The sequence below is a fragment of the Abrus precatorius genome, unplaced genomic scaffold, assembly GCF_003935025.1.
Source record: "Abrus precatorius isolate BTA unplaced genomic scaffold, Abrus_2018 Scaffold8, whole genome shotgun sequence".
In the NCBI taxonomy this organism is placed as follows: Eukaryota; Viridiplantae; Streptophyta; class Magnoliopsida; order Fabales; family Fabaceae; genus Abrus; species Abrus precatorius.
The window spans coordinates 35046511-35107458 of NW_020874428.1; the positions used below are offsets into that span (position 1 = coordinate 35046511).

The window sequence follows — 60948 nt, forward strand, 5'->3', positions numbered from 1 at the left end:
ATTATTATGTTAGTTTAATTAGAATACTTTAGTTTTCATTTTTAATTAATGTTTTCAAAACTATAATTCATAAGACTTTAAATTTAAAAATAAAAAGTTATACATTTATGATTGATAATTAAGTTAAATAATAAAACTATCAACAAGTGTTTCGATGACATCAATTGATGAAATAAAATAATTACTAAAAAGATTGTCATATTATCAAAAATGAAAAGTCATTTATTATAATTTTTTAAATGATTAAAATATTTAAAAAAACATTTAAAAAAATATAAGATATTTGTTAACAAAACAGTTAAACAAAGTTTGTATTGTTAAATAATATTTTAAATTATCTTTTTCATTACTAGAAAGGTATCAATACTTGTGGCTGGAGGCATCAAAATGAGTTCAAATTCACAAATCAATTTAGCTCAACCCAATTCACTGGCAAGTCCTAGATAAAACTAGGCTCATTTATAATCATTATGATTTGCCCGATTTAACCCACTCAACAAACGAGTTATGAAAAGGATGAATCTATTGTGAATTGTGTGGCTCATTACTTTAATATGAACATAAAATCTTTGATCTAAGGTTCAAAATATTTACTCAATTATCAATTGAAAAATCCCATGACTCTCTACGACGAGTGTTCCCTTTCTCTAAGACTAAGTGGCATTCTTCTAAGCATTCCTATAGTCCAATTCCCAAGTATTGCTGTGCCTGCAAGCCTAGCCATCGTTGTTCTCTATGTTGTGCAGTTGCTACTACTTTGTTGGCATTATGTTTCTGTTAACCTTCTTTGTCACCAAGTCAGGTTAGACTGTACAAAGTTTAAGTTTTGTTTTTATTTTTGTTTTTTGTTTTAATTTAAGATTGAAGTTTGATCCCTTTATGACCTTTTTCTAATTAAAAGTCTAGCCTATAAAGATATTCAAAACCATATTTTATAATAAATTATTTAAATTTTTTTTTGAATAGACTAATCTAAAATTATAAACGGAGTAATTTCATTAACTGTGTTTATACATTAGGCTAGACATAATATTAGATTTTATAAAAAAATAAAATTAAATGAAAAAATACGTGGATCAATTAATAAGAAATTATTTTAGTTTAACATATAATCTCAAATTTAAATTGACTAATATTAAATTATAAATAGAGTAATTTCATAACTATGGTTATATATTAGGCTAGACATAGTTTTAGATTCTATAAAAAATAAAATCAAATCAAGAAACGCATAAATCAATTGATAAAAAATTATTTCAGTTTAATTTGTGATCACATAAACTAATAACTATACTTGTAATCTAGAAAAAAAAATTATAGAAATTGAGGAATTTATATTTCTAATTAAAATTAGTTTCTTTTAGTGAACCAATTTTAAATCACATTAACTACCTAATTAGTTTGAAGTAATTTTAAAAAGTTTCAAATTCAATAACACGCGCAAACAATGTTACTTTTGTCGTATTGCTAAATTGTTAGGTCTAAAATAAGTTGAGTTAGACACTATAGATTTAGTTTGACTTGTAAAATTTAAATTTAATCTATTTACTTAATGTGAACTTTTAAAAAAGTTGTCATGTATACTTATTCAAAAAAGCATATTTTACAACAAAACATTTTAACTATTTCTAAAACAATTACTTTTAAATAAACTAATGAATCTAAACATGTTTGATTATAGTCTTTGGACTAAAATGTATAAGTTCCCACTTTTTATTTTAGTGCATAAATTATATGCATTTTTTTCCCTTTTTGTTTTTTTTTTTGCTTTGACTTGCAAGTACTAGTTTCATTAATGCATCAACTCTTCTTTATTGAATTAAAAGAGAGAGCTGCCTTTATCATTTTGATGTGCATGGTTTCAATCCGCCTTTTACACTATGATTGTTTCATCATTCAACATGCTTCCTCTATCTCAGATAATTCATAAATTAGAATTATAACTTGTCCAAAGAAAGTATAATTTAAAAGGCTAGAAAGTATATGATAAATTATTGCTATTTTAACAGTATTTTCATTTTTTTTTATCTCACTTAAATATTAATTCATTTACAACCACACTTTAACTATTTTTATCTTATTAATCAGTACATTAAGAGTATTAATTTAAAAATTAATATATTAAAACTAAGTTCATACTTTAAAAGAGGAATCATTTTAGACGAATAGAGAAATCTTTTAGTAAGCTTATGGTTCTCCAACACTCGAAATTTGGAGTTACGAAATGAATACCGACACAGCATTAGCCCTTGAAGAATTCACCTGTGATTTCATTCGATATGCTTTACAACCAGAAAACAGTATATGAAAGAGAAGCAATGGGTGCACTTAGAAGTAATTCGATCTGAAGAGCTATTTTGGAAGAGGAAACTAAGGGAAGATTGGAGGCTCTTAATGGAATTTGATGAACTTTGAAGGGGTAAATTAACGAGTTGATTGTGTGGTAGTAAAACGTGATTCCATTCCCGTTCCTATCGCAGGATTGCTTGCTTGCTTTAATCCAAATTCTTGGTTTTGTGATAACCACAGTAACGCGTGGCGCTTCTTCTATCTTGTTCAAACCCGTGTTGTCCGAGAGGACCACAAAATACAAATGAATTCACAGTAACATTCCGTCCTCTTCATCAAACTGTCACTCTGATGCTTAGCATAAGCATCCCCCCAACATGGAAACCGGAATGTGCGCTCTTTGTCTCACTTCAGATTTTATTTCTATTTTAACTTAATATCAACACAACAACAACAAAGGAACAGTATTTTCTGTGCTTCATTGCATACGAGTTTAAGTCATATCATCTTTAGACTAATGAACTTTTTTTTCTTTATTTTTTTAACCCGAATAATTGCTGCTGTAGCGGTGTAAAATTCTAATATATTTTACATGTGTGTAGTGCATCTATTTGGTAAAAGATTTTGTGTTTGAATGTCACTGGGTGCAAAATTTTTATTGATTCAATTTCTTTCATAGTTATGCTTATAGAAATATATACCTAGTTAAAAATGGAGAGGGAGAGAACTTTATTCAACATTTTGATTTGTCAAATGTTAATATAGTATCTGAAAAAAGAATGAAAAACAAGATAAAAAAACAAATTATATTTTAAACTGTATGAAATAAAACATTATTTGAATACGCTAGAAAGGTAGCACACATGTGTTTTATAATTTAAAAAATTTAATTTCACTCATTGTTGATCGATAGACGATGAAATAAAGTTTCAACATACTGGTAAAAAGAAAAAACTGAAAAACTCGAAGAATGAACTATACGAGTTGTTTCGTTTTAATGTCTTCAATTTTTTAATTATACTTTTTACGTATATAGTTAGGGTGTCCATGTAGGGGTTCATTTCTTATGACTGAAGAAGACAACTCCCACTGTTGGTCAAAGAAAAAAACAAGAAATCCACAATCTATTCATTTCTGTGTTCGGCCTTTCGTCAAAGCCCACAACAGTGCTAAGGTTGATTTCCAATTTAGTGTCTATATGGTGATCCATACCCAGTGCAGGCGAGTTCAAGTTTCAATGCCCCATGACTATAACCTATAACATTTATCAGCTTCCCATTATATACCAATCTTCGGACAAGTGTGCTAAATTTTGACCATGCCCCCATTTTAAATAAAAAGAAATCAAAGTATGGTTGATGCTCTAAATAGTATATTTAAGCAAAATGCAAAGTCTAGCGTTAACTAAATCAAAAACTTTATTAAATCTAAAATCCTGAATAAATTACCTACTGAAAATTCAATTTACCACATTGCCGATGCAATAACTCTTTGCTTTCAGATGCAAAATGATCTTTGAATTTTGATATTGCATTATTGACTTATTGTTCAAATTTGTAAGGAATGCATCTATATATAAAGCTTTGATGCCCATTACACTATTCGTACCTCTTCAGCAGACAAAACTACATTATTTTTTTAAAACCGATTGCATCTTTATTAAGTCTCACGATATTGTATGTATTAGAATGCTAAAATTTAATGACACCCAGAATTAAAAAAAAAAAAAAGGTTTGATTGAACCATTAATTCGAAACGTATTTAGTTGTAGTTTACACTATTACAAAGAGGAAGAGTTTTTTTTTTTTTTTTTTCCGTCAACAGGAAGAGCTTGTTCTACCAGTACTCTCCTTGGACAGAGCAAGATGTTGGGCTTCCCCATATGTTCCATTCAATTTCAACTTCAATGCCTACGTTTATTGATATTTTGTAAGCCCATGCACCCCAGCAGGCTTGTATAAGTCTTCATAGTAGCTTCAACTTAATTCGAAGTATTGCATTCATATTTGTATAGTCAATTTAGTTAACAAAAAGTCATTCATATTTGTGTAGTTAATTTATTTAACCAAAAGTCTTGTAATTGAATCTCACTCTATGCAAAATTCTCTAAGGCTTTATTTGAAAGTTTGGAAGAGAAAAAGAAAAAGAATTTAAAAGGAGAAGAAAGGAAAAAGAAGGCAGAAGGAAGAATGTTAAAATCCTTTCTTATTTAGATATTTAATATTAAAAATGAAAGGTGAGAGGAAGTTTAATTATATACATAATTTTAAAATTAATTTTTTTATTTTTTAAATTTTTTTAAAAAATTATCACTTGAAAAATTAATATTTACAAAAAAAATTAAAATCTTATTTGTGAAATAATATGAAAGAATGGGAGAAAGAAAACCCTCCAAACGAGAGAATTCAAAAAATAAGCTTTTGAAGAATTTAGAAATTTTTTTAAAACCTTCTCTTCTTAATTAAGCAATTCTTAAACAAGATTAAACTTCTTTGTTTTTCTTCTTAAACTTAACTCTTAAACATAGTCTAAAGTAAGCGTCATTAATCATAAATTATGAGTAAAAATTAGTTTTAGTACTTTTGAGTGTGGAACACCTTGTGGCCTTTGACTTTGAAAAAAAAAAGCTGCTTTAGTTTTCATTATGACAAGAATTTAAATTATATCCAAAAAACAAAGTGTAAAAACAAAAAACCATGGCATTGAATTGTAAAATTTTAAGCAGTTATGCATGCTTACCTATAAAGGTTAATCTCAAAATAATAATAATAATAATAATATTTGGATTGGTAAAGTTCTAAAGAATTGAATATTTGGTAATCATTCAAGAGTTCCTAATCGATCTTCTTTCAGTTTTGACTTTTGATTTCTGGAACATGAAAAAATTTCCTATTTGTTCTATTTGGACAGATATGAAGGAAACTTCAACAAAACTACACTAAGCACAAAAACCTCTTTGAAGTTCTATACTTCTTTCATTTATGCTAAACTTCTAACATATTATAATATATATTTTATTTAAAAGTAGCATGTATAAATATAAAAACTCATATTTTATTTGATTTTTTATAATTTATTACTTTAGTTACTATTAAATATAAATTAAATAAAAAACTTAAAGTACTATACTAATGTATACTAATGACAGAGGATTCTTCCCTTTTACTTATTTTATTTTATACCAGAGGTGGCAAATTTTTTATTGATGGTGGGCGCACGAAACATGGCATTACATTGAATGACTCAGGTTCTTCATGGCAGAATCCTCTCGTTGACCTCATGAAGCCAACGTGGATGGATCCTTTAGATGTAAAACACTAAAACTGGGAGGTTTAAACCAGGACAGTTGTGGTGCGTTTTTTGAAGGGATTTTAGTGAAAATTTGGTGTTGTTCATCAGTCATGGCAGAACTTTGGAGCCTGTTGACTGGTTTGCACTTTGCAATTAGCTTGGACTCTGAACACTGAACATTCATAATGTGTTGTGCTGGTTGAAATGAATCCCCAAGTGGCTGACAACATTGTTAATCCGGGGTCATTTCACAATGTGATTTTACCCTTTGGTATTTGGTTTCCTTGGGAAGTTCCTTAATGTGTTCGTTTTCCCTTTCCATTATCAAAAGAAAATTAAAATGTCATTAAACATTACTATAACTCATATCAATAAAGCTCTAATTTTTATATTCACTATTAATGTTTCCAATAGAAAAGTTAGCGTAATTAAATTTCCATGCTATTTGAGCTTGACTTTTCTGCTCTCCCTGATCCTGAAATCCCCCTTGCATTTATCATAATGGGTAAACAGAATGAAAATAATAAAATGAGTTGCAAGAATTCGAGAACATGAAAACAGACTCATATGGTGATACATAAAAGTCGCAATTTTGACAATTTCACACCAACGAGTTTGAGTGGGAGAATGTTTTTCTCTATTATTCAGAATAATCGAAGCCATGTATACAGCCAATTACATAACTGAAAACAACTGAGAACTAGGAGCAGTAAAACACTGAAATAGAACTCAGTTATTGTCTTAAATAAAATCCTAACACAGAAAAGATATATTCCTAAAGAATAGGACCAGTAAAATAGAAAGAAGTTAAACAGAAAAAAAAAAAAAAAAGGAACAGAACTTCTTAGCATTAGTCTGCTGAGCTGGCAAGTAGTCATGCTGACGTGTACAAATAAGTACAGCTGCTAGTGATGAAGAGATTGGCATTCATGTTAGTTAACCCTGTTTCAAGCAGTTAGAATAAAAGCTTTGTTATACGTGTAAAAATAAAAATCCTCTTAAAATGAACTGTGAATCAGTGTTAACTGTCAGGTATGGGAAGGTTTGAATGAACTTGCACGAGAAGAGTTTCTTCTTTTCTTTATTTTAATAGTTAATATACATTTTTAAAATAAAAATAAATATTTATTATAAAATTATATATATTTATGAATGTTTAAAAAATTGATGTGTATGATTACTATGAATATATTACTTTATTTAATGTTAAATAACAAAAATTTTATTAAATAAAGCAAATTTTTAAAAAATATTTTTAAAGTGACTTGATCATCATTCTTTATTAATAATATTTTAAGTATATAAAAACATACAATGTATTATTTGAAGTTAAACATAAAATTTAAGAATTTATATAAAAAATAGTAGAAAAATAAAGATGATGTATTTAAACTAAATAATTTAGTTAAAAAGATATACATGTTAACTAATAAACTATGAAAAAAATATTATATATTTGTTATAAAATGAACATAAAATTATAAGAAAAGATAGAGAGAACAATATAGAGAGGAAGAGAAAATCTCAATTTCATTTCATACATACCCTCAATACAAATGAGACACTTATTTATAGGTCTAAATTTATAACCAAAGAATCACATCTCTTTGAATGAGAAATAAACGAAACGGTTACAAAATCATAAGTTATAAAGAATAAGGAAGAGTTATGAATATAGAGATTCACTCATATAATAATTCATAACACTCCTCTTTGAATGTCTATTATTTGAGAATATGTTTTATAACATCTAACTAGGAAAAATCCAATGAGATAAAAACCTAGTGAAAAGAAAAATATATTATTATTTAATACGCTATTACATTATGCCTCATTAAAAACCTTGTTAGAAAAACTCAATAAGAAAAAAATAGCTAAGGAAAAAAGAGTGCAAAGCGTATTTAATTCTCTCCCTCATGTGAACTATCATTTTTAAGACGGCGAAGTTCAATCTTATGAACTAATTGTTTAAAAGTTTTACTTGGAAATGACTTTGTAAAAATATCTGCTAGATTCTCACATGAACGAACTTGTTGAATATTTATATCACCATTCTTTTGAAGATTATGGGTAAAAAAAGAATTTTAAAAAAAAAACATACTTTGTTCTATTTCCTTTAATACACACTTCTTTCAATTGATTAATATATGCAACATTATCTTCATAGATAATTGTTGGGGTCATTTTTCCTCAAGATAAACCACAAGTTTCTTGCACATGTTGAATCATAGATCTCAACCAACCTATTATGTTGATTAGATGATGTAGCTATTATAGTTTATTTCATAAATTGCCATGAAATGGCTGTACCACCACATGTAAACAAATAACCTGTTTGTGATTTGCCATTATGTGTGTTAGACAAAAAACTTGTGTCTACATAACTAATCAACTCAAGTTTATTTGAGTAAAATAAACTCATATTCATTGTACCTTAAGGTAACGAAATATCTACATAATAGATGTGATTTATCTATATAAAATTGTTTTAATACTTTTGTGGCATAAGTTTCTTGATGCATAAAAATTCTATCATTTACATACTCAAGTTGTAATCCAAGACAAAACTTTGTCCTTCCAAGGTCTTTCATTTTAATTTTTTTTAAGCAATTTACTATTTTTGAAATCTCTTCAGGAGTTCCAATGATATTTAAATCATCAACATAAATAACAATTATTACAAATCCATTATATGATCTTTTTATAAAAATGCATGGACAAATAGGGTCTCTTTACATCCTTCCTTTAAAAAATATTCGTTAAAGCGATTATACCACATGCATCAAGATTATTTCAATCCATAAAGTGATTTATTCAACTTAATTGAATAACCTTCTTTAGAATTTGAATTGTATGCATCTGAAAAATTAAAACCTTCAGAGAGTTTCATATAAATGTCATTATCAAGTGAGCCATACAAATAAGCTGTAACAACACCCATTAATCGCAAATCAAGTCCTTCATTTACTGCTAAACTGACTAAGTATTGAAAAATATTTGCATCCATTACAGGTGAATATGTTTGTTCAAAATCAATACCATATCTTTGCAAAAACACTTAGGCAACAAGTCGTGCTTTACATCCAACTAGCTTTACATCTTCAGGTGTACGAACTATAAGTCTAAACGTTTGACATTTTGTAAGCGACTTTAATTCTGCCTCAATTGCAACTTTTCATTTTTTCCAGTCACTTCTTTGTCTACACTCGTTGACTGATTTTAGTTCATGATCCTCTATATCAGTTATCACATCCAATGTTAAATTAAATGAAAAATATCATCAACATTGACTTCATTTCGGTTCTATTGTATTCTATTCATGATATAATTTATTGAGATTTCTTTATTTTCATCATTTCCAGGTACTTGTGTTTTTTCGCAAAATAAAATATTGATTATGTCTCATGACTCTTATGGAATCTTTACATCCTCATTTTGTTTACCTTGATTTTTAGTTCCTTTTTTTTTTTCGAAGATTTTTATCTTTGAAACCAAAAGGTCTACCACGCTTTATACGTGATTCAAATTGATTTGAAGCATTAAATTGTCTAATCGGAACATTGATTTTGATTGGAGAATTAGCAGCTAACACATATGATTTAGTCACTGTTTTTGGGTTCCTAAACACATTTGGTAGTTGGTTGGCTAAACCTTGCAAATGAATTATCTTTTGAACTTTCAATTCACACTATTTTGTTCGAGGATCAAAATGAGATAAAGATAATTCATTCCAACTTATCTCCTTTTGCAAATGCTTACTTTCTCTCCCTAAAGTAGGAAAAAGTGATTCATTAAAATGACAATTAGCAAATCGAGCAATTAATAAATCCCCTGTCATTGGCTCAAGGTACTTTATTATAGATAAAGATTCATATCCAACATATGCAAATGCTTACTTTCTCTCCCTAAAGTAGGGAAAAGTGATTCATTAAAATGACAATTAGCAAATCGAGCAGTTAATAAATCCCGTATCATTGGCTCAAGGTACTTTATTATAGATAAAGGTTCATATCCAACATATATTCCCAACCTTTTTAGAGGATCCATCTTAGTGCATTGTGGTGGAGTAATAGGAACATACAGTGCACATCCATAAATTCTAATATGAGAAATATTTGGTTAGTGACCAGAAACTAATTGCAAAAGGGATAATGTATGATAGCTTGTTGGTCTGATGCAAATAAGTATTGCAGCATGTAAGACTGCATGTCTCCAAGTAAAAATTGGAAGTTTTGATCTCATTAGTAATGGTCTTGCAATTAATTTTAGACGCTTAATCAATGATTTAGCAAGTCCATTTTGAGTATGTATATGTGCTACAGGATGCTCAATATCAATCCCAATAGACATACAATAATCATTAAAAGCTTGAGATGTAAATTTACTAGCATTATCAAGGCGTATTTTCTTAATTGAATAATCAGGAAAATGAACTCTTAAACGAATTATTTATGCAAGTAATCTCACAAACGCCTAGTTGCAAGTTGACAATAAACAAACATGTGACCATCTTGTTAATGCATCAATTAAAATCATAAAATATCTAAATGATTCACATAATGGGTGTATTGGTTCACAAATATCACCCTGTATACGTTCCAAAAATATGATAGATTCATTTCTAATTTTAGCTGGTGATGGTTGACTAATCTATTTTTCTTGGGAACAAGCAACACATGAGAAATTATTAAATTGAAGAATCTGTTGGCTCTTCAATGAATGTCCATATGAATTTTTAATTATTTTTCGCATCATAATTGATCCAAGATAGCCTAACCGTTCATGCCAAATAAAAAAATTATCATAATTTGTAAACTTCTGGTTTATAATAATGTGTGTTTCAATTATATTTATATGTGTGTAGTATAAACTAGAAGAAAAAGGTTATTTTCTAACACATTTTTTATTTGAGATAATTTTTTTGATATACATGTATTTTTCTCTTCCTTCATTTGTTGTTTCAACACGGTATCTATTTTTACGGATATCTTTGAAACTTAATAAGTTTCAAAGACTTAGTGGAATATAATGCACTAACAATGTGTAATTTTGTTTCACCAGGCAACAATATATTAGCTCTATTGGAGCCTTCAATAATCTTTGTACTACCAGATATAGTACTCATATTAGTTTGTTGCATCACTAAATGAAAAAAATATTTTTTATTTTTGAGAATTGTGTGAGTTGTTGCACTGTCAACAAGACATAGTTGGTGACATCTATAAGAACATTCATTATTCGTTGTAAAAATAAATAATAAAAAACTAGATACTAAAAAAATGGCAAAATTTTATTATTATTATTATATTTATTTATTTACACTAACTATATTAAAATTTAATTTAGAAAAAAATATATCAATGAAAAAATAACTATAATACATGACAATTTATTTAATCATTACTATTTTTTTTGTTGAGAGAAAAAAAATACATTAAAATTAAATTAACATATAAGAAAAAACATAATAACTCAATAATAATAAAAATAATAATAAACTTATTTTGAACATATTTCCATTACCAATGAGATCACTAATGAGATGGTTAATTTTTTTTACCTTGATCAACAAAACGATTAGCAACATCTAAGTAAGTAACGTCTATATTATCATAAATAAAATCATTATCATCTTCACAAATAAAATTTGTCTCTATCTTTTTTTTCTTATTTTTAAGTAATTTTTTATAAAAATCAATAATATATTGGCATACGGTAAATACATAACTATTGACCTTTGCTTCCATAATGATAGCATATGTTTTTCATATTTTCACTACTTTGGGTACTTTTACCTTCTTAAATTTTCTCATCATTTTTTCACTTTTAGTGTGAAAATATATATTTCTGATTATAACAACAACCATGTCCATAATCATAACCATGACAGTAAGTTTTTGCATAGTTACAATAGTCAGGAGTTGTTACATTCACTTCTGAGAATGCAGCAATGTCAATTAGATGAGATTTATGATTTTTTTATCGAAACCTCATTATTTTGTTTAGCCATAAGGAAATAAGAAATTAATTTATAATATTTTTTAATCATCTTTGACAATATTGCTACTGCAGTAGCACATGTGTGAAAAGTTAAGAATGTTTATTCTAACATATCATCATCAGAAATCTTTTATCCACACAAATTTAGTTAAAATGAAATTACTGGTAAATGTTCTTATGAACACAAATTTATAAATACAATAATTAAAATAAATAAATAATGATATATTTCTGTAAGAAAATAAAATAAAATAAAATAATATCGTACCTTTATTCAATAATATTCTTTTCTTGCAAAGTGTGTATTAGAACTTGATGACTCATATTTTGTTCCCACATTTAGGGTCTTATTACATCATTTAGATATTTTTTCATTCTCTTATTTCTTCCATTAGTGTGTTTTTACATTTCTCACATTAATTAGGAACTTTTGTAAATACTCAATTTTTTTTAGTTTCATATTTTCCTTTTGACCTTTGTTCACTAATCTAGCCATAACTTTTTCTGTAGATATCCTTTTTTGCTAATTCTTTTTGCATTGGATTCCTTACTTCTGGAGCTTCAATTTAAACATATGGATCATGTTGTTTGAAGTTCAGACCTATTTTCTACAAATTTTAGAAGTTCATTCTTTTAGCTTGGCTTTTGTATTGATTTTGTTTTGCTTTTGTTTTTGCAGTTTTGTTGTATTTATTTTCGGCCCAGTCCTGGCCCATTTTTTTTTATTATTCATTTTGGACTGATATTTATAGAGGTCAAGGGCTGATTTGGAAGCACACTTAGTTTATTTTTTTGTTTTTCAGTTTTGTAAACTTTCTCACTTCCAAGAAATCTCTCATTTTTTTTTACCCATTCTCTTGCACCTTTTAGAATTTCATTGCATCTTGCTCTGCATTTTATGGTTGAAAGACATTTATAATTCTGCAATTTTGAGTTGTTTTCTTTCAGATTTTGCTTTCAATTGTGTTACCAAGTTCCAAATTGCACTTGCTCGACCAAGAATTGGAAGATCAATTGATTGCTTTGAGTTTATTTTTTGACCTTACATTTTGCGATTGCATGGGAAGTATAATTCGATTCAGTTGTGTCTCCTTTTCTTGATTGTATAATAAATAATTGATTAGTTGATTTGTTGTGCATAAGAGATTTAAGCAAATTCAGTATAATCAATTCACGTTTGTGTTTGCGTTTTGGATCTTGGATTGTGTTTTTCAGTTTTTATTCTCAATTTCTCATTCTCGATTTCTAGTCTCATTTTCAGTTTGATTGTAATTGATTTTACTTGCATCACAATTTACATTTTATTGTTAATTTGATTTGCATTTGTTGTTCACGATTTAATTTTCTGCAATTTTTGTTTGAATTAATCACAAAACTTCCCCCCAAACATACAACCTTTTTTGCATAATTGATATTGAAACAATGTGCATTTGCATCCTTGTGAGAAATGATCTAGGTTGCTTCCTAACTTGCATGTTTGTTTGAGTAATCTAGCTTAGTTTTGATACTATTACGACGTGGATGTCAGAGCCTTATGCTGATAACATGTTATAAAATAAACATAAAATTATAAGAAAAGATAGAGAGAACAATATAGAGAGGAAGAGAAATCTCAATTTCATTTCACACATACCCTTAATACAAGTGAGACACTTATTTATAGGTCTAAATCTATAATCGAAGATTGCATCTCTTTGAATAAGAAATAAACGAAACGATTACAAAATCGTAAGTTACAAAGAACAAGGAGAAGTTATGAATATAGACATTCACTCATATAATAATTTATAACATATATATATATATATTTTTTTTTTTTATTTTTTTTGGTTTTTCATCACCTAGATATAATGGATGAGTCTACCATTAAAGATTTTTTGCATACATAAATTTATATTATATTTATATTTATGAAGGAGATATTGTTATATTAAAATAAAGATAAATTTACATTTTAAAAAAATAATCGTAACATAACTGAACTGTTTAAGTTATTTATTTTTTTGAGTGACGTGACATTTACTCTTTTTTTTTCTAAAAAGGGGGCTAAAAGCCCAGCAAAACAAAACTAGAGTCTAACAACCTAGGAGCCAGAGGCATCCATACAAAGAAAAGGCAATAAAAGAGAGGGAGGTTGATCTAACCAAATATAAGGACTACAACACTCAGCTTAAAATTTTGCAAGTCAATCCACACATTGATTGGCTTTTCTACAGATAAAGTTAAATCTAATAAAATTAATTTGTCTTAACAAAGATCTAATATCAGAGATTAGAGGAAATAAATAGTGTGTCTTGAAAGAAACTTGCAAAATAAGCTGAAGAGCATCCTTAGACTCTCCTTCGAACCAAATATACTGAATATCCTTCTTAATGACCAGGGTAACTCCCCAAAAAATAGCCCACAATTTAGCAACTTAGGGAGTGCAAGGGGAGATACTGCCATGAAAACTAGCAATGAAGGACCCTCTCTCATCTTGAATTAGACCTCTAAAGCCACTCATCCCTTTTTCTGCATAAATCGAGCCATCCACATTAATCTTCAAATGACTATGACTAGGAGGAACCCACCTGACCCTAGCTTGCTACAACACAGAACCAGAAATAGAATTAGTGTTATTATTATACCAACAGTGGAAATAGTTAAACTCCCAAATAATTCTTTGCTCCATCTGATTAGGAGGAACAGAGAAATTATAGAAAATAAAAGAATTTTTATCCTTCTAAATATGCCAAGTTACAAAACCAAACAGCCTATTCCAATCAGGAAATTTATTATAATACCTATTGGATAAATGCTCACCCATTGATCTAACTTATTATAATACCTATTGGATAAATGCTCACCCATTGATCTAACCTGCAGCTAAAGAAAACGGCTAAATATCTAGAAAAATAAAATGACTCCAAGCCTGTCTAGCATAAAAATAGTTTAAAAAAAAGTGAGCAATGGACTCAAAGGTCTTACCACACCTAGGACAATCAGCTGAATTAGCCATATTTCTAGTAAATTTCTCTAAATTTGTCAACAATTTACTATGCCCTAATTTCCACAAAAGTAGATTGATTTTTGGTGAACCTTTCCACTTCTAAATCATATAAAAAAACATTATTACAACAAGTATGATTCAAAAGGGGATCCAACAGTAGGGAATAAGCAGAATTAAAGGAGAAATTGCCATTATTATGTAAATTCCAGAAGAACAAATCATGACCCCCAGACCTAGAAGGAGGATTTATCCCACTGCCAAACACCCTGGGATGCGAAAAGAGCTGTAGGAGCACATAAATCAGTTTCTAGAATAGGAGAAATAGATTGCTCAGATAGAGATTGGTGATTGGGAAGCCAGATATCAGTCCAAAATTTAATGGTGAAGTCAACCCTAAGAGTCCATCCCAGCCCCTTTGAAAAAATAAGCCAAACAAAGGCCAACTCTCTTCATAGATGGAACACCTTTTGGAGGGAACTAATATGAGGATTATGCTCCAAAACAAACCTATATTTACTACTTATAACCTGGGCCTAAAGGTCATTAGGAGAGTTAATTAACCTTCAGCAGAGCTTTAATAAGTAAGCTTTATTAGGGAGTCTAATATCCTTGAAGCCTAGACCACCAAGACTCTTAGGTTTACAGATCTTATTCCAACTAATCAAATGACAGCTCCTTTTACCCAGAGACCCCCATATGAAATTCCTACAAATACTATTGATTTCCTCACAAACTGAAACAGGGAGAACCAAGGCTTACATTATATAGTTTGGAACACTCATAAGGCAGGATTGGGCCAAGGAGACCTTTCCTGCCATGGACAGAGACTTAACTTTCCAAGAAGCAAGTTATTTTTCATATTTTATCAATGAGATGGGAGAAGTCTGTCCTACAGGTTTACAGGATTGGCATCCCTGTCAGCCATCATAAATCCCAAACTGAACCTAAGACTTGATTCTAAGCTTATCACGAATAGTATTAGAGAGAATAGGATCTATGTTTTTAGAGAAAAAGATAGAAGATTTATTAAAATTAATATTGAGTTCAAAAGCAGAGCAAAAAGAAGTTAGGACCTGTTGAATGCTCTCAGCCTGTTGGATGTCTGCTTTTGCAATAAGAATGATATAATCAACAAAAAATAAATGGGATAACCTAGGACCTGATCCACTAAAGGAAAAGAGGGTCCAATCTTTATTAATGACTTTATCTTGAATTAGATAGGCTGGCCTGTCGAGACATAAAACAAAAAAGTAAAGAGAAATAGGATCTTCCTGCCTGATTCCTCTGGAAGGTCTAAAAGAGTTAGTAGGTTTATTATTCCAGTTCAAATACACAGAAGAAGATGAAATACATTCATAAATGAGATTAGATAAAGAAGAGTCAAGACCAACCTTAAGGAGAATATCTAGAATGAAACTCCACCTAATCTTATCATAGGTTTTCTCTAAATTCAATTTCAATATCATAAAACCAGAACTGTGCTTAAGTTTATTAAAGGAGTGAAGGAGTTCTTGAAGGATAAGAGAATTGTCAATCCCTTGCCTACCTGGAACAAAACTACTTTGATTTTCAGAAATTAACAAAGACAAAGAATCTCTTAGTCTATTGGTTATGATTTTAGTAATGATTTTATAACTAACATTACAAAGAGAAATTAGTCTAAAATTAGATACATGTTTAGGGCAATCAGTTTTAGGAATAAGGGTTATAGTTGTACTATTAACGTCAACTATATGATGAGGATTATTAAAAATATACATAACAAAGTCAGAGATGAAAGGAGCAAGATAATGCCATTGGTTTTTAAAAAATAAAGCATGCAAACCATTAGGCCCTGAAGATTTAAAATTTCCTATACTAAACAAGCCATTTTTAATCTCTAAAATAGAAACAGGAGCATGAAATTTAACTCTATCCGTACCCTTAAGGAGGGGAAAAGAAGAGGTAATATCAAGATGAAAACCAGAGGGGTTAAGATCATGATACAAGTTCTGAAAATATTGGATGACCAAAGCTTCAAGTTTAGAAGGGTTATATTTCCACCTATTATTATCATCTTTTAAGGCTTCTATAATATTTTTGTGTCTACAAATTTGGGCTACTTTATGAAAAAAACTTAATATTTTTGTCTCCAAGATTGAGCCAATTAACTTTATGATAATGAAACCAGTAACATTCCTCTTGGTCTAGTATTAAAAGGTACTTCTTCCATAAGGAAACCATGAGGTTGGAAAGAAAAGGATTACTCCTAGCAGCTAGCTAGTGAGAATTACCTTAAATGCGGCTGAAAATACGATGTTTTCTTTTGAAAATGTTATCAAAAATATTTTAATTCCAATCAGAAATATTTTTCTTAAATCTACACACATTGTCCACCCAAAAATTAGATCTAATCCAAGCCTTTTTTACCTAAGAAGGAAAATTACTATAGGACAGCTAAGGAGCTAAAAACTTAAAAGTGTTATTATTCTTTACAGGGACAATCTTACTCCTGATTTTTAACCACAAACCCACGTGGTCAGACTTAAGAATAGAAATATAAATGACAGAACTATTATGAAACAATCATATTATTGAAAATATGTTACTCACTTATACTTTTAAGATATTTTAATAAAACTATAATTATAACTTGTTAATATATATCTCTTAAAAAATAAATAAGTTTATATTAATAAATTATATAATTAATTATTTTTTATTTAATTTTATATAGAAAGTAGATATTAGAGACGTACTCTAAAAAAAAAAAATTTAAGCAAAGGTCAAGACTTCTGATGTCTATCTTTCTTTAATTTTGTTATTAAAAAGTTAAGTTGACTTTCTATTTTTTCAAAAAGTATGTACAGGAAATCATATGTCTCGTATATGACGTCATAGGTCTCTAATACGCCTTACACTGCCTTGTAGTTGACTATTGTTCAGGAAAATTATAAAAATATTTTAATTCTTATAGTAAGCGTAAGTCCTAATTTTTCAAACACAACTTATATAAGTTGTATATTTCTTGTACAACTTACATAATTTTTAAAATATTAATATTTAATATCAATTTTGTTCATATCCAACTTTAAAATTAATTTAATGTATCTAAAATAGAAAAAATAAAATATATTTATCACTTTTTATTTTTCATATAAAAAATTAATAAAATTTAATAACTTTTAATTATCTAAAATTACTCTGAAACTTAATATTAACATTTTCTATTTACTATTAAGAAAAAGAAATTGTCATTGAACAGATGACTTTCTTTCCTCACTTCATATGCTACTCAAAATTCAATTCTATTATATTTGTAAAATGTGTGATAGAGAATTGCTCGTTTGAGCTTGTTTAAGTTACTTTATGGAGTTATTTTCTTAGGTTGAGCAGACATCAGTTAATTGCGATGGAATTATTTATTCCATAGAACATCTTAGGAAAACTAAATTTTTATTAACCTTGTATGAGTTCTAAGTCTACAGAAAAATTGTTTTCTATCTGGACAAGATTGAATGCTTTTGTAAATGTGGAGTTTCATCCACCCAAATGCATAGGGATCATACTGAGTCCGTATAAAGAGTATGGAGTAATGAGCAAAGAAAGAAACTAAGAAAGATTCTGTGCATAGTTGATACAGGAAGCGTTGACAGAGAACACTTAAATTAGTTGAAAGGTAATTTAATTATTTGACTAAGGAAGAAGGTGCCGAATTTGGCACCCAAAAACGTTTTTTATTCATTCATAAATGAAAATGCGCATCTTGTAAGATGTGTCAAGCATTGGCGGGTATGGTATGATGAAAAGCAAGAATTTGATACTGCAAAAAAATGAAGAAATGAATTAATATTTTAGTAGCCAGACAAAATGACATCCCTTTTTCAGATAAACTAGTGGGTATCCTTAAAGTTAAGCCACAATTGCAATTGATTCGTAAGAGGTGGTTGGTTACACTCTCTCCCTGTGGTACACACATGTATTTCTTTTTCTTCTTTTGAGAGAAACGGAGTTTACTCCGAACATGGGACATCATTCTAAGTCTGGCTCAACCAATAATGTTTTTGTACTAAAGAATATTCTAATTATGCACCAGCCAATGAAGTCTTGGCAGATATAAGTGATACTATGAGATAAGAGTCATTGGTATTTCAAAGGACAAGGGAACTTCCTTTTCATCACATAGCTTAGAACAACTTTCCCTTCTACACTCATGCCTCGCTGCAAATTGTTCTTATAATTAATCATGAATAGCTTATCCTTAACTTTTGCATATCTATGTACCTTCAAAGTTTACTAATACAATCATTTACTTTTGTGCAATTTTGGTGATAGATCTTATAATGCAAACGAGGACTATTAGATGTTAACAACGTCAATCACAGTCAGAATCATAAGCTCATATATGACAAACTAAAATCACGCTGCTCAAAATCTTTTTCGACTTTACTATTTTAAATGGTTGGTAGCATGAGACAAAGCCCTCCAAAGAGAATACCGTTTTGGAAAAGCACTTAATTTTTATTATTTTCTTATGTATCGTTTTCCTTTTCACTAAGATTTTGTAATAAATTGATAGAACAACATGAATGATTGTTTTTGTCATTTTTCATCCAAACTAGTACCACAATCCAATAATAGAAGCTATTCCGATCAATAATGAACTTTACATTCAGCGCATAAAAATATTGGGTTAGGGTTTATTCCAATCCAATAATGGCAAAGCTAAACATTACTTTAATAATTAATCAGCAATATAAGAAAGACATTAGCAATGAGAGTTTGATACGAGACAATGGGTTTATATCTTGGAACTCTCAAGAATCACGTGATTCTCACGCATGGAGATGTGTTCCCTGATATAAGGAGATGGTATGCAATTTTATACCTTCCTTTAGTTTCAACTACTTTTAAGTTTGTGCTTCGTTTGTTAATAATCCATTTATTCAGTATTGATAAGTCACTTTCACATGAATCTAATTCCACTTCTCAGTTGGTAGACTGCAGTTCTGTGCACGTAGTTGAAGATTGTTATAGTGCTAACGGTGTGGAAAAAAGGAGTGGCGTACACTGTACCGTATACTTGTGTATAATACTCTTGGCATCATAACATGTACCTGATCGGTGATGAGTGAGAGAGATCTCATTGATATAGCAAAAAGTTACTTTTTTTTTCGTAAAAAGAAATATAGTGGAAAGTTTAAGAATTTAGGCAAAGCACGCAATTGAAGAATAGGACCCATTGATGGTTAAAAATTGCGTATCTAACATGAATCAAAGTTATGTGAATAATGGGTCGTTGGGCCTGAATCTGGTTAAGGGTGCAAAACACATCATTGTCTAAGCAACATTATTTTTAAGGAATATGACCACATAATGATTGCTCTCTAATTTTTATTTGGTATAGAATTATATCGGAAAAAAAATAAAGTCAAAACGAGGGAAGCAAAACAAATTGTTAAACTTGACTCTAGTTAAATAATTGCAATATGGAGGGCACATTGCTACTGCTTTTATAGTTGATAAATTCTGTCCATCCAGTTTGTATTACACATCGTTAGGTTTAAGTCCCGCAGCAATCACTATCACTGGGTACTTGTTTGTCTCCTCCACTGACTTGATGACATAAATAAAAGCTCCCCATACTATCACTCATACAATTAACCAATAAAATTGTTGCTTGCTACTATTTCATGATTTCGGTTATATACCACTTCATCTTAAACTTTCGCTTTTGCAATGCTGTCTTTAGCCAGTGCTTTAAGGGTGATTGGTGAACAATAACAAGCCACCAATATGTGAAAAAAAATAATAAAGCCTGGAATAACGGCTACTGATAAATCAACATGACATATATTAAGCTAGGGATGATTAACCTCTACTGTATAAATTCTCTGAAACAGTATCAAATTCTGCTGAGGTAAACTGAACAACAATTAACCAAGTGACACGCTTCAAGGGCCCATTTTCTTTTGCCAAAGGCCACGCTTGACAAGCCCTTTGTCTCTGCTCCTCTCCATGACTCCATTGACCACTTTCACTACGGGTGAACACAACCATTGGTTGGTGGCATATTATTATTATTATTGATTTACATTACTTTTTACTTGATCTAAAGATCTTTTGCAACTTGTGGATAACCCAGATGCAAGACAAGGCTTATATTAAAAAGGATCATTATCATGAATATCAAGCATCCAATTTATGTTAATCGGGTGTCGAGTACTAGAGATTGCAAGACAGCTTACCCATGTGTGACCGTATGACCAAATGGTATATCTAATATCACCCATTCGTTGGTGTCCCCACAGAGCATAATTTTTCTTATTCATACATTAAGCATATTGATTCCATGTCCAAGTCCATCAATCAAATGCGTGCCTATGTGTATATATACGTATGAGTAGCCAGCAAAGCTGTCAACTAGTCCCAAACTAGCTCAAGCATAAGTAGAACTTCAACTATTTGTATCAATCACTTGTTTCACAAGTTTTTTTCCACATATAATCCTCACCCCCGACACCCTCTTATTAACTCTATTCAAATACCAAACTTTAGCACGAATGCTAGGAAAGTGAAAAAAAGTGGCAGAAAATGGAAGCTGTGAAGTTGGTGACTAGTGATCCAAGTGAGAGAAGAGACACTTACCGAGTTGCTTACATAATTCATTTCTTGCTTGGTGCTGGCAACTTGCTTCCTTGGAATGCTTTGATCACAGCAGTTGATTACTTTGCTTACCTTTACCCAACCAAACACATAGAAAAGGTGTTCTCTGTGGCTTATATGATATCGTCTGTGATGGTGCTTCTTGTGATGATGAGTTGGGGAAGTTGGAGCAAAACAACATTGAGGTTGAGAATGAACTTGGGGTTCTCCATGTTTGTTATGTCTCTCATGGTAGCCCCAGTCATAGATTGGACCTCCAGCAACACAAAGCTAAAAGAGAGGCCCAGTGGCGCATATGGCATGACTGTTGCAGCAGTTGTGATATGTGGTTTAGCAGATGGATTAGTAGGTGGAAGCTTGATAGGATCAGCTGGGAAGCTTCCAAAACAGTATATGCAAGCCGTTTTTGCTGGAACCGCTTCCTCAGGTTCAATTTACTTTCCTCTTTCGTAGATTTTTTTTTTCTATATTTCTATTTTGAAATAATTCTCAGCAACACAACAATTCTGCTTAAGAACCAGATATCAGAAATAAGAAAGTTGTGAACAATACCATGATATCAGATATGCAAGCTTTTAAATTTTGGAGGAAAAAAAAAGAAAGATTCCACAGTCTAGTTTTCCTGGTTTTCAACTGGGAACTGTATTCTACCACAATATTTTATTTTTTCATTATTATTTATTATGTTTTGTGTCTACTTAGCATATTCTTTCAGCTATAATCTACAAAGTAATCCTATCCATTGGTAATTGGTAGGAGTGAAATTGGATGATATGACGAGATAAAGTGATGCCTTTGGTGGTCGCCTCTAGTTTTCAAATGTAATTGCTAAAGCCTTTTCTGCAGTAAAATTGAATCTCAGTAATCTATTAGAGTAAATTCAGTCATAACTTTGAAGTCCAGTGCTGTAAAAATTCGTGCTTATACAATTAATTGAATCTTTTCTGTGTGACAGGTATTCTAATTTCGATTCTAAGGATAATAACCAAGGCATCACTCCCACAAACTCCAAAGGGCCTTAAAATAAGTGCTCACTTGTACTTCATGGTTGCCACAATTTTCCTCCTATGTTGCATTATCTTTAGCAACTTGCAGCACAAGTTACCAGTCATGCAGCAGTATCATCAGAGGCTTCATCAGGAGAGCACCTTATGCACAGGGACAAAATTTTGGGCTGTGGCTGGAAAAATAAAGGGGCCAGCTTTTGGAATTTTCATAATCTATATAGTGACTCTGTCTATTTTTCCAGGATTTATTGCGGAAGATCTTGAATCTAAGCTTCTTAAGGATTGGTATCCTATTTTGCTGATAACAGTTTATAATTTGGCTGATCTGATAGGGAAATCATTAACTGCTTTCTATGTTCCACAATCTATCACAAGGGCAATATGGGCTGCCACAGCCAGGCTACTATTCTATCCACTTTTTGTAGTTTCTCTTCATGGGCCCAAGTGGCTGAAAACAGAACTACCCGTGGTGGTTCTGACATTTCTTCTTGGATTTTCCAATGGGTACCTCACCAGTGTCCTTATGATTCTAGCACCCAAGTCAGTGCCCTATTCAGAATCAGAGTTATCTGCTATAGTGATGACAGGGTTCCTTGGCTTTGGCTTGGTTGGTGGTTCAGTTCTTGGCTGGTTCTGGATCTTGTGATGGCATAGTTCCTCTGTGTAATAAAACGAGCGAAAGACAGTAGCATTCATTGTAAATCGTTAGCCAAGAAAGCCACAGCTCCGTTGCCCCAACTAGGTTGTTTCTTATTTGTTCTCAAGTGTTGTCAGCACCAGATCTTACCATGCCAGAATATGAGAAACGTGGATATTATTAGGAAACTTATAGGTCTGTTTGGTTTCAAAAAGTATTTTTAAAACGAGAACTGTAAGAATCTGCAAACTGAATGAAAAATTTTAAGGTCCGTTTGGTTTCAAAAAGCATTTTCTAGTTTCCCTTTTAATTATTAAATTACGACATTTTTTAAAATATCTATACCAAAACTAATAAAAACAGAAAAAATTATTTTTACTATTTTTAATAGAAATATTTAAAAACAAAAATAAAGTAATAATTTTATAATTAAAAAAAAATCAGACGACTTCTAAGTTCTGTGCTAATGGAAACACGATCTTTCCCCTTTCGGAGGAAGAAAGCCGTAAGAACAGAGTGTCATTATAACTATGTGAATGGAAACGGTGTTATGGGCATTCCAATCGTCCACATTAGAAAATTTGCAACTTCATTCTTCCCTCCTCGGGAAGATATGTAGCATTTTAAAGGCTGAATGGCAATAATTGGATCTATCGTGGCAGTTTGACAAATTAAAACACGAGCTAACAAATGCTCCCTTAACAAACATTTATTTGCAAACACACGATTCCACCGAATTTTGCTTTGTTTCTACGTTATGTCAGCAGCCTTAAAAATCAAAATCTGGCTACTATCTCTGCAAGAGTAAATAATATAATCCAAAAATGTGCAAGTAATGACATGATACATGCATGCCACGGGAAAGAGATTGGACGAATCAATCAAAAGTAATAAAAGGAAAAGAGAATGCCCCACATCTTTTATTCTCGTGTATTGCTACATGAATCTACATTGATGACGAGTTGGACAAAAACCATTACAACTATTTTCATCGACCAAAAATATTACAAGGAAAGGTTAAGGTAGTATAAACAAAAGTTAGAAAGTCATATGCAAGCCAGAAAACAGAGGACGCAACTTAAGAAGCAGCAGCGAGAGGAGGAGGTGGCAGCGGCGCAGATCCATGCAAGAAACTGGGAGATTTTTCGGAAGAATCTTCTTGCACTACATCATCTTCTTCGTCAGCGTCCCAAAGAAAATGAGCGTAGGATGCTAGAACATAACTACAACAACAAAACAATCGTTTTATTAATTCACAGGCTGAGTTAAACAACAATTACATGGTATCATTTACAATTTTTACTCATTCCGTCCCATTTACTGAACCATATGTTGCTCCTTTTCTATATCAGTGTTTTTGTTTGAACCTTTATTTCATAACCTATTTCAAGTAGTACTGAATTTTGGCATGAAAAATGTGTTAATTATTAGAAATGAATAAAATTATTTTTATTTAAAGATGACAGATGCTAACACGTGCCCATAAGAAACATAAAGTTTTATTGAAAAGTGTTATTAACGTACTTTCACCATGATTTTGGTCTTCAATAACTTTTTTCTATTTTTATTCCTTGACCAATACCTTCGGTCCCTTGTTAGCGAGATCCTCAATTTTATTTTATTTTATTTTGGCAGGCAAAAGCAAGATCCTTAAAAGAATTGAAGGCAAGAAATACTTAAAGATTTGTAGTATTCAATTCACGTAATCATTTCATTCCAAATTAGTAATTTTCTTCAATCACGTAATCGACGTTCAAATCCAAAAATACCATACATACATGAGAAATCTCAATTATCAACCCTAAGAGTCGATGTTTCTTACCAGTCATCTGGAGCGGCTTTAACTGCTTGATCAAAATATGTTTCAGCTCGAGAAGCATCCTTATGGCTCTCCCATAGCAACTCTGCATACATCGATAACACGTTCCCATCATTTGGATTCGCCAAAATCGCTCTACCACAATACTCTTCCGCTTTAACATAGTCCCCGCGAACCTGTCATCATCCCAAAACCAATTCAACATAAAATAAATAACACGAACATATTCTCATCCCTTTACACGGTTTAAGATTTGAAGATCCAGAAATGGAAACCTTCACGCACCTCTTTCAAGTACCTAGCGTAGTTGCTAAGAAAAAGAGGATTCCCGGGATTGGCTTCGATCATTGTCCGGTAATACAAGTCCGTGCTATCGTTCCCGGGATTCGAATCCCAATACCCCGAACCTCCACCATCACTGTTGTCCCATCCACCAGCGCCGCCGCCACCTCCACCTTCAACTAAGACACGCGCCGCCGCATCGTCCATGAGACCAACGCCATCTTCCCCCTCGTCCAACTCGGAGAAAGAAAAAAGCGCGGAACCAAACGATGCCGTTCTCGAACGAAAACCGACCGCGCTGGCCACGCTCTCCTCGTCTTCTTCGAAGATGCGGCGGCTGAGAGGCTTCCGCTTGTGGCGCGCAGAGAGATCCGTCTCCGACAGCGCCCGCGTCATTCTGTTGGGCGAAGCGTCAATCGGCGAGAGAGAACTACTCGACGCGGAGAGCGTAACGGAGCGAGTTCTCGGGATCCGGTGAAGGATTTCGGGTTCATGAGGGGAATCCTTGGAATTGGAGTGAGGAATATATGAATTAAGAATCGGCGTGGAAGAGCTTCGGAGAAGCATTGTCGCTGTCGTTGTCATGGAGGAGATTGATACAGTTCTCTCTGAAACCCTAATCAGAGATGAGGAGAGAGGGGGAAGAGAACAGTCGCAGGATGGAGCACATGTTATTCTTAGAGCAGTGAGAAAGATGGGATGTAAGGATGAAACATTATAGAGAAGGTGGGAATTGATCCGACCTGTTGATTGCTCGTGAGTGGGACCACTTGATTCGGGCCCACACGTGAGGGTGTCACGTGACTCGGGGCCCGCTTTCGAGATTTGGACGCGTAGGATGGGGTTAAACGGTGGTTGTGTGGATGGAAGAGTGAAGATTTTTGAAGTGTGACTGCTGAGGCTACCACACCGTTGAAGTCGCCTTCACTCAGCCTTTCCATTTGGATGCTTCTTGTATTGCTTCAGCACCGCCTCTAGAGATTGTTATGGGTCCCGCCTCAAGCTGTTTCATGCCTCAGGACATTCTTGTCATTTCCTCCTTCCTAATAATTATAATATCATTGCATATATTTTCTTTTCTAAATTCATTTTTTCAGACTCCCCAAATCATGTTTAATTAAACTTGGTCTTTTTATAATAATGAACCATTAATAAAAGATGAATTACTACAACTTTGAATATTTTTAATCCAATTAAAGATGCTGTACAATTTGGAGAATTTTCACGTTATTTTTTGTAGGCTTGTTTATTTTATATTGAAAAAAAAAAGTTATACAATTCCTGAGTATAAATCTTTGCTCCAACCCAATGTATTTCAAAGCATAAAAAAATTAATTCCAAGAAATTGAGTTTAGAAGTTAAAACAAAAAGACCCAATATAATACCCCGCAGCCTTATTTTAATGAAATTGTTTATTTACGTGCCTATGTATCATTATATTAAAAATATATATTTTTAATATATTATTATTTTTACTTATATTTTTAATCGAATGAAAAATGTTTAGCATTTGCTGTCTATTTTTCTTCTTCTAAATAATAAAAATATTCTGTTTTTTTCTCTCTCTCATAATATCTCGGCATTAAAATAATGGTTTAGTGAATGAAACAACCCAAAAGTCTCAATCTACTTACTGTACTTGAAGATATAAAGAGAGGAGAGGGCTTAAAGCATCTATCGACTCTAAAAAATCTCCATCTGTGGTAGAAAGGATCCTTGTTACTGACTAACAAATTCAAGCACCAAACGCACTTGCATATGTCAACGTATAGATTTCTACAACGTATAGATATCATCACACAGCTCATATCAACACTCTCTGCTTTGGCTTTTTCAACATACAAGCTATTGATTACTATTGGACAATGGGCAATATTCTTTTTTGTTCCCAAACTTCAATTTATTTATGTTTGAAAGATCCTACTTCAATTATTAGACTAGTTAGAAGGATCCTTAAATATCATGCCGCCTTAGATAAATAAACAATACTTTTCCGTTAAGTGAAGGTTTTGAGTGAATTCTCATTAACAAACCTTGCATTATATGTTACAGCTAACATTTTTTTATAAAACTAAGAATAACAACTGGAGATTACTTATAAGATCAACTCGTTTATTATATTTAATTGTGTGAGTTGGATTGGGATTAAGATCATTGATTATTTAGCCCATTTACTAATAACATATAAATTTTTTTATTACAAAGTCTTGCTTCTGTTTTTACCTTGTTCTAATTTAAGATAATACTCTCATCTCACCTTAATTTTAATATTATTTTAATTTTTTATCTGATTTAATCTAAATTCAATTTAAATCGTATAATGAATAAATTTATTATTAAAAAAATTTTATGTATAAAAAATTCAAACTCGATACTGAATCATTTGTCCACTTGATAAATTTTATTTATTTATAATATCTGTATTAAAAGAATCATATAAAAATTATTAATTCTTTTAAAGATAAATATATGTTTAAACCTGCCAAATCATCAAAGCGTAACTATGAATGTTTTTTATTATTTTAAGAGAAAAGCCTGATGACAATCATCTAACATTTCACGTATTTCAGCTTGGGGAGAGTTCTCAACCTGAAATGCTAAATACTATGACCAAAATTGTTTAATGACGTGGGTGGAAAAGGATGGAATGATAACCATTTTGAATATAATATAATTAAAGGTGCTTTATTTATGTGACTCCTAATCTTATCCGCTAAGAATACAGAAGAAAACAATACAGAAGGGAAAATTTTGTCAATGTGAGCTTTTGTAATGAACACGTGCAAAAGCAGCAAAACAAATGAATCATATGCTATTGCATTGAAAATGCAGTATGTAGCAGCTTTTTCAAACTCCAGTGGATTATGATTCCATGAGGTCTGATATTCATCATAATCTTAAAAATTTAGACTAATTGAAAAATAAAATGAATATCGAATGATGTTCGATAAATAATTATTGTTTAAATAATATAAAATTATTTTTTACCTTCCGTACTTCTTTCCTTCTGATTTAGAGATATAAAATGAAATGACAAACAAAATTTTTTTTATTAATTTCTTTAGAATTCACTTTTTAAATAATAAAACTAATATTTTATTTTATCAAATGTGCAACTAAACCGTTTTTTTTTTTTTCAACTTGGTTTGTGTGTAAGGGAAAATCAACTGAATTAAAGAATTCTTAGGAATTCCACGGAGCATAATCACACATAGTCTGAAGAATAATAAAGCTACAAACTCCAATAGAATATTTTTACGAATTTTTTAAAGAATAACTTGGAAACCGTTGTCATTTCAATATGTTAATTGTTGTTATGAAAAGAAAAACAGTGTTTAAATAATACGTGCTACTTTCATCAGAACTGTAAATTTAACATTGACGTTTGTTTTTCTCTTTATTTTAATTTTTAAATAAATAAAAACTATAATAATTACAAAAATACCCATTAAAAAATTAATCGTGAACACACTTAAAATAATTCATTGTTGCAGGCATAAACCTTCTATTTGGTACGATATAAAGAAAAAAGAGAAAAATTAAATTAAAATTCAAGATAGGATAGAAGCAAAGAATTTTTTTTATTTCAAAAGTAATTTTTTTTCTATTTTCTTTCTTATAAAACGGGAAAAAAAAACCATTATCCGTTTGTTTCCTTCTCTTTATTTTTTTGTTATCTTGTTCAAATAAAACGGTTGACTTACTACGATATAAATGGTAGGAATGATAATGGGTAGAGTATGTTTAAAGTACTATAATATTTATCTCTATACATGTATTTTAAAAAAATATTTATAACTAGTCCCATACTTATATGGATATGAACATTAATCATCGTGTTTATACTCTCTGAATACTCACATATCTATCTTGTACCCATTACTCGCACTTATTTAAGAAAAAAAATATTTATAAAGAAAAACATATGTATATAACTTCACATAGCATAATAATACAAAAATTTAATATGTAATTGCCGAACAAGTTACAAACATAAATAAAAAATAAATATTTAAATACTATAAGTGCTAAATGTATCTTAATATAATAATTTTTTAAAATAAAATTATTAGAAACAATAAATGAAATTGAGCAGACAAGTTATTTGTCGATGATGACCCTATATTGTGTTAGATTCGATTAGCAAAAATAGATCTGTATAATTGGTGGCTCTTCGTGTAGGATCACTTGATGACCTATTGTGACAGTATTAATAACTAACTCTAGTAAATAATGTTTCATAGTTGCTAAGTTTTAATAAGACAAATATTGAGAGTGAAAATATAATTAAAATAGAGAAGTTCAAATACTAACAACGAAAAGTGTATACATAAAATAATTTTTTAACTTTTAAATTTGAAATTGTAAGAAAAATAATGAATTTAATTAAAATAATATAATATAATATAATATATATATATATATATATATTAATACTAACATTTTTAACTCATATACTGTACGAAAGTATTTTATCAAAAATATAAAATTTTAAAAATTATTTTAATAAATTAAATATTTATAATATATATATTTTTAGAAGAAATAAATTGAATAAAAGATAAATAGTCACAATAAATTTTTTTAATAAAAAAATATATGTGTATATAAAAAAATTATATTTTTTATTTTAAAATAATTAATAAATAAGAATTAACAATATTTTTTTATATTTTATATATTTTCAAAAACTTCTTTTAACGTAAATAAATAATAATAATATTATTTAGTTTTAATAAATTATAGTTGTATTTATAATACACATGTTGTATAGAAAAATATTATTTTAAATTAAAATATAAAAAATAAAATTTAAATATTATTAATAAATAATAAGCTTATATTAATAGTAAGTGATTATAAGCTTGTAAAAGAGAAAGAATTATAAACTTGCAAAGAAATTTAAAAATTTAAATAGAAAAAAATTATAGTAAAAAACATTTAATTTGTTGCATGTGCCAGTAAGAATTTGTTACAGATGGAACAGTTCCATGGTTTATCTAACTCTGCTAAACATGATCCTAAATTTCTACCATGCAACCAGTCAAATTTCTGGTATGCTACGTAAATACGAGGCGTGGGACGATCGAGACGTTAACAACTTGGCATAGACTATTTTATTTTATTTTTCTCTAATTTTAATTTTTAGACCCTCAAATATTATTAATATTTATTTAGAATATGTTTGTTCCCTTTTTTAAAAAATATTTTTTGTTTTTAAAAATAAAATATAATAATTTATACTATATTTTATTTTTAAAAACAAAAAATCCTAAAAAAAAAACAAACATAATCTTAATATTGATCGTTTCTTTAATTTCTCTTATTATCGTATTGTATTGTTTATTATAAAAATAATATTTATACAATAGATATTTATAGTTTTTTAATAAGTAGAGGAGATATAAAGAAAACAAAAAATAAGTGATACAATAAAAAAAACCATTGTTATTTTAATTTAAATTAATAGTCACTTTATAATTTTTAAAAAATTAATTATTTTTAACTTTATCTTTATATAGTAATTATGGAAATGAAAAATAAAATAAAAAATTATACAAAGAATATAATAAAATTACAAAATATTTACTTATATAAAAATAAGACTATTAAACATAACTTTAAAATATTATTTTTTACATCATAACAAAAATAATATTTAATAAATTAATATATTAAAATTATAATTTTTGATAAAATATTATAATTGTAGAATTACAAATGAAAGTACGAAATTGACCCGTGTAATTTTAAGAATTAGTTAGTAGTACATACAATATATATGTATATATATATATATATGTATATATATATATATATATATATATATATATATATATATGTTAAAATAAATGTGTTAATAATTAAACAATAACATTTCTTTTAACAATAATTTTTTTAAAATTATTTTACTTAATTTTATAAACATAAAATATAAGGTAACAAAGAATTTTTATAATTGTAAGCAATGAGTATTAATAGAAAAAATCTAAAATTTATATAAAATAATATAATAAATAAATAAAATCTTTTATCTTCTAGAATTTATAATAAATTAACAGAAAAAAGTAAATAAAAAATAAAAAGTGTAATTTACATATCATTATAATAAAAAGTACACTTAACTCTTATACAAAATAATTTTAATTAATGACTCACTTTATAGATGAAGTAATCTTATTTATAACATAAATGTTGATAAAATTATTTAAAATAATATGTAAATTGTACTATTATTTATTATGATAATTTTACTTTTTTTTATTATTTTTTGAATTTTAAAAATAAAAATTGTTACTTAACTTTTTTTTTATATATAAAATTTTAGATTCTCCATAAATTTCTCAATATATTTATAAAGTTTATATTATTGATTTATATAAACATTTAAAAATTTTCTACAAAAATATTTTTATTTATATAAAATTTATAATACTGTATTATTTTTATTATTTTGAAATTATTATATTTTTATTAAATTTTGAAAATTTAATATATATTGTTTAAAATTACAAAGTAGTAAAGTTAAAATAATTTTAAAAATTAACATTTTTAATAATTATATTTATATATATTTAAAAAATAAAATACCTATAATTGGTACGGATGATTTATGATATGTTTGATTTCCTTTCTAAAAATAGTTTTCTATTTTTTTTTAAATTTAGTATAAATTTATACTATATATTTTTAAAAAAATAAAAAATTATTTTTAAAAGGGAAATCAAACATATTTTTAATTTTTTATAAAATTAAAAATATATATATATATATATATATATATATTAAAATATGATACTTTAAAAAAATTATAAAAATATAAGATTTAAAAATTCTCATTTATAATTTTTAGTGTAAGTATTAATATAATAACGAAAAGTTTTAAAAATTGACGAACGATTTTATATAAAAAATATTTAAAATATTTCATATTTTTTATCTTTTTTTAAAACACTGTATTTTAACGATTTTTTTTTTCATATTAAAAAAGACCCCGGATATATTATATTTACCGGTCCTCGTTTTTATTATTTCTTTCTATATTGCTAAAGACATTAGACATCCCCAACTATTTTGCTGCTTTCTTTGAGGTGTCTCTGTTCTTGCACTCCGACTTCAATTTCGCCGAGGAACGCAGACGCAGGCGACTTGAAAAAGTGCTTCGCTGCTTTTTCTTCCTTTCATTGGAGTTCTAGAATATTCCAATTCTTCTTACTTTAACTCTTTGTGATCCTTTTTTGTTTTTCTCTGTTCTCTTTCTTCACTCCTGGAACAGCAAGGAAGTGTAGTTTGGTTTTGGTGGATCAGGTTCCAGAATACTCCTTTTGGTGAAGAACTGAACAGAGTTTAAGACTCAATTCAATTGGTGTTCCTTGGTCACCTTTGAATCGGAAATTTGTGAGAACCTGCAAATGAACGAGCGTTGAAAAAGAAAAGCATGAGGAAGGTAACGAGAAAGATCGGGAAGTATGAGGTCGGTCGAACTATTGGGGAAGGGACGTTCGCGAAGGTTAAGTTCGCTATAAACTCCGAGACAGGGGAGAGCGTGGCTATTAAAGTGATGGCTAAGACCACCATTCTCAAGCACAAAATGGTTGAACAGGTTCTACCTTTTTCCTTTCTATTTCTCTATGAACTTCAACTATATATGTTTTAATTTATGCTTGATCGATCTTCATACAAATTCATACTACTGAGGTCTTCTTAATATTTTTCGTATAATACACAAAATGAAGGACAAAACTCGTTAGTATTGTTCTTCAATTAAATTGGACATTTCTTTTTGGAAATTGCCGCCAATTTTTATTATCCAGATGAAATATTAACTTTGATTGGAGAATAGTGTTGACTGTAATTGAATTTAAGTTTTGTCCTAAATTAAATTAGAGATAAAAGAGCGATGAATTAGATCATGTTTCGTTGGATGACTGGTTTTGAGGGAATGAGTATGGGATGGAATGTTCGTTCCCACATTTTTCTTGGTATAGATGAGGATGGATTGATGGTTCCATTCTATTTTTGTGTTTGGTATGATATAAATGATTTTTTTAAAAAGTAATTTGTGTTTTTTAGGTTGAACGGGCTCGGCCATCTTTGTTTTGGAAAGGACTAATAAAACACAGCTTGATCAAAAAGGATTTTGGGGATGAACAAAAGCTGATGAGATGACTATTTTTACACCTATTTGTTATGGGGATTCCATCACGTTTGGGATAGAATACCTATTCCTTTCTACAATTGCAAAAAGGCTCATTCCCTTTCCAATCACCTTGTTGAATACGCTCAAACAGTTTGTTAGAAAATCATTATAAGGCAAAACAATGAAGCTAAACGATGGGATTGTATGTCATTATTTATGTATGTGTTAACATATGGTTGCATGGTTACTACTCTTTACGGAACTAAAAGCTGGAAGTAAAATTTGCAGTATAAATGGATATGGATTGCAATGCTAATGTGTAAGTGTTCAACAATAATAATGTCTCTTTGCCTCCAGTCTCATCAGAAAAGTATTTTCATGATTATGTTGTCTTTTAGTGGATCTTATGTTGCATCTGCAGTCAAAGTCCTACTTCCATCACTATGTGCTTGACTGTACGTTTATGGAAGAGATGATGTAGTTTGTTATTCTTAATGCTTGTTGTAATTCTTTCCATCTCTTGCTGTTAGTCTTTCTAAGTTGAACTATGTTGTAGATTAAAAGGGAGATATCCATCATGAAGATTGTCAGGCATCCTAATATTGTCAGGTTGCATGAGGTATGTATAGATATCTGAAATTCCTCATAAGTCAGGAGTTACTTCATATTTCTTTCTCTTCTTATTATATTTCTCACACTGCTTACAATTTTAGGTTTTGGCCGGTCAGACAAAGATCTACATAATCCTTGAGTTTGTAATGGGAGGGGAACTATATGATAAAATTGTAAGTTCTAATGTTTAAATAATATGGAATATGTTGGAGGTTAATTCTTCTAAACTTACTTTGATAATTCCAAAGTTTAACCTTTTAAATTAGTATGAAACAATGCATTGATGAGACATGAGCAAACTAATGTTAATGATTTGATTAGTTTTTTTTTTTTTTTTCGGTTGAGATATTATATTAGGTTAGATATTATATTAGGTTTTATTCATTATTTATGTTACAATTACACTTTTTATGGATCTGTATTCTGTAGGTTCAGCAGGGAAAACTTTCTGAAAATGAATCCAGACGTTACTTTCAACAACTTGTAGATGCTGTTGCTCATTGTCATAGAAAGGGTGTGTACCATAGAGACTTGAAGGTGAAAGACAATATATTATGTGTTAATACATTTAGTTGTAAATGTTTTAACCATTTTATACCTTAGTCTTGATCAATTTGTTTTCTTCCCTTTTATAGCCTGAAAACCTTCTTCTTGATGCTTATGGAAATTTGAAGGTTTCTGATTTTGGATTGAGTGCATTGACTAAGCAGGTAAGAACGTACTCTACTAATAAAAAGGAGATGACAGAACAGAGTTTTTTTAAGAAAAAAAATATTTTGATTTCATCTCATTGGTATCTAGTTGTCACTTTCCCTCTAGATAATGATTTTTGGAGATTGCAGAAGCAGCAGAAATAATGTCTTCCATTTGTTCCTCTTTGTCTTCTTTTATATAGGGTGTTCGCCTTCTTTACACCACTTGTGGGACCCCAAATTATGTTGCTCCTGAGGTAAAATTCATCATACCTAAATGTCGTTCTTAATTGTTACCTTGATTTCTCCTTTTCCTATAGATGATTCTACCTGGCTCAGATAAAATTAACAGTTTGATATAATTGTTGTTTGTGTTAAATAAGTGTATCCGTCGATAAGTAATAAAGAGTTCTAAAATAAAGTTTCTAAAATATCGTCCTACAATAATTAATTTTCAATTACTAAGAAATCTTAATTCAATCATTTGAGCCTAAAAAATGTGGAATGTAGTAAGAATCATAATTTAATTATGAATAAAAGCAAATAAAATAACATACGTCTTGATTGAACTTATAAGAGAGGAACTTAGGGTGTATGAATTTTCTCATTCAATCATTTATTTTATTTTTTTATTTAATTCTAAATTTGATTTCTTTGTGATTATCAATCATTCATATAAATACTATTAATACGCAATGATCATGCAATATTAATATTCTTTTTTCTAAATTAATATCTTCAATGATCATGCAAGACATCATTTAAAGAAAGCATAAAACACCTGTGAACTTGTTAATTTAATAATGATTGAAAGAGAAAAATTGATTTAGTTCACCTAATCTTTTGTCTCGTTTTATCCTATAAATTCATTAACTAATTGAAGTACGATCGTCTAACAATATAATTAATAAGTATTATAATTATGTGCAATAGGATAAAAGCTATAGTTATAGATTTAGTTACTAATGTTAAAGTAAAGAACTAAAACAATCATAAACAAAGTCATAATCAAAAGAAATAGCAAATTAGAGTGTCATTCTTGATCTTCAAGTATGATCACTCGAAACTCCAAGTCCCGCCAAGAGTATGCCAAAGATTTTGTATAAGAGAAACGAGATGAGAAGTGTATTAAAGAGTGAAAGGCAAGATGTAGACGGTGTCTAACAAGATGCCTGAGATATCTCTTTTATAGGGTTTAAAAATCTTAAAATCTCTCTATAATTGGACTCCCCGCAGATGAGTACGATCGTGCAAGGCCTTGTTGAAAGGGTCTAAGCGTGTTGACTGCTGCGAAACTCTGAACTTTCATTAATTTAGACTCAAAACACACTCAAAATTCACTTGTGGCCTCTTCATACTAAACTGTACATTTAACATATAAATGAGTGTAAAATTTAATTAAAATAAAGATTAAACATAAATATATGAACTATAGAAAATGGTCTAATTACGGACTTATCAACTGTCCACATCAATTTTAGTTATGGACAAATCACTAGTGATGGAATAGATTAATACAACAAGTGTCATCTACACATTTCACCCTGCCCCTTAAATTCAGCTAGAATCCAAAAATGTATAAATTAAAATAAAATATATTCATAATTGAAAAGGAGGATACACAGAATTAAATTAAAACATCAGAAATTAAGGACACATCATTACTTTGAGGGGGAGTTAAAGAAGAAATTTTTTCACTTCAAAGTTAAAAGTTAATTCAATATATAGAACTAGATGCTAGATATTATGCCATGATAGTCATTAACAGTTATACCTTTATCTTGAAACAAGAGTCATTTCCAGCTTTGTTTATTATTTATGCATTTAATGTTTGAATTAATAAATACTGTGTTTTTCTCATCTCATGACATTGATATATTCAATTTATATGCATAAGCCAAATAGTTGCTTCCGGTAGCAATTTGTCTGTAATAAGTTGCATGTTTCTTCTAAGTGATTTATTTATGACTATATGAGGTTAATTTGATTTTTTTCCCGTTAGTGCAATGATGTCACTTATTATTTGATGTGCTTCAGTTTCTTACTAAAAGTGATCTTTTGTAGGTGCTCAATGATCAAGGATATGATGGTGCCGCAGCTGATGTTTGGTCATGTGGAGTCATCCTATATGTTCTAATGGCTGGATATCTTCCTTTTGAAGAGCCAGACCTTCCAACACTTTACAGAAGGGTATTCTACCTTTCCCTTATGATAATCAGAGGCTTAAAAGAGCTAGAAAGAAGATGGAATAATGTAAATAGTGAATGTAATGGACAAAAAGACCAGTGGAATACTGTTAATTTACATTTTAATTTAAATCTCAAGCTAATCTTAATATAGAAAAATTAGTCTCTAAAGATAATATGAAACGAGGATATAACACTTTTCTAGTATTTAAAATATTAATAACAATATCCTAAATAAATAACCTTTAATTAATTTACATAATATGAAAATGAACTCCTAAGTCAACACACAGTTCTGTTCGTGACTGTGAAATTGCCAAAATGAAAGAAATAAATTTTAGTAATCACAATCTTTGTTGTATCATCCACACTTTAGTAGTTGTTTACATGCTGTGTGATATAATATGAAATGGCTGGATGCATTGTTCTTGTGTTCATGCTTATTATCTAGTAGAGCTTCATTTGGTGAAAAAAACGTTATTAGGAAATGAGCCTAGACCTAAAGAGTGGAAGGTGTAGGCAAGAAAGAAATTCCATGGGGCTGAAGGTAGTTAAAAAGAGAGAAAATTTGTGATGGTGAGGCAGCAGTAGTGTGCGTGGGTTTAAAATGGAATTAGTCGGCTGAACTAGGATTTTATTTTGTACTGTTGATGGTATAGCTGAGGCTTGAGCCTGGAGAATAGATTTTTTGTGTCAATGCCTTTGTCTTGACATGGTTACCTCATTTCAGAAAATAATAATCCCTCTGACCTATGCTTTTTAACTATTCTCTATCAAAACTCAATTGATCCTTGTCTTTTTTATAGATACCATGAGGAGCCTTTTCTGAGTGCACTAAATGTCCATTTTAGGAGCATTCAGTGATGTAGACTGACAACCAGATGTTAACATTTGTTCTTGTTGATTTTTCTTTTTTATTTAAACCTGTAGATCAATGCTGCAGAATTTGTTTGCCCATTCTGGTTTTCTGCTGGCGCAAAGACTTTGATACATAAAATTCTGGATCCTAATCCTAAAACAGTGAGTTCAATTATTCATTTGTTTTAAACTTATTTTGTTTTAGACTCTAGTACGAACATACATGCATTATGGTGTAATTTTCAGTGTATTTCTCACTGATTAACTTGACACATTTTTATTATTATAAAGTCTGTATATTTATACTACTTGACTTGATTCTATGCACTGTTCAGGGAAAATTTCTTTGTATTATATATTTCATTTTTCCTTTATCCTTTTCCTATTCAGGGGAACATTATAATGACACACTGTGCTGGTAGTAAAATAATTTTTATCTAACACATGGTTCTACTGAGTATATTATCTCCAGTCCAATTATAGTCATATGATCTGCACTTATTTGAAAAATTTTATACATGTAGCGGGTGAAAATCGAACAAATAAGGAAAGATCCATGGTTCCAGAGAAACTATTTGCCTGTCAAACTCAGGGAAGATGAGCAAGTGAATTTGGATGATGTGAAGGCTGTATTTGATGATATTGAGGTTTGCTATTGTTTAATAAACATATTTTTTTTTGCAAATGTATGTTACATATCCATAGCTGCAAATGCAATGTGTGTGTACGTGCTATATATTTAACAAGGGGACGTGGACGTGTGGAGGGAAAATTCATTAAGGCTATGGTTTTGATACTAGGTGAGAAATGGCAAAATATGTACCTTGTTGCAGTAAGTTTTAAGTTGGTGGAGGATAATGACTTAGCTCATTCCCTTTAAATAGGAAATCGTAAATATCTGAATTCAGTAAAGCCATATTATGGAAAGGACATATATACTATTACTTAAGGAACATCCCTCATGGTCATTTACATTTTTTATTCAGATAAAATATGTAAACCTTTGAAAATTCACTTTCTTCACTTCATTAGGAATTTGGACAATTATCAAAACTCTTTTGCCACTTTATTTATCAAGTATACAGGCATTTAAGAGTTGAAAAGGAATCAACTAACTCTAACTCTCTTAAGATTTTTTTTCTTCCCATTATGCAAATAAAATGCATGTACACAAAATTTTAAAAACATATAAGCATACATAATGCATCTTGGCAGTTGACATGCATGGGGCACATGTCAAGAGGTTAGTATGTACTATGTACTACCAACAAAATCCATACAATTTACTTGCACTTAATACTTACCTGGTTGTGGTCCCTTGATTCTCTTTTTGAGCAATTAAAATGTTTTGCTGATTATTCAACAGTGGTATGTATCTCATTTGCTGATCCAAGATAGACCGGCAATGTTGCTGTTTTCCAGGACCAGTATGTTGCTGAACGGTCAGAAATCACAGAGAGAGGTCCTTTGATAATGAATGCATTTGAGATGATTGCCTTATCACAAGGGTTGAATCTTTCACCTCTATTTGACAGGCATCAGGTGTTGTTTCCATTCCCTATTCTTATACCCTACAATCTCATGGTTCCTTTATGTCTCATTGGCCTCGTAACTTTTTGTACTTCCACCTGCCTGGGTGGGCATTAGAGGACATAGGATTTCTTGTTTGAATCTAAGTGATGTAACATGAACATAATATATTATAATATATAGCTTTCTTCCAAGTTAGTTCAGATTCTGTGTTTTTCAAGGTGACGGTGCAGTGTGCCAAATGATATTCTTTCCTGTTTTAACAGGATTATGTAAAGCGGCAAACTCGATTTGTTTCCCGTAAACCAGCAAAAGTTATAATTTCATCTATTGAAGCAGTTGCGGAGTCAATGAGTCTTAAGGTCCATTCTCGCAATTACAAGGTACCACTTCACCTCTACTTTACACAATAAATGTTGGATAGATTATGCATAGGCTCAAGATACTTAAGCTGATAGTAATTGGTGTTGAGATGTGATAGGAGAACTTTGCACAGAATTCAGAGCAGAGCAATCCTGTTTTCGTCAGATGTCAATGCAATCTCTGTTGCTTGTAACTGCTGCTGCTCCATTCTAGCAATAATTAAAATTACTCTGCAGTCTATTTTGCCATATTAGCCAACTTACATTTTAAATTTTAGTGTTTCAATAACATTCAACACATTTTGAAATAGATGGAATGAGGATTAAATCACACCAGATTACAGATATTACTGTAATCTCTTGCTGTCTAGAGATCAGAAACTCCTATGGAGGTTATATCTGTACAGAAAACTACCATTCACACTACATAACTGCCTCCTTACCCTACCACGCCAATACAAAGGAAAATACATAACTTCCTTAAAGAAACTGTCACATAGCAGTTATTAAAAAATATGCATTTATTATTAAAACAAAGTCCTAACATAGTAGTAATTAGAATTGCAGTATGTTATTAAGCAAAAAAAAGCTTTACGTTCTACACAACAGACTTTCCAAATTATTGGTCTCTGTGGGTGGTCGGTTGCCTTATGACATTCTATCCCTAAGTAGGGATAACTATTCAAAAGAGATGATTATTGGGTGGTCTAATTTTAAGACTAGGTAGAGATTTTCATACTTGATTCAGATTGGAGAAGTATGGTCATATGGTTTTCAAATTTTTTTCACCTATCAGTTCTCTAAAAATAATATTCTTGCAGATGAGGCTTGAAGGCATTTCTATAAATAAGGTTGGACAATTTGCAGTAGTCTTGGAGGTAACTTGTTTTTGCTTTTGTTATGTTTACTAGTTTTAATGTGAAAACTATATTTCTGCATAGATTCTAATTAAAATAATCTTTTCACTTTGTCAAAAGGTGTTTGAAGTTGCACCATCCCTTTTCATGGTTGATGTTCGGAAGGCAGCTGGGGATACTTTTGACTATCACAAGGTTAGCTTCAGTATGTACATATATCTTCATTTTGATGGCTCAAAATGCTTTCAAGCTATGCCATGAGAAACACCAGAATGAAATAGCTAATGCTAAAGGGGAGATGTACTGTGCACAATTCTCAATGCAAACATCCAGAGTGAAATCTTTTTTGCTTGTCAATTTTCCTTTTCTAACTTTTCAAGATTTTATTAAAAGAGGGAAAAAATAATTTAAGAATGATCATTTGCTCCGACCACAATTTTCATGTGTTTTTTTTTTATCTTTAAATTCCGAAGTTAATCCGATAGCTGGTTGTCAGATACTGACTTTGGCCATTCATCAACAACAACAACAAATTGCCCCGTTACAGAAACATTTTAGGCATTTGCAGATGGAGAGAAGTTTGGTCATGGGTCAATCACCAGTAGTGTAGATTTAAAGTATGGCCAAAGTCTGACATTGGGTTTATTGCTGTCTGATATTCTGTGTCATTCTTTCCTTTTCCTTGTTATTTATGATTGACTTGATCTTGTTTCACTGAGATTAGAGAAACTATGGGGAATATTAAGTGCATTATGGTACATTTGATAATTATTCTCTGTCTGATAGTTCGATGTCCATTAAAACTATTCCGACAACATCTTGTCTGCTTTGAAGATGAGAAATGGTTGAATATGGTTTAAGAAGATGTTAAGTTAGAAATTATTTGAATAGAAATCTAAGAAAAAGGAGAGAGGAAAAATATGTTCTTCAACAGTCATAAGGATGGCAAGCCTGGCTTCTGGACTATTCGCAATTCCTAGTGGGTTTTCCTAGAAATTTATTTGCAATACTTCACATTCTTTGAATCCTCCTTTATACACACACAACACAACGAATTCCTGCTTTCACACGCACAAATGATTTTTTAATGGCTATACTAAGACTCGGCCTGTTGCCATGTTTATTATTACATTTACATTTAGTTGCTTACACAGTTACGTACAAATTCGATTGTCCTACTCAACATTTTATCCTTATTGCCATAAGCCATGTGTTTTCCTATCATCCGCTTCTCAATGCATGTGTACTTCTAAACAAATACAGTGTTACATGCATATGTATTTATATTTGCTTGTGAATAAATTGATAGTAACATATTTTTGTACTACTGCAGTTTTACAAGAATCTTTGTGCCAAACTAGAAAACATTATTTGGAGACCGACAGAGACTATGTCAAATTCAAATCTGCTTCGACAAATGACTTTATAACCCAGTTCTTGCGGGTATGATGCAAATATAAATAGAAGAGCGCTCAAAGATTCGGCTGTTTCCCGAGTATACTGAGATCATGTTTGCTTCAACTTCAACTTTAGAGAAATAATCACTTATTTTTAAAATATCTCAGGAAACTGAAAGAAATAAGTAATTATTTCTCTACAATAAGTGGAACCAAATGTGCACTAAGCACTGGCATGCTTTTTAGCCATCATATTGCAACATACACTGTACGGAACGTATAGGAGAAGGGTGTCGTTGTCAACTTACAATATGGCTTGATATCCCAGGGAAAGAAGGAAAGAAACCTATTGCAGTGCATCCTGTAACGAATCTACTCCTCAACGGATTACAAAATCAATCAATTATTTGGTTCGGGTATGGTATGAACTAAGAACCTTTTTTTCCCTCCTTAGTTCTATCTGTAAGTAGTGTGTTTGGAAGAGCTATTCAACCTCCCAAACATGCCTGTTTGAGGCAAATGCTAATACAATATAAAATAGGAGTGTTTGGTTGCAATACATTAAAATTAAGTTTGCTGTTAATAAAAGGAGCTACTTGCTGAGTTATTAGAATAGAAAAGTATTTTTTTGAACAACATAAAATTTGCTTGGCTTGGGTGGTCAGTGTTACTAAAAAATGTTGGGTCATCTACGAATCTTGCAATACCCTACCCCTGTCTGGAGGGTTAATAGGTCTTAGCATCTGTAGACTTGCGCTATAGCCCTTTCAATTCATGCCAACAACAATAAAATTCTACCGTTATCAGACATTTATGCACTACCTGTAGGGCAGAACTATTTGTGGTGGGGGAAAATCAAAGCATTTATTGGAGCGACTGTATAGACAAATATTAATAACAATGTGGATATTTCAACTATTGTGCAGTACGAACAGTCGAACACAGTTATCTCCTTAGTACATATTCGTGGCGTCGCTATCAATTATAGTCTACATGAACTAATGCTTACCCAAATAGCTGTTGGGAACTTTGGATTTATAACCCAGCACATCCAGACACACGATTGATGAAGATTAAAATCATTATGACTTTTTATAAAAGGAAACTAGCTTAAACTCCAATATATATGTAATTAATAGAAAATTTTTTAAATGTAATGAAGAAGCTTATATTAATTATTATAAAATAATAGTTTCAAAAATGGTTGTATCATATAAATATTTACTTATCTTGAAACTCATGTGTTTTAATTTTTTTATATATTATTTTATTCTTAAAATCAAACTAATTTGGATATAGATATAAATATAGTAAATGATTAATTGAAAACAATTTTTGGATTGATATATTTAAGTTTTTTTAAAAAATAATAATTATTGTTTAATAAGATATTTTATTGCTTCAATAAAATCAAATTAACTATGAATGAAAAATACTTCTTAATTATAATATGTAAAGAATGAAAGTATAAAAAATGAGAATAAAATTAAAGGGAAAATTCATATATAATTGGCATGCTACTTCAACTTCATTTTCCCAACTCATTAGCCTTTCTGTAAAATGTGCTCCGGTGGTAAAACCTCGTGGTATTCTTGTCAAAGGTCTGGGATCCGTTTTTGTAAAGAGAAATGTTTTAAGTTATACTTTGGTGTAAACATTCTTTTCTATTTTTAACGTAAATATATTTTTAATTTCTTTAAATATCATGGTATTTTATTTAATTTCTTATCATTAAAAAATTAATGATACAGTAATTGTAAAAAAAATATTTTTCACACAATTCATCTCTCGAATTTTCATCTATTTTATATTAAATTTCTAATTAACTTGTTCATTTAATCTCTCTAAATATACAAGATTAACTAAATAATATTTTTTAAAATATATATATATATATATATAATATTTAGAAACAAAAAGTGTCGAAACCCACATTTTTTCATGGTTATTTTGGTAGTAAACTAAACGCAATTTTTTTATATTAATTCTTATATTTTTAAAAGAAAAATTCATTTTAATATAATTTAAAACCAATATTGATTTAGACTGATAAATTAATTACAATTAAAAATTTAATATCAATTATATTAAAATTAATTTTATCAATAAATGATGAAAAGGCCTTTTCTCCTTGATTAAAAGAAATATCTAGTCTTTTGCCAAATAAAGAATTATTTTGACTCAACTCGAAGGATAATAGCATCCATAAAAAAAAAACAAAAAAAAATTTAAAAAAAAAAACGAAATTCAAATCTTTTAGTTGTCTGTAAGCCTAAACGGTGAAGGCTTCACACTTGTCAGATATCTTGGGCTTAAAGTTCGTTATCCATCCCTTACCTCAATTTTTTTAAATAAAAAAAAGGGTTTATAACTGTCTAAGAACCAGAAGAAAAAAATAATTGGACAAAAAAAAATACCATAAAATAATTCATCTTTTATAAGTATCAGCAAACAGCCAACATAAATTTGTTTCTTTTTTCCCTAAAGACAGACGAATAGGGAAATAAAAATTCTTTTCATTCAATAGACCTTTTATTTCATTAAGAATTATCGCAAGCTGAAATATTTTTTTAATCCTTAAGTATAAGTATTTTCCGTTTTAATTATAATTAAATTTTCTGATTGATTTATATCTCCCGCTTTATAACAACATTATATATATTTTGGTCTTTGATGGGAATTTATAGTATAAATTAAAAAGGCTCATTTTTATCAGAAATATAAACTGACAACAAATTATAGAAGCAAAAAAATTGTTTATAATTATAAGACCTATAAAAATATATTTAAAGAAGGAATCACTCCTCATTTGGCAACCAAAAACAAAATCTTCACAGTTTAAAATTTTTCCCACAAATCGATGGTCTTATATATGCTATTGTGTAATACTATAATAATATATGTTATTGTGTAAGTTTTTTTTTTTTTACCAACATTATTTTCCTTTTACTTTATTTATGAAGTACACTTGTCTTATGAAGAAGTCCTTCTGTTTCTCTCTCAATCAGCTTTGATATATTTTGACCCAATTAATGCCTGGCCAACCTTGTTTTGTCGCTGGGGGCCTCCATGTTTGTACATCTTTGAGCATGCCAATAATTTCCTTAAGCTAACTAGCTATGAAATTATATACTTTTTGCACCGTGACCCCATATACTGCTCCAACCAATGCTGACCACATCAACCAAGTTTGAAGTTTGAACAAAGAATCAAGAAATTAACAATAGTCGAGTTTATTGGGGGTTAATTAATCGTTATTTGGACAAGAGAAGGTTGTTAATTTTGGTTCATACTACACACCAGGTACACTGAAAAATGTTCAAGCATAGACTATATAGCTATGCCACTATAATTATATTTCAGGAACTATCTACCTAAAAGCTATCAACTATCAGGGTTGAAAGAACTTGTTACCGCATTTGCATTTCCATGAAAGAAGATAATAGCCCTCATCTCTTTGTGCTGTTTTTGTCTTGTGAGTGTGGCCAACCCTGTGGTGAGGAGAGATAACTAAAGCAGCCATGCATGGCCTACAGCTCAAGCACTTGTTAACACACCTTGGAGGCCTTGACCCCAATACTAATTTCTTTTGTTTCAGCCCCTTCCCATCTTTCATTGAAGGTGACCCTCCTGTTCAGCCCATGTAAACAATATGAGTTAGACCAAGTGAAGTGACACACAGAGGTAAACATTAGAATTCCATGTAGTTGACGTAGAAATAGTGGACACTCATGATGGTCTTTTTTTTACCTGAATTAGAAGGAAATAACGTGAGAGAAATTATGAGAATCAGAGTCACTGAAGTTTTTAGTCCATTGGAGTATGTTTTTGGCAAATCCATAAGTTTATAAAAGAAAAAAAAAATGATGAGAAAAGAAGTGTGAAGATGGGGTTTTGGGAGAAAGAGATAGGAAGTAATGGCTGTGCAATAGTAGGAACGACAAGGGGTTTGCTATGGATCATTGATACAATGAATGATGCATATCATAAATTTTTATTTTGAAGGGTCCCAAATTGAAGAGTTTTGGTCTTGGAAGTATTTTAAGAGCAACAGCTGCTCTGACTCAAGGTTTTCAGCGTGAATGACTGAAGTCACAGTTTCTTTTCATCTTTTGCTGGCTGAATTGACTACCCTATGCTAACTTTTGAAATTATTGAAGTACTACACCATGTTTCTCTTGTCACCATACAAGGAGTGGCCATGAGTTTTTGGTCATTTGCCCTTGGTTCTGCTCCTCAATAATACTAATGCCACTATTATACATTACAAGCATACAGTGTTTGCCTCTAGAAAAGAGACAAATGCAAGTCAATAAATCAATTCAAATTATTGTCAATTCGGTTAATATTTGCTAGGGGCCACTTCATTGAATGGAAGCCAGAATCCCAAATTTGTTGGCTTCCCCATACTTGTTTTTACTTGTATCATTTCGATACCTCACTTTTTCTCACGGGGCAAGGCTTCCATTACCATTACCCTCTATTGGTTTGACTTATATAAAATCTAAGAAATAAAAGATCCATAACAAGAAAGTAATTAAGTAATCTCCTTATCATAATTTCTTGTCTTTCTAATAAATGCTAGTTCATCATAAAGAGTATCACCCCGCTTTGCTTATAAACATGCATAGAAGATAATTACGTTTGATGTGTTTAAGAAAGAGTAGTAATCAAATAAGTTTATAAAGAGTAAACAAGGTTATAAATATGCATAGGGATTTCGTGTTTGGTCAATTTTTTTGTATTCCATGTGATAAATTTGTCAAAAATAAAAACCCTGAAAATCAAGGAATTAATTGCATATATAAAACTTGGAGAAAAGTTTATAATAGGATAAAAATTGTAGTATAACTACAAAGAAAATGTGGCAATAACAAGAGCATTTCATTTGGTCACCAAAACTTGTAAGCTACTGTAACTTTTGCTTTTGAAGTCACGTAGTTAGAGTTATAATGAGTAATACAAAACATCCCACGATAGGAAGTAGATGAGTAGTAATTAATTGACATTTGTGTGTGCTTGGAAAATGTTTTATTTTAAAAAATATTATTTTTAAAAAACAATTATGTCTTTAAAATAATTTGACCAAACATACGCTTTATAAGCTGATTAGAACACGAACTGGTTTTGTATTGTATTTTTACATGTTATAATATTGTATCAAGAGAACAACAATTCCTTCTAGTGGTAACTATAGAGGAAAAAAATTGTTTTCACTTACTTAAGTAAGAAGACCAAGATTAGCTTAACACCACCCTAGGTTTTGGTCTTCCCTAACTGAGACCTATACACATTTGTCTCCCACCTCCACAATTTGATTCCCAACCTAGCACCAACTTACCCTCTAGTCTATCCCACTTTTGAAGTTATGATTCTTATTAACTAGGGTATTTTTATACATGTGTTTTAATAAATTATTTTTTTATATTTTCATGAATAATAATTTTGATCCATGTATTTATATTTATTGAGTATTTAAATTCACATTTTCATTTTAATTATGTATATTTTGTTAATTAAAATACATTTTTAACATATTTGATGAACTAATAAAATACAAATATTATTAAAAAATACAATAAAATATCATAATATCATATAATATACGTAAGGAATTACAACAAATCATTTATCTAAAATTTCATCACAACTATGGTAAGTCAACTTTTAAAGTTTTGCTAACTTTCGCAAAATTTTATCATCTAATTTTCATATGTATCGTGCATTTACATGAGTGAATTTTGAGGTGAGGTTTCAATTTTAGTCTTAAATAACACCACGAGCACCATAGTTACAAAGTACCATGATTGAGTTTTAGATCGTGAATAATAATAGGTGTTCGCTATATCTAAATTTTTGGACAAAATGTTTAGCCAATAAGATGGAAACATATGTATAATTGGAGATTCGATCTTAATGCATGTAGCTTGTGTTATAAGTCTTGAAAACACAATGTTTCAAATAAAATCTTTGCTAACAAGCCAAAATTATAAATTTCCCGTGTACAATTCAAATATGAGGCGAACATAGATCAAATCCTTAACAAGTTTATTTTCCTCTGCATGTCGTGTTCTTCAAAATTTTTAGTTTGACATATTTTTTCCACCTCTTTCAATTGTTTGTCGTTGCATAAATAAATTTAATCAAGTAATTAATGAATAATTAATAATCTGCTGAGAAGTCAATTTTTATTACAACGACACTTTTAATAATTATACAACCTATATATTTGCGAAAGTCGATAGAGCAACATTATAATAGTACACAATACTCCTTTTACTGCACTTTAATGGACTTTTTTAATACATTTATTATTAGTTAAATGTATGAATCTTATAAAAAAAATGAAATTTATATATTGTTGGTGGAGCAGGTCCCGCATCTTGCTTGGTGATGCCTTTATAGTGTAGGACAAATTGGTCACTGGAGGAAAAGACTCTGAGCAGTTGTGGCAGATAACAACTCCTATGCAAAGTTCCCTTTTCTCCAACAGACAGATTTTCTCACAGAAGAATCCTTTGCATATCTTGCCATCTTAGATCTCACAGCGAAGAAAGTTTATGTTGTACAATGATTTTTGTATGGTATTTGCTATCCTTGAAGAAACATCCTCTATCCATGTGATTTGTACACTCCCTTGTCCTCTTATTTTTGTAAAGTTTGAAACAAATTAAGACCATTTTTAACTTGCATTTCATCAACATATGTATGTTTAGGCAGGGCATTATTTTGGAACAAAAGAGAACCCACTACTCTGATTGCTGACCACACTTCCTAGTCCTAACATTTGAGCATCCAATGGCACACAATGATCATGGGGCAGTGATGCTTTTCTCATCATAGTAAAAGTTGTAGCAAGGTGGGGTAGGTGGTTAAGGGTCATAGTCTAGTTCACCTCACCTGAAGAGATGTACTCCTTATTGTAAAGGATCGGCCTTTGAAGACACAGACATGTCAAATTATTATCTTATTTCCAAGCCATCACTGACTCAGCATAGTGTATGACATCTTTCCATTCACATTACGTTTACTTTGCAAGAAGTATATTATGCTTTTGGAGGAGTAAAGTGTAAACCACCAATCCTTTTTTTTTTTTTTTTAATTACCATTTAATTAATTTTTCAAAGATTAAATGTTTATTCAATTTATCTTATTTTAAAATTTTTTCTTTTATCAATATCTTGAGAGAACTTTTGAGAAAAATAATAATTAGTCTCAAGATTTAAAGGTAAAACATGTTCTAACTATATTACTGATTTTTTTAAAATTTTTAAAATAAAATATTAAAATAATGGCAAATTTTCTTAACTAATTTGAAAATAAAACATTTGAAAGTCTAACAACTAATTTTTTTGAAAAAAAAATATAATGACATGTAACTTTAAAATAAATTAAAAATTATTTTACAACTCTATTATTTCAACCACTTAAAATTAACACCATTTATAATTATCTCTATCTTAGTTATATTTTATAATTTTATTATATCGTGCAACACAAAGCAACATCTTTTGATAAGCGACAACCATAAGGCCCATTAGCAGCCTACCAGACGAATATCTTCCTTATCAGTACAGCAGTGTGATAAAAACGTACAAACATCACTATGTTTTTATCTAAAACGTGTTATTCCCCACCTCTTTATCTTATTTCCTAGAATGTTCCCTTTTTATTTTCAACACACGTAACAAGAGAGGATACTACCCCCTACTACTTTCACTGCCAACCAAATTCACTTCACGAGAATACAATTCCATTATTCTCAACATAAGGAAAAAAACAATAACAACATAGATGAAAGTTTACATTGCATTTTTATTATAGAATACAACCAAAGCGGTCTGCGAAGTGCAATTCACAAGCAAGAGAAGCCTACAAAAACAAGGACTCGATTTAAAAGAAGAAAAAAAAAGCAACCCAAAACATGGGTTGCTGTGGCAAACCAAATGAAAGCCCAGCCACCACCAAAGTCCTTGAATATGAGGTACCTACCCTTAAAATTGAACTACACAGCCACGCTGACAAGACAAAGGAAAAACAAGCTGAACCCTCTTCCAGAGGCAGGAACTAAAACATGAACTAAATAACAGAAAGACTTCAAAAGACATGAACTAAAGCTTAAGTCCGAGTAACATCATAGAAAATGTTCGACAGAAGCTAAAACATGCAGTAGTGAACATTCAGCGGTACAAAATAAGAGCTAACATAAGCATAAACTATCTAGTAGTGGAAACCATCAACCAAGACTTAGTAACTGTATTCTCAGGGTACAATGGCCATGAAAGATGTGACCTCCAGTGAGCCAAGGTCAAAAGGGTTGTTGTAACAAGCATTTTCATGCTTGCAAAAAAGGCCAAAGTTCCCTGGAAAACAACCAAGTCAACAAACCACCCCACCAATCCACCCTTGATAGCATTATCAGCACCAAAAAGCATGCTGAATGTCACCACCTGTTGATTTCATTATTATAGCTCGATACATGTACTGTATATCCTGAAATTCCAGATCCAGTTCAATGAAGTCTTCCTGATTTAGCCTGTTTTATTTGTTTCTATCATAATTAAGCCAGAATATCACATCTCCACAGTTTCTCCACCAGCAACTCAATTGTGCTGCTGCCAATTGAATTGCAGTTTTGAAGATTCAATCCCAACAAGGTCTGGCCCAATTTTGTCAGGAAAGGAACACTCTTGTTTGATACATAAGAACAGCCAGACAAGGAAAGCACTTGCAAACTAAGTTGGCTGGCACTAGAGAGAACAGCTAGACCGGCGTCAGTGATTGCACACTTTGACACATCTAAATCACTTAGCAGGAGGCAGTTGTCAGCAATTGCAACCAAACTTGCATCAGTGATTTTCCAGCATCCATCAAGATTAAGTAATTCTAGAGTTCCACCATGTAGCCTGGCCAAGGCTGAAACAACATTATCTGTCAAGTTCCAGCAACCAGTAAGGTTCACCTTCACAAGTCCAGCCTCACAATTCTCCAAGAGAGGGAGAAGGCCAGCATCTGTTATGCCATAGAGTCCAGTCAAATTAAGATGCTGAAGTTGGGGACACAATTTCCCAACTATGGCAAGGCTAGCACTACAAAATCCAGGGCAGTTTTGAATGGTTAAGGATCGGAGAGATTCGCAAGGAGAAAGCATAGATGCTTCCATATCAATATCTTTAACTCCCATGCACTTCACAAGGGTGAGAGATTTCAACTTCGTTTTGATGTTTGAAAGGGCACCAATGATCCCACACTGGGTGACCCTGTTGCACTCCTCCAACTGCAAGCTCTCAAGAGATCCTGCAGCTTTGCCAAATGCTACCAGTCCACCATCAGATACAAAGCAACACCTGCGAAGGCACATCTGCTTCAGGTTGGTGCAACCTTTACCCATGGCTTCTATGCTTGCATCAGTTACCCCCCTGCAGGAGGTAACAGAAAGTGACACCAATTTCTGCAGACCATTAGCAACCCCCATGACCCAGAATCCTCTTTCACTCACATTTTGGAGACCAGATAGGACCAGGTTTGTAATTGCCTTTCCATAATGGCCAATAACAGCCAGAGAAAAATCTGTAATGTTCAAGGCCTGAAGCTTTACCCTTTGCAAGTCTGAAACTAATGACAACAAACTAGACACCCCATGATCCCCAACAAGAGGGCAATCCTTGATAGAAATTGACTGTAACTTGGGGCAGAACTTTGCAATAGCTTGCAAACCCTCGTTTCCAATCTTAGAACATGATTCAATATTTAAGGTTGTCAGATTGGGGCAGCCTTCAGCTATTGCAATCAAACCCTTGTTGCTGATTGAAGAACACAGACACAGGTCAAGCTTCTCCAACATATGACACCCTTTTGCTATCTCAGACAGACCCTCATCCGCAATGGATGATACATTCCACAAAGAAAGTGATCTGAGAGAAGGGCAACCATGAGCAACTGCAGTGAGGCCAAGGTTTGTGACACCACGCACAGAGTTGCTTCCTCTGATTGAGAGCTTACCCAGTCCCCCATGACCCCTAGTCCCAACTGCAATAGCAGCAAGCCTTACATCGGTAGCTTTCTTCCCTTCCAAACACCTTGTAAGGTATCCATCACCTTCAATATCTTGATTCTCATCTGCAGACATGGTTTCAACACCAGAGGAACTAGTCCTCTCGATTTCATCTTTGCAAATACTGCTCATAAGCATAAGCCACCGTTTAGATACACAGGCACACAAGCTTCTCTCTTTGCCACTAGGGAACCTTCTGAAAATTTCAAAGAGGCATTCATCAGGTAGAACCCCAATACTAGGCTCTTGATCTTGCTCAAGGTCACTGGTTTCAAACACAAATGGGACACCGATCCGAGCTCGCTTGGTAGGAGGGTAGTACACATCCAAATTCGAGCCAATAGGGTACATGCGACCCAAATCCATTGGATTTGGGCGAAAAGAACCCCCAGGATACAGTTCATCATCACCTGAAAAACCCATCCACAAAATCTAAAATCAGCCACACAAAAACAAAATTTTTCCACATCATAGGATATCCCAGAACCAAAACTGAATATTCATCTCATATCACACACACAAGATTTAAGCTTTTCAACAGAATACAACTTGCCCATCCAAGTTAAGTCCACCAAAGAAAAGGAAAACGAAAAATAACTTCTTTTTTAAGCAAACCGTAGCACACTACTTCATATCAACTGAAGATCCAAACTATTTAATCAATGATTCTCTTTGCAACAAGAAGCTCTAAGAAAACGGTTTCTAAGCATAAAGCACAACTATTTTCCTACCCATTAAAATCACAAACCTCAAAAGCTATAATTAAAAGACCAACCAATGAAGAAAAGAGTAAAATTGAGTATTGAAGGGAAAAGGCATGAAGCGTACCACTGTAATTAACAAGGGCAGGCATGACCACAGGCAAAAGAATTGAAATTTGGGAAGAATGTAAAGAGAAAGTGAAAACAGAAGAGCGAATAGAGGGAGAAGGGTGAAGAGCATTTGAGAGGGAAAACCCCACAGAGCAGGGCAAAAAGGATTGGAATGGATGAAGTTAGGTAATGGGTTGGGGGGAATGTATGTTTATATGTGTCGAGAAAGTCTTATATTGAAAAATAGGTGTCGTCCATAGACAATACCACGCCACAGATGCAATGCTACTGCACATTTCGTAATGCAATGAATCCTTCCTTAAAACCGGCTATTCCCCACACTCTCTCTCTTAGTCCAACCAAACCAACCACCTCAGCATTTGTAAATTGCAATCCCACTTCCTCCAAACCAATACCAGGTACACCCTCTCCCTTCTTTTTTCCTTTTCTTTTCTATTTTATTTTTATATTTTTTCCTTTTAACCTTTTTTAGGTTAAGGAGCCCCAACTTCTGTGCTTCAAAATCAACCCATGCGTCAACTTTTAGGAAAATACCGTGAACGGTACATTTATATGGGTTTTTGCCTTTTATGTTATTCTTTTTTTAAGGTGCCACTAAAGACAGGTAATAATAATTTAACATAATATTATAAATAATGAAACAAAAACTGTTAAAAACATAAAAAATTAATTATTATTTTTATTATTTAATTAAAAATATTTTTTATATTTATAATAAATTTAACTTATACTAAAGAATATATTTTTAAAATATATATTATTAACATTTTTCATTATAAGATATCAAAAAACCATCATTTGCCAATAAAAATTTTTATTTCGGTAGTGAGATTTGAACTAGCAATTTTGTAGAATGCGAATTTAATTCTTATTAATAAAATATATTAAAATTTAAATTTTAATATTTATTCTTATTTTACATATTACTCAGTATTAATAAATATATTTTAAAAATAATTAATTTTTTCAATTATCACGATAACATAAATTGATTTCGTTAAGATGTCACTATTAAAAATATTAAAGTTATTGTAGAGTTCATAAAAATTACTCCTACAATAATACCGCTAACCCCTGTAGTACTTTTTTTATAAACTAAATAACTACCAATATTTGTTTTATTCACAAGAGACAGGTACATTATTTCTGTACACATTATTTACTAAAATGTTTTTATAGTATTATTTATTATAAAATTTATGTTAATGCAGTGCTAATTTATTAATTATATAATCAAATATATTTAATATATATTATTAATATTATGTATATTTTTTATAAATATAAATTTATAATATATATATATATATGATTATTTTGTATTAATTTTAATAAATTAATTCTTTCATTAAAAATGATCGAGCGAAATATTAAAGGTATTGTAAGTAGTTAGTTGTTAACAAGTAAAAATACTATTAAGAATATTTCATATTTTTAATATTTTAAAATATAAATAAAATTTTAATTATGTATCATTAAATAATTGTTTAAAATCGTTTATGCTAATACTTTTTCACTTTTACCTTTCACGTCCGTTAGGCCTTATAATACTTTCATTAAAAAAAGTATCAAACTTTTTAAACAAATGTTGCCTTTATGAGGATGATGTTATATTATATAATTAAATAAAAACCATACCTCTATCGTCGTATAGTATTAATATTCATTGACAAAATACGTCTATTTGATGATAATTTACCATCCGCGGCTATCAGATTTATTTATTAAGGGACAAGCTAAGTATCAATTAAATAGTCCAGTAAATTATGAAATGCTTATTTCAAAATAAATGACACCATTATGCATGTTTTACAAAATAACTAACGGTTTTAAAAATTAAAAAAATGGAATGCAGTATTCAGATTATTTTCTATTTTTAATAATGAAATCTTTAAGAATAAGACTAACAGTTAACAATTTTGAAATATCAATAAAATGAAAAGTCAAGAAAACTGTTAATAAAGTTACTAATTGTAAAATTAATTAATTAATGTATTTAAAAAAAATTTAAAAATGAAAATTATAGAAAATTCTATATGACAATTGTAATTGATGGACTTTTATATGATATATAAATACATAAATTTATTATTCGCTTTAATGAGCTTTGTTTTAGATAATGGGACAAATAGTTGTTCTTACGTAGACGCTGCTCCATGAAAAATCCTAAAGAATGGTACTGGATTTTTTATTTTTTTTTTTACAAACAAGTTTAATTTGATAAAAAGAAAATGAATAATGTTATTATGATTTATGATTTATGAAGTAAATATATTATTATGATTTATGACTTAGTAATATGAATAATGTTACAAATACCAATTCATATTTTAATTTTGCTAATTCTTCGTGTTTAGACTTCGGCAATATTAGCAAACTAGTAAATAAATAAATAAAATACTAAAATTTAAATTAAATTAAATTTATATTTTGTGAATTTTTACACCAAAAACTAATCATATGTTGACATTGTACCTAAAGCTAATTATTCATAATAAAAACGTAATATCTAAACACGACTATACATTGTTATAAGATATTTTGATTCATAAAAAAATTGTTAAATGTTATATATATGTGTGTGTGTATTCTTTGATTTCACGTAGAAAAGTAAGTATGAAGTAGTTCTTGTTAATTCTTTCTGTTTGGTGGTTTTGGATATAAATTACACAGTAATGAATTGTTATAACATATTCCCATAAAAAGTGTAAAAGAACATGTAGAGATGAGAGTATATAATTGGAAGAATGATTGAATCCTTTCTTTAATCCTAATGTTGTAGAAAAAACGAGTGTCAGAAAGTGCTCCTCTCTGTCATTAGAGGTTTTTTTTTTATGTACACATTAAAATTATTTAATGAGAGATCACTTTATAGTCGTATTAAATAGGAGAAGGAACCCATCATTAGCACAAGTAAATCTAACAATAAATATTCATTGCTATAAATAAAAATTATAATATCAATTTGTATGATTAACACAACGGTACATCGTGGAAATAATGTAAACTTTAGCGAATTTACAGTGTATTAAAATTAATTGTGCTTAGATAATAATAATAGTTTGTAAATGACAGATAGAAGTTTGAAAGAAAGCAGAAGAAAAGGACACGCTGAATTGCATCAAATTGAGTGTGATTAAATGTATATAGCCGTTGAACCAAAAAGGTGAGGGAAGGGGGGAATTCAACTGCGTTGAGGCTCCGTGTGTGCATTTTTAGACTATCATTTTGAATTGACACTTTGTCCCCACTATCTAATCAAACTTGTGGTATCAATTGCACAACTGTTCCCAACTCGTTAAGATTGCAAACGCATTTTTTAAATTATATTATGTTCAAAATTCACTCACAAAATATTCGTATTTTTCTCGATGATTAAATCACAAACAAAATCTGTTTACAAGTGTAATGTCGTATCTTTCTAGATGATAAAATAAACAATCTTTCATTTTTATTTTTATTTTTTTATAAAAAGGAAGCATCAATACAAATTATAGTTAATCATTCATATTGTATGTATAATTCAAACCAAAAACATTATTTACACATTACTTTTTACGTACAGGTACCTATTGTCTGAGAGCATATATCGGATCAGTCAATATAATTAATCTTAAAACTAAATTAACTTAGATTTATAATTTTAGACAATAATTTAGTGTATTACCTTGTAAGTTGGCATTTATATATATTAGATATTTGACACATTGATATGTAGGTCCCTGCACGACTCACAGATAATCAGCAAATTGGATTCAAACACGGCCAACAATGTAGGATAACTTTTTATGTTGAAAATATTATGGTAGATTTTATAAAGTTGTATTACTCCCAATGTTTTAATTCGACAGCTGAATGTACTGGTTGACAACAGTTTAAAGGTCTAGTCGTAGATAAATTACAGTTCAATCAGCTGATGATTAAATTATATTTATAACAAATTAGTGTAAAATTATCAAAAATTAAATTAAAATCATTTTTAAATTAATATTAAGTTTACATATTTTGTATGATAAAAAAATCATAATATAATTAGCGAAAAATTATAATATATAAATTAATATTTTAAAAAAATATTTAACTCCATTTTAATATTAAAAATTTTAGTTATAATAAACTTAAAATTCCAGACAAACATTTTAGGAGACTAAATACCAAAGTATTCATATAAAAAAAATTAATAAAAATGAATGAGTCTTGTCAAAATATGTAAAAGATAAACAATCTTTTAAATCTATTTTATTGTATAATACTTTTATTAGTTTTTTTATAAATATGATTAAATTGAATGGCTTAATATATTTAAGTAATTTTTTAATATTTTGTATTAAAAAAATAAGAATGATTACAATTTTAAATGATCAACAATAATGGTATTAAACCGAATGTCTTTATGAATAATTAGAATATATTTTCACAATTTATTTGTCAAGAAAGAATGATGATCTAATATGCTATGAAATTCAACTTTGAAATTAACTTGATTATCTCAACCTTCACAGTTAACAAATATTAAGTTTTTTAAAAAATGAGTTATTCACATTTAACTTTAGTTGTCTTACTTAACTCTGACAATCTATAAAATTAGACTCAACTTTAGATTTATCCTTAAAACAAAACTAAAAATACTCAAGATTATTATAATATTTTTTTAAAATCATCTATCACACGTTTTATTTTATATTTTAATTATCTTTTTTTACTCATCTCATCTCGCCTTCTAAAATAGAATATCAAGTAATAATTTCTCTTTCTCATTGTATTATTATCCTTTAAAATCAATAATTAAAAAATCATTTACTAACATATAAAAAGTATCATGTGGACCAAAATTTATTAAAAAATTAAATATTTATACTAAAAACAATATACTAATATTTAATTTTTAATAATATATAAAAATATTTTACTCTAATGAAATTATTTATTAATATAACATACGATGCTATTAATATAAATTCAAAGTTAGATAGATAGACAGTAGTTGTTTTTGGTATGAGGGTTGTGATAATGAGTATCTTATTAAAAATTAGTCCTAAATATTGATCCAGCCACCAAAAGAAAAAAAACTTAATGGGTAAAGTAACTTTAAACACGATGGTATTTCATGTTATTTTAAAATTGTCATGCAAAAAGGCTGCCACCTAGACTAAGTAGCACGAAGGATTCAATTAATTTGCATTATCTGAAGTTGGCAGAGGTCAGAGATGAAGTTTCCTCTATCTGGTGTGTCTGGTGGGAAAGGGTGAGACAATTTGCTTGGGGTTCGGTGGACATGCAAAAGAATATACATATATATATAGTTAGACAGTAATGATAGAAACTTTTTTACACAAAAGTGAAAATAGTAAAGTTCAATCATATAACTATACATATAATTATATATTATATATTATGCATAGGTAGTGAAAATTAAAATATTTTTAAAAAATCTGTGAATTCTTAAAATTTTATTTAACTTATTTATTTTAATTATGACCTTTCGTTTTAGCGATCAAAATTTATTTATTTATTTTATTTTTACATAAAAGTATTATCTCATTTAGTACGCTGCCTGTATATAAAATATTTCTGTACATCTGTGAGAATAAGAGACATATTTGATAAAAAAAATTATATACAAAAATGAGAGAAAAGTTTAAATTATATAATTATATATAAATAATAAAATCTATAAATTTAACAACATATCATCACCTTATGTAACTTTTTGAAAAGTTTGAATAACTTGTGGGATCTCATTTGATGTATTTCATATATATATATATCAGAATCAAATTATTTTAATTTTATAATCAATAGTTATTTATTAATGTATGTCAGACATAAAAATAAAATTTTCTAATAAATAAATAAATAATTTTTTATTTTTATGATATTTTGTAAATTCAAATGATTTATATATTTTTAATTTAAAATTACATTAATAAAATGTATTATTTATTAAAAATTACTATGCATAATGCAAAAGTGAAAATAAATTAAATTTGATAATAACATTTTATCATCTATGTAAGAGAGCTGGAATCAAAATACTCCAGGAAAAATTCTTATAAGAGTAACTTTATTTAATAATTCTATGTAAATATTAATTTTTATCCGTCCAATCATTAAATGAATTAAAAATTATTAAATAAAAAATTTATAAAAAGTATATAAATACAAAATCAATTAATTGAATAATTTTATAAATAAACAAAAATTTAATGTAATCAACGTAAGTATATAATTTTATTTAATAATTGCGTTAACAAAATTTAATATTTATAAAAATTTATTAAATAGAATAACTGTTATCGTAAATACTCCTGAAATAACATTGATTATCTCTTTGTTTTGTACACATTAAACTATTAAAGCTTTTATTTTATACTAAAATTAAAATATATAAATTATATAATTTTTTTAAAAAGTCACATGATATTTTAAATTACGATATAATTTTTTAAAATTTATAACTATAATCATTTATGTATAATTAAATAATTTAATTTACATCTCTCACGTTGATATAAAATGTTGCTCTGAGTAGGTACATCTTGTGGGTGTTTGTTTTATAATTGATAAATATATGTGTACGAATTGAACTTTGATGGTACTCAGTACTCACCTCTTGGACAAGTGTTCAGAAGTACAATGAATTTGATTTTCAGCCATTACATATATGTAAAGAGTGTAGGGTCCATTACATGGCCGAGGATGAAAGGGACCAATAGAGAGTGTTTTAAAAGGATTCAAAAATGTGTGTACGTTAAGAAGATAAGAACATCGAACAGTGGGTTAAAATCAATGGATCTGTTTTATTTTAAGCTTCGTAGCTTTGCCAAGATAATCAAGTTGATAACGTTCCCACTTTGGCTTTTCCTAGTTTAGTTATATGACACCCTAGCTTTTGTTTTATGATGATTAAATTAATGGTTGCTTTTAATTAATTTCATTGTTCTTGGTGCTGCCGACTTCGGCAATTGAATATAAATCTAAAGAAAAGTTATGGTGCTTTTCTATATGGCTAATAGATCAAATGGATATGCCATTTCCACAAGAGAAGTTATTTTCCCTAATCAAGCAGTTGGTTAGTCAGCATAAATCATTAATTAATGCACGATCAGTTCCACTTAATAAAGAATCATACATTGCATAATGTATTAGTAAATATGCTTTGTATTTTTAGTTTTAACCAAAAACACTACGCAACTAGCTAGGCGGGTAAGATGAACTACAATCTTTATATTATAAAATATGGATGATAAATATTAACATTATAAAATCTACGTAAATAATCTCATATCCTTTGCTTTTCTTCTTTCCAAATTAATACTTTTCATTATTTTAATCATCAGTCGTAGATCTAGTTAAATTTCTAGTCATGCATTTAATTTATTAAATGATTATTATGATTATACAGAAACTAAAATAAAAATAAAGAAATGATAATGTAAGATAATTTTCTTACATTGTAATAAAGAACTATCACCATGTTTGGTAGTATTCGGTTGGTCAATAAGGCATCTAGGTTTCTCTATGATAATTATGAACAATATCTATACCCATTCGAATAGTTTACATGTTATACCTCATATATCCTATAAATACATGCTCCCCTCCCCTTCTTGTATTGATCCATTTTAATTATTAAGTCAATATCAATATAATGATTTTTTAAAAAAAATTATAAAGAGCAAGATACTTTTATAATTTTTTTATGGGTGAAAAATGGATGTAAGAAAGAGAAGGATAAGAAGTAGGAAAAATAAAATAAATAGAACAATATATCACGTGATAGCAAACGACGAGAAACACGAAAAAAATAAGTATAAATAAATTACAAGCGAAAGTGGATGTAAAAATATTAGTATTGTGAGTAAAATATATTATTTAGTTTATAAAATTATAGATGTTAACTAATTTAGTTTCTTCTAGCAAAAAAAGTTAATTTAGTTTCTAAAAATATGAAAAAGAATTGTTAATCTCTAAAATTAGTACAAATTAATATTTTTATTCTTAAAATTATGAAATCAGATATTTTAACCTGTAATGTTAAAAAAAATATTAATTTAATTTATACATTTATGAATAAAATTTTTTAACCTCTAAAATTATAAGAAATATATCACGTGTCTAACTAATATAGAAAATCAACCTCTAATTATTTGTTAATTATAATCAGTGTTTAACCGCCATCGTTAATTCTAGACACTCTCGTTAGAATTATCTTAAACCAGATTATCGATGTTATCACCAATTGTCACAAACAAGCTTCCATTGTTTAACAATTCTGACATTTTTAACATGTCAATTTTGTCAAAAGCGTAAACAAGTCTTACAGACACCAGATACACTCTTGTATAGGTACGTTTACAATGTTAAGTGGGTATCAGAACAAATTCATCTATGTTTAGAAGCATTAGCTACCATGGTTACCTCTAAACATACCAAATATTATCTAAAATTATATTAAAATAATTTGA

At 29.7% G+C, this 60948-nt stretch overlaps 4 protein-coding genes across 11 annotated transcripts; 2 read left to right on the top strand and 2 right to left on the bottom strand.

Annotated features, from left to right (window-relative positions):
* Nucleotides 1–20923: 20923 nt before the first annotated feature.
* Nucleotides 20924–23138, top strand: LOC113847370 (equilibrative nucleotide transporter 8). Of its 2 annotated transcripts, XM_027476441.1 has the most exons (3): nucleotides 20924–21641; nucleotides 22170–22416; nucleotides 22549–23079. In XM_027476441.1, exons 1-3 carry the CDS (start codon nucleotides 21143–21145, stop codon nucleotides 22865–22867), a joined length of 1065 nt encoding a protein of 354 aa, XP_027332242.1. In that variant the 5' UTR covers nucleotides 20924–21142; the 3' UTR covers nucleotides 22868–23079. The 2 variants fall into 2 exon arrangements, with proteins under 2 accessions (XP_027332242.1, XP_027332241.1); XM_027476440.1 differs by having other exon boundaries at nucleotides 22170–23138.
* A 613-nt stretch (nucleotides 23139–23751) lies between these two features.
* Nucleotides 23752–25643, bottom strand: LOC113846831. The gene is made up of 3 exons (XM_027475509.1): nucleotides 24963–25643; nucleotides 24681–24853; nucleotides 23752–24081 (listed from the first exon to the last, which is right to left on the bottom strand). The coding sequence occupies exons 1-3, from the start codon at nucleotides 25542–25544 to the stop codon at nucleotides 23937–23939; spliced, it is 900 nt and encodes a 299-aa protein (XP_027331310.1). The 5' UTR covers nucleotides 25545–25643; the 3' UTR covers nucleotides 23752–23936.
* Nucleotides 25644–31999: 6356 nt separating this feature from the next.
* Nucleotides 32000–54251, top strand: LOC113847743 (CBL-interacting serine/threonine-protein kinase 24). Of its 6 annotated transcripts, XR_003501788.1 has the most exons (17): nucleotides 32000–32116; nucleotides 32236–32562; nucleotides 33656–33718; nucleotides 33813–33884; nucleotides 34141–34248; nucleotides 34347–34421; nucleotides 34607–34660; nucleotides 36468–36593; nucleotides 37520–37609; nucleotides 37972–38094; nucleotides 38870–38989; nucleotides 39244–39360; nucleotides 40161–40217; nucleotides 40317–40391; nucleotides 41530–42014; nucleotides 42893–42903; nucleotides 54241–54251. XR_003501788.1 is itself a non-coding variant. In XM_027477004.1 (16 exons), exons 2-15 carry the CDS (start codon nucleotides 32398–32400, stop codon nucleotides 41623–41625), a joined length of 1341 nt encoding a protein of 446 aa, XP_027332805.1. In that variant the 5' UTR covers nucleotides 32000–32116; nucleotides 32236–32397; the 3' UTR covers nucleotides 41626–41639; nucleotides 41762–42110. The 6 variants fall into 6 exon arrangements, 4 of the variants coding, with proteins under 4 accessions (XP_027332805.1, XP_027332803.1, XP_027332804.1 ...); XR_003501789.1 differs by lacking the exons at nucleotides 42893–42903; nucleotides 54241–54251 and adding an exon at nucleotides 40670–40749 and having other exon boundaries at nucleotides 41529–41596; XM_027477004.1 differs by lacking the exons at nucleotides 42893–42903; nucleotides 54241–54251 and having other exon boundaries at nucleotides 41530–41639; nucleotides 41762–42110.
* On the bottom strand, nucleotides 49332–52904 carry LOC113847742 (EIN3-binding F-box protein 1-like). Of its 2 annotated transcripts, XM_027477000.1 has the most exons (3): nucleotides 52476–52904; nucleotides 50164–52057; nucleotides 49533–49867 (listed from the first exon to the last, which is right to left on the bottom strand). In XM_027477000.1, exons 1-3 carry the CDS (start codon nucleotides 52498–52500, stop codon nucleotides 49810–49812), a joined length of 1977 nt encoding a protein of 658 aa, XP_027332801.1. In that variant the 5' UTR covers nucleotides 52501–52904; the 3' UTR covers nucleotides 49533–49809. The 2 variants fall into 2 exon arrangements, with proteins under 2 accessions (XP_027332802.1, XP_027332801.1); XM_027477001.1 differs by having other exon boundaries at nucleotides 49332–52057; nucleotides 52476–52902.
* Nucleotides 54252–60948: the final 6697 nt, after the last annotated feature.

Coding starts and splice junctions, on each gene's coding strand:
- LOC113847370 (XM_027476440.1), top strand. CDS start 21,143: ATGGAAGCTGTGAAGTTGGTGACTAGTGATCCAAGTGAGAGAAGAGAC. Junction 21,642..22,169: donor TGCTGGAACCGCTTCCTCAG/GTTCAATTTACT, acceptor TCTGTGTGACAG/GTATTCTAATTTCGATTCTA.
- LOC113846831 (XM_027475509.1), bottom strand. CDS start 25,544: ATGACAACGACAGCGACAATGCTTCTCCGAAGCTCTTCCACGCCGATT. Junction 24,854..24,962: donor ACGCTAGGTACTTGAAAGAG/GTGCGTGAAGGT, acceptor GGATGATGACAG/GTTCGCGGGGACTATGTTAA. Junction 24,082..24,680: donor AAAGCCGCTCCAGATGACTG/GTAAGAAACATC, acceptor TTGTTGTTGTAG/TTATGTTCTAGCATCCTACG.
- LOC113847743 (XM_027477003.1), top strand. CDS start 32,398: ATGAGGAAGGTAACGAGAAAGATCGGGAAGTATGAGGTCGGTCGAACT. Junction 32,563..33,655: donor AGCACAAAATGGTTGAACAG/GTTCTACCTTTT, acceptor ACTATGTTGTAG/ATTAAAAGGGAGATATCCAT. Junction 34,249..34,346: donor TGTACCATAGAGACTTGAAG/GTGAAAGACAAT, acceptor TCCCTTTTATAG/CCTGAAAACCTTCTTCTTGA.
- LOC113847742 (XM_027477000.1), bottom strand. CDS start 52,500: ATGCCTGCCCTTGTTAATTACAGTG. Junction 52,058..52,475: donor TGCCCTTGTTAATTACAGTG/GTACGCTTCATG, acceptor TGGGTTTTTCAG/GTGATGATGAACTGTATCCT. Junction 49,868..50,163: donor AAACTGTGGAGATGTGATAT/TCTGGCTTAATT, acceptor TCTTTCATGGCC/ATTGTACCCTGAGAATACAG.